We start from the raw sequence: 72,089 nt of genomic DNA, 5'->3' as shown, positions 1-72,089 counted from the left end.
ATTAATCAAATGGCATTCAGAAATATATTTACTTCTTAAAGCAAATTATAAAAGATTATTTCAAAATCATTCCTTGACCATACTGGTTCATGGCAGAATTTTGGGTTTGACAACGTGCAAATGAATTTGGGCAAAATCTTGATGGGTAAAATGATTTTCAAAATGAGTGCAATTTGGGGGAGGGGAGAGTAATTTGCATTTGATCACTTATAATTCCTGAACTGGAAGCTGTACTGCCATATTTTTAGGTTTAGGCACTCCAGATGATTGGTCATAATTAGCAATGCAGGGCCAAGATTGATAATGCAAATTCCACTAAACATTAAAGAACTGGGAAAAAAGTTGACTTCAAGCTTGTATTTTAAAATGTGCATTTTAGGTATGAGAGTTCCATATTCACATGGCTGCAAAAGTATTCTGGCATATTAGTATCGAGGAAAGAGTTAAGCTTTCTGCCTTCTTAAATTTAAAGCACTGTTATTTAACTGGCAGGATAGATTAAAATGCACGCTTGTGTTGGTAATTTCCAACCAAACAAAATGCACCTGTCTTCTTTCAGTGGGTCTGTGTGACATGAGTCAAAGATTTGGCCACCGAAGTGAAATGTAGTGGCCCAATATCTCTTCACCACACCATACAACTTTATTCTCTGAATGGGTCATGATCTGATTAGCAACGACTTACTATTCTTGTGACAATATTTAAAGTAATTATGATGCAGATACATGGGTTTCTTTGTAAGCCACACAGGGGTGAAATACAGATAGAGCTGAAATAGATACAGACAAGGGTTACTATCCAGCGTAAACACAAAATAAATTAAGGGTTGCAGTTAAAATGATCCACTTAATTAACACCAAGTAACCGAGCTATAAATAGTAAAAAAAAAGCAGACCATGAAAGTCTCCAGCACAGGGTTACTGCCAGTATAACAAAGCATACGCATGTCTCACACAAATCAAATCAGTTTTCTTCCTGAGGTATTTATAGCAATAACACGGTACAAATTGAAGAGCAGTTTAAAAAAGAATTCATTCCATTTACAGGGATTAAAAAAAGCAAAACTTATTTGCGAACTTACATTTTTAAAAAATGTGTTTTTTAATCTTTGCTTCATCTGTGTGGTGAACGCTTTACTGTTTAGTGGTTGCTGTGCCCATGGCTTTTATTACTAATAACAGTCTTCCAGTTCTGCAGCGCCTGAACTTGAGGGATTTTGCACAGGCTGGTATTGATTCTGTCACAAGAACATGCTAAAAATAGCCTACTCTGTACACATGCTTCACTTCAAACATCAAAAATGCATATAGCCGTTTATGATTTTACAGCTATTAAATATTTAAGCTGATAATGTCTTCATGGAAAGATATCTTGGCAGCCTTTTTCATTTGTTTGCAATCACATGATGCGGTGAAATAAATCAAGACAAAATCCGTATGATATCACTGTGATAACAATGACCTAGGCCTTGTCTGGCTATTTTCCATATTAAAACAAAGATGTAATGTGGTAAACATGGTCATGCAAGCAATGATTCTTTGGGTAGAATTTTAAATATGGCAAGCGATTGGTGCTTGCCATCCCGAGAGTCAGTGTGTAAGGTGCTACTGCCGACTTTCAGATGCCCGCTGCCATTTAACGCTCATTTGAGCAGTGATTGGCAGTGGATGAGTCTTCAGCCAGATTGGCTGACAGCTCTCTAAACAGGCTGGGCATAGGGCTGCAGTGGTCAGAAGTCATATTGCAGCGCTCTACCTGTCTATCTGAATCCAAGTCCCAGGACTGTTGGAAACGCAAGTTCTGGGGATCAGAGGACAGGAGGGTTGGGGGCATCCTTGGGAGTCAGGAGAGGGGGAGGTGGGAGATCGGCAGGGTAGGCAAGGGGCTATGGGGAGGGAGGCCCAGAGCTCCATCGTCCAGGAGGGATGGGCGCCCCAACTCTGAAGGGGCCTTCAGGTTCAGGCACCCCCACCCTCTTCCCCATCCTACCTGCACCCACCAGACTAAACAGTGAGGCTGGTTGGGTCTTCATAAGGCTGGTTTCTCGCCTGAGGACTTGCCCACCCAAGTGTGAAATTGTGTCAGCCTTTGGGCAGGCGCATTCCTCGGAGGAATTCTGTCCATTCAATTTTACCCCTTTCCCACCTCAGAAACCACACTGCGGGAGATGGGGGGGGGGGGGGGGTTGGAGAGTGTAAAATTCTGTCCATGAACTTTAGTTTGACAAATAGTTGTGTTTATTGAAATTCAAATTCTTCAAAGTTGAAAGGTATCGGTTATGCCAGTTTAAAAAAAATATAGTGGTATGATACACACATCTCCTTAATATCATATGCTACAAATCGATGAACGGTTCTTTATTTGTTTTCTTATTTCAGTCCATGTGGTGTAAGTACACCCACAGTGTTATTCGGGAGGGAGTTCAGGTTTGACTGGCCACACACAAATTAAAATGATGATGGCCATGCACTGTCCTTTAAATCTGCTTTCAACACTTCTCTCCTCAAAAACGCAACACTTGACCTCACCTTCCTTGCATACTACCATCCTGTTTGCATCCTCCCTTTCCTCTCCAAAGTCAGCTGGGTTTCCGTTAAAGCCATGATGTCCATGCAATCATCTACAATAAGTTCATGGATGGCAAGGACCTTGCTTACAAATGAACTGACATTCTGGAGGGGTAGTTAATGCTTATCCACTGGCAAAGTCCATATATTTGTAAAGGAAGAATATTGGCAAGATTAGCCTCTAGTGGGTATTCTGAGCAGGAACATCAATGAAAGAGTGGGATGGGGGAACTGAAGTTGCTGTTCATAATGGGCCAGCGCTGTGTACCTCTTTGAGCCCTTTGCTAGATGCTAAGAGAGGCACAGATGGAGGTTATGTGCTTATCTAAGAGGGAACCAAGCCTTGGATAGCAACAAGAGAGCAGGAAGGTCGAGTACTGAAGGAATGAGGCAGGGAATATGGAAGGTATAGCGGAGAGTGGAAAAGTGAAAGGTGGCATGACGAAAGAAGAGCGAGGTCTAAGGGAAGTAAAGAGGAAAGTACTTAAAAAGTGCAAAACACAGCAACAGAATGAATTGTTTTTAATTTTTCAGTGTTGGAGTATTGAGTCCCAAGACTCCTGAATCGTGATATTAGGATTTGTGTTCATGTGTGATAAAACATTTCTTCTTCTGACTTTTATACTAATCTACCCCAGCAGAGAAGACAGCAGCCCAAGCCAATACTACCCTCAGCCACATTTGTCAACTCCAGCAGTAGTTACAGGATCAGGTTGAGGTATAGGAAATCTGAAGTAATTTTTTAATTAAATTGTTAATTCAGGACACTGAGCTCAATTGCAATAGCCCTGTTGTAGTCAGCTAACATAATGCAAATAATGCATCAAATTTAGTCAGCATAGCTCAGTTACTCACCAATATCCCAATTCCAGTTAACAGCAATTTCGTTCAAAGTTCTTTTGTATCAAACCCCATGGGCAAAAATAAACTAAAAATAGGATATTATAAAGCTTTATAACCCAGTGTTTAAAGCATTCACATTTTACCCCATCATTTGTCTTCTATAAGGTTCTTGGCAGGTTGCCAATACTCTGAACCAAGCAATGTTACATTCAATAAAGCAACATGAAAGCTTTTGTCCAATACTGCATCAAAATATTACAATCACATCAAAGGATCCATTTGGGATTTGTTCATAAGTTTTTTTTTAATGTTTCAAATTAATAGCAATTAGTAGCCTTGGAAATCCTTTTACCCCAAGTAAAAGCATACAAAGAACTGAATCAATAGAAAGCAGTTTTAATTAAGTTTAACTGTGAACTCCGAGTGTTCAAGTATGAAAAGCAGTTCCAATCTTATCCAAGAGGTCGGTCCCCTTAATGAATGCTGACATGATTTCCCATTTCTCCTAAAACTTATACATCTTGTGAGGGCAGCTTCGTTTCAAATCAAAATGATTGCAATCTCACACTGGCAGCCGCAACTGGCAAAATTAAAAACTCGTGACTATCAAAGAGAGTGTTATCATGACTCAGTCAGTCTCACTCTTATTTTGTGTTAGAAGGTTATGATTTCAAGCACCAGATGAGTTCAAAAGCACCCAAAACTAGACTAACGTTCTTATGAATACTGCAGTAATTAGGGAATGTTTAATTGTTAGCAGTGCAATCCTTTGGAAGGGTGTTGAACCTGAATCCTGTATTGATGTCAGTCAGGGGAAATAAGAAATCCAAGAAACTAAAGCAATGCTTGATTTTCATTGTTGTCTTAATTCAAGTCAAACGGTTGGTTAGTTCAGTTGGCTGGACCGCTGGCTCATGATGTGGAGCGACGCCAACTGCACAGGTTCAAATCCCGTACTGATCAAGGTTATTCATGAAGGCCCCATCTTCTCAACATTGTCCTTGCCTGAGGTATAATGACCCTGAGGTTAAATCACCACCAGTCAGCTCTCTCTCAGCCTATGGCAATCTGGGACTATGGCAACTTTAATTACCTTTATCGCTCAGACCGGGCTGCATATAATGAACATTGACTCTGTGTGATGTGTCGAATAGCACTCTGATTGTTTTCATCTCTCAGATCAACTATCCAGAGCCAGCCAGGAGGCTGACGACCCTCCATTGACACTACAGCAGTTGCTGACAGAAAATGTACCCATGACATTCTGTCTCTCAGCACCAAGCACAGTGCAGATACTGCCACGTTGGTGGGCAATAGCACATTGGTTCAGTTGGTGAGGGCATATCATGCTCACTTGAGCAGATGGTGGAGGCAGGGAATGCCCAGGGTATCAGATGTTGGAGGACTTGGGGGAGATGTCAAGACATAGCATCCGCAAGTGTAAGCTTAAAACAGTGAGCACAGCAATGGGTTTGCACAGGTGGCTCATGTTGTTTTGTAAATATCACGTGTTTAAGTCAGTTCATACTGGAGGTTTTCTGTATTTCTCATTTAAATGTCATAAAGAAAAATAAGTTCTTTGCTCACCAGCCCTGAGTGTCCAGTGTATTCAATGGGTGTTTGCCTTATAAATGCCTGGTGAAAGGCGTCTGGGGCAGCAAACTTCATTACTAAGGCTTTAGTGACTTTGGACTCCTGGCATGGTTATGCATGAGATGTTTGCAAAGAAGGCAGTGCCCTTCGTCAGGTGGAAGGCAAGCCTTGGTCACCTACCTGAAGGAATGCTGAATTAAGGCCTCTCTGGTGTTCCTATCTCTCTGAAAGTTCCTCATTTCAGCCTCTTCATCCTTGCTATATACCTGCCTGGGCTCTGCATCTGAATCATCATTGGGTTCCTATTGCCTTTTTGGTCCAGTGCTCCCTCTTAGAGAGAGCAAGATTACGCAGAGCACAGCAGACAACAATGATGAGCAACACTTACTTTGGTGGATATTGCAAAGTGCCCCTGAGCAATCCAGACATCAGAACATCATTTTCAACAAACCCAGTATCCTCTCCACCACTGTCCTTGTGGAGACATGGGAGTGATTGTATCTTTCCTCTCCCTCTGTCCTTGGATGCCTGAGAGAAATCATCAGCCACCTTTCCAAGGGGTGCCTGTTGTCACTCAGGCAAGCTGGAGCTGCAAACAGCCTTGGCACCTGTGTTTCAGTATGTCGGCACTATGGGAGCTGCCAGGGTACCTTGCACAGACTTGTAGAATCTGATCACAAATTAACTGAACATTCCATGGAGTGGGAGATCCCTGTAATTGCAGCCAAGTCTCTGGCCTGCTCAGCCCGGCCGACTTGGTCTATCCTGAAATGGTTAAATGTGTTCATCTGCCTGAACAGAGTGTCAGCCACCAGCTTAACAAAGCTGTGTGCAGCTGACTGGAAGGCTTCGCAAAGATCACCTACTGAGCCCTGGAAAAATCAAGAAGCATTGACGTTAAGTGCAATAATGACCTTGAGAGCAATGGACATTGGCTGTCCATGCACACAATTGGAGGCTACCTCCATCCCAATTATTTGGCAAATGGATGTGATGGTTTCCCGTGAAAGCCCGAACCTCCTGCAGCACAAGACCTCTATCATGTCAAGGTAGTTGGATTGCTGCTTGTATACCCTGGCAGCTAGATAGTGGCATCTTCTGCTGAGCCTTCCTCCTTGTCCTCCCTGCTGGTCCTGAACACCCTGTGCCTGCTCCATCCCTCTTGAGGAGATACCTGCAGGGCCACCTCTCTCTTTGGTCCCCATCTTCCTCCTCAGGGGAGGTGCTCCCTGCTGAAGAGATGAGACCCAACAGCAGAGACGTAAATGAGGGTGCCAAATGGTTGAAAATCTCAGAACCATTGCAAGACTAAAATGTCCTGAGAACGCCAGACAAGAAGCACAAATCTCCAAAGAAAGCAGTGAAAATGTTCACAAAACTCTAGTCTAAGCCCTCACCAAACTGTCAATAACTCATACCAACTCAGCTTGCCTTTACTCCTGCCCCCTTTTATCTCACCCTTGCGCCAACTTAAACATTACATGGGCAACATTAAATCAAGATCAATTGCAGTTTTACTCCTCTTGATGAGCTTCCTAGTTGCCAGCAGGCACACAATCGATTTGTGTTCTTGCCTGCTGACCGAAATATTGCCCAAATACGTGATGACATTGTGATGTGTATCCAACGTTTCCTAGGATGATTTTGCACGTTTCCGGGTTGGACACGTGCCCACCCAGGCAGTGTAAATTTCCGCCCTATGGAATCACATTTATTTTTTTATCATAATTTTTTACATACTTGCAGAAGCTTTTACAATCTGTTTTCATATTTTTTGCTAAGTTGCATAAACAGATTAGAATTTGGTGAGATAGTCAAAGTAAACTGGACTGCAGTACATCTCAAACTTATCTTTCCAGTTACATAACTTGTTCTCACTTTGATAATTGTGCTCATTTGCATTCATTTTAGTTAGCGATTTGCAAAACATGATCTAGCTTATTTAATAATGTGTTCCAACACAGCCAGATAAAACAGCATCTTTTTTATTTGGTACTGTGAATTCCTCACTGTATTCCTCACCCATGCTGTGAGGAAGTATGGGTGTGAAACTACATCTCACTATTCCATGCCACAGCATGTCACAGCAATGGCATGCTACACAATCATGCCATTCAACATATGGCGTGCTCAAAAATTTGGAGCCAAAAGTGAACTGAAATAAATCAAATGAAGATATATATTTGTCACTGCTGAGCCCTTGTACAAGTGACTTTCCTCATTGATTGGTATATTTTCTTTTTGCATGGTGTCTTTGCTCGATAAGTATTTCAATTTTATGAAAATAAATTGTCTTAAGTCTCTCAAAACCTTCTGAACATCTCTTCACTATAGAAGGGGCACTTCTCTGTCCCTCTACCACCCTTACCTCAAACTAGAGCTCAAGGATTTCTTTGCCAATGAGACAGTAAATTCAGCTGCCTCTAATGCTTCCTTCCCTTCACCGAGCCACTAAGGCAACTGTAGCTAGCCTGGACTTGCACTTTTTTCTAGTTTCTCTCATGACTTTTCTAAGTTCTTTTGTTTATGAGGCCCAACTCATGCTTTCTTGACATTAGTCCCACTAAACTGTTAACCATCCACCTTCCCTCCTTGTTCCTCTCCCCACCAAATCTGTCACCATCATTCTCAAAAAACCCACCCTTGGTCGTACCGATCTTGCAAACTACTGTCCCGTTTCCAACCTCCCTTTTTTGCCTTAAATGTGTTGGGATTTCCCAAATTCTTCCTGATTTTTCCTACAACTCTAAACCCCTCCAATCAGGCTTCCGTCCCTACCACAGCACTGAAAGAACTCTTAACAGAGTCAAAAATTACATCTTATGTGACCTTACTATCTACCATTTGTCCACCCAGCCCACCAATCTTTACACCATCCTCCTCGTTGTACACAATGATTCCAAGTTTTGTATCATCTGCAAATTTTGAAACTGTGCCCTGGACACCGAGGCTAGATCATTAACATATATCAGAAAGAGCAAAGATCCCAACACTGACCACTGGGGAATTCCATTACTCCTCTGGTCTGAAAAACATCCCATAAGTCCCACTCCCTGTTTCCTGTCACTCAGCCAATTTTATATCAATGTTTCTGCTGTCCCTTTTATTCCATTCTACTGGAATTCTTTCAGGACGTGATTAGTAGAGTTGAACGAAGAGAACTGGTGGATGTGGTCTATTTAGACTTTCAGAAGGCTTTCGACAAAGTCTCATATAGCAGACTACTGTGTAAAATTAAAGCACATGGAATTGCAGGTACTTCGGATGAGTAGAAAGTTGGTGAGCAGACAGGAAGGAAAGAGTTGGAATAAATAGGTCTTTTTCTGACTGGCTAACAGTGACTAGTGAGGTACTATAGGGATCAGTGCTGGGATCCCAACTGTTCACATTATATATTAATGATTTGATTATCTTCAAATTTGCAGATGATACAAAGTTGGGTGACGGGTTGAGCTGTGAAAAGGATGCAGAGGTGCTTCAGCGTGATTTGGACAGGCTCAGTGAGTGGGCATATGCATATACTGGCAGATGCAGTATAATGTGGATAAATGTGAGGTTACCCACTTTGGTAGCAATAATAGAAAGGCAGATTATAATTTGAATGGGTATAAATTGAGAGAGGTGAGTACTCAGTGAGACGTTGGTGTCCTCATGCATCAGTCCCTGAAAGTAAGCGTGCAGGCACAGCAGGCAGTAAAAAGGGCAAATGGTATGTTGGCCTTCATAGCGAGAGGATTTGAGTGCAGGAATAGGAATGTTTTACTGCAATTGTATAGGGTGTTGGTGAGGCCACACCTGGAAAATTGTGTGCAGTTTTATGTCCTTATCTGAAAAAGTATTTCCTTGCTATACAGGGAGTACAGCGAAGGTTTACCAGACTGATTCCTGGGATGATAGGTCTGTCATATGAGGAGAGACTAATGATTATATTCATTGGAGTTTAGAAGAGTGAGAGGGGCTCTCATAGAAACTGATAAAATTCTAACAGGATGAGACAGGGGCAATTCAGAAAAAATGTTCTCGATGGCAAGAGTCCAGAACTAGGGGGTCATAGTTTGAGGATAAGGGGTAAATCTTTCGGATTGAGTTGAGGAGAAATTTCTTCAACCAGAAAGTGATGAATCTGTGGAATTCACCACCACAGAAAGTAGTGAAGGCCAAAACATGTGATTTCAAGAAGAAATTAGATATAGCTCTTGGGGTTAAAGAGATCAACAGATATGGTAAGGCAGGATCAGGATACTGAATTTGATGATCAGCTATGATCAAAATGAATGGCGGACTAGGCTCAAAGGGCTGAATGGCCTACTCCTGTTTCCATTTTCTTTGTTTCTATGTTATTTTTGGTGGAAGAGAATTCCATAAACTAATGACCCTTTAAGGGAATTTCCTCATCTCTGTCTTAAATAGTAGATTTCTTATTCTTAACCTGTGTCCCCGGTTCTACTCTCGCCCCCACATATGGAAACATGCTCCTTATCAAATCCCCTCAGGATCTTGTATGTTTCAATAAGATCACCTCTCATTCTTCTAAACTCCAATGGGCATAGGCCCAACCTGTTTAACCTTTCCTCATAAGATTAGCCCCTCATCCCAGAAATGAGACGAGTGAATTTTCTCTGAACAGTTTCTAATGCAATTATATCTTTTTTCAAATAAAATCAAAACTGTACATAATATTCCAGATATGGTCTCATCAAGATCCTGTACGGCAGCAGTAAAACACCCCTACTTCTATATTCTATTCCCTTTTTAATAAATGCCAACATTTAATTTGCTTTCCTAATCACTTGCTACATCAGCATACTTTTGTTTGTGATTCATGTACCAGGACACCCAGATCCTTCTGCACCACCTAGCTTTGCGATCACTCTCCATTTAAATAGTATACTGCTTTTCCTGCCAAGGTGGGCAAGTTCACATTTTCCCACATTATATTCCATTTACCAATTTTTTTCACTTAACCTACCTTTGATGTGGCACCACCAAATATCTTCCGGAAACCCAAGTACACCATATCTACTGGTTCTCCTTTATCCGCCTTGCTTGTTACTTCCTCAAAAACGCTAATAAATTAATTAAACACTATTTCCCTTTCAGAAACTGATATCGACTCTGCCTGATCAACTATTGATTTTCTAAGTATCGTCCTTATCAATGAATTCAGGAGATCACATTTCATACTCACTTTGCTTTTCTTGCGACATCCATGACCCTGGCCCCGCGAGGGCAACATACTTTTCTAAAAATATGTCTGTGGCTAGTCCCCATATGATTGAACCTCCTATAATTCTTGTTCTTCCAGTCTTCCTTATCGCCCTCTGTACATTTAAGCCACCCATGGTGCCATGGACATGGCTCTGGCTGCACTCCACAGATGAACCATCACTTCCATCAGTATTCAGAACTAAATACTGGTTGGAGAATGATGTCCTCAGGGGACTCCTGTACTACTTGCATGTTTCTTCTTTACTGGCTGGTGGCCACCCATTCTCTCTCTTCCTGCATTCTCTTAAGCTATGGAGTGACCGCATCTATAAAGGTGCTATCCACGAAGCTCTCAACCTAATGGATGCACTGCAGTGATGCCAACTGATGTTTAAGCTCTGTAACCACCACCCAATATAGTGTCATCCTCAAATTTCGAAATTGATTTTGATTTCACAGTCTGAATTGTTAATATAAATTATGAACAGTAATGACCCCAGCACGAATCCTTTTAGGACCTGATCACCACCTGCCATTCTGAATAGCTAATCTTTGCTCCGATTCTGTGCAGATTATCCTGCATGCAGCTAGCTAGTTATTTTGTTTCTTGTCCCCCTGCTCTGCATGCTTTGACTTTATTCATTATTGTATTATGCAACAACTTGTCCAGAGTCTTTTGGATATCTAGGTCCATTATATCTCCTACATCACCCCTATCTATTCCTCTATTTCCTCTTCAAATAATGCAATGTCAAACAAGGCTTTCCTTTTTGAAATCCATGCTAATTCTTCATTATGTTTGGTTTCTAGATGTCTTTCTATTTTCTCCTTTAATCGGGTTTCCATTATTTTTTGTATCACCAATATTAAGCAGACTGGTCTATAGCTCCCTGGTCACGTTATATCTCCCTTCTTTAAATGTGGGTATAACATGAGCAATCTATCTTTCTCTTGCACCTTTCCTTCTCTAGATTCTTTCAAATGCGAGGACATAATCCATCCGTATCAGAGGTTTTATCCACTTGGAGAAATTTAAATGTACTTCTCCCCTTTTTATTTTAAATTTGCAATACATAAATCTACAACAAGAGAACGTTTAACTACTTTCCAATGAAATTCACTGACATAACCATCACTATTCTGTGGGTCACAATTGAGCAAAAATTAAACAGGACAGGCTCCAGAAATTCTGCAGTTAGAAGCACAGATCAGAAGCAGGGCATTCTGTGTGAGTGACACCCCAAAGCCTTTCATTAATCTATAAAACACAAACGAGTCATGTGAAGGAAAATTGTCCACTTATCTGGATGAGTGTAGCTGCAACAGCACTCAAGAATCTGAAGACCATCCAGGACAAAGCAGTTTGCTTGATCAGTAATTCATATCACCTTTAATATTCACTCTGTCCACCATCAGTACAACATGACTGCAATGTATACCGTCTGCAAGATGCACAATAGCAGCTTGCTAAGGCTCCTTTATCAGCTTCTCCCAAACCATGACCCTTACTATCTAGAAGGACAAGGACAGAAGATGCAAGGGAACATTGCCACCTGCAACTTCCCCTCCAATTTACATCACATCACCACTTTCTCAAAAGCAACTATGGTAATAATTGTTGGCTTTGCCCACACCACCCACATTCTCTGAATGACTAAAAAAAATCATAATCTCTTTTGCATGGATTTAAATCTTGGCTGCAGGGGATCAAGTGTAGTGTTTAAACACATACTATCTCCTGCAGAGGAGGGTTCTGTGGAAAGTCTTTAGTCCTATTGGCAGTGATGAATAAGCCATCTGTTGGAAGGATTAGCGGCTTTATTAGTAGAGTTTTGACAGGTAATACAATACTCATCAGTTATTATATAAACTGCATAATCACGAAACATGCTGCACAGCATACGTACTGTTATTTCAGAAATTATACTATCTTCCGCTTGTCACTACCTTAATGGTAAGATGGTACGTTTGAAAATTTGCGATGCTATAAAAAAGTGTAAAGAATTTAAAACTTAAACAGGGAAGTTACTTGTAAACTTTACTGCCCCTTATATTTGTTGTGATCATCCCAAGATTCATTAATTTATGATTAAACCAACAGATGTGAAGAAATATATTAGATTTTAATTTTTGGAGAGTTTTCAAAGGAAGTTAATGTGTAAGTACCATAGGAAGCACTTACCAGCTGATTCAGTCTCAGGATTGTTATCCTGATGGAAGATTATATATTGTCAAAATGAATTTTATACATTGAGCTGAATGAGGTAAGCAAAAGCCAGGATAAGAAGCAAGGTATACAAGGACATGCCCAAACACAACTTCAAAGGATGTAATATCAACGTTGGCAGTTGAGAAAGTCTGCAGATGATAGTAGGTGGGTGCCTGAAGATTGGAGGGTAGCAAATGTTGTGCCTTTGTTTAAGGGCTGCAAGGGAAAGCAAGGAAAAGCCTGGGAACTACAGACCGGTGAGCCTAACATCTGTAGTGGGTAAGTTGTTAGAAGGTATTCTAAGAAACAGGATCTACAGGCATTTAGAGGGGCAAAGACTGATTAGGGACAGTCAGTATGGCTTTGAGGGTGGAAAATCATTTCTCACGAATTTGATTGAGTTTTTTGACAGGGTAACCAAGTAGGTAGATGAGGGCGGTGCAGTCGACGTTGTCTACATGGACTTTAGCAAGGCCTTTGACAAGGTACCACATGGTAGGTTGTTGCATAAGGTTAAATCTCCAGGGATCCAGGGTAAGGTAGCCAATTGGATACAAAATTGGCTTGATAACAGAAGACAGAGGGGTGTTGTAGAGGGTTGTTTTTCAAACTGGAGGCCTGAGACCAGCGGTGTGCCTCAGGGATTGGTGCTGGTTTACTTGTTACTTATATTAATGATTTGGATGAGAATTTAGGAGGCTTGGTTAGTAGGTTTGCAGATGACATCAAGATTGGTGGCATAGTGGATAGTGAAGAAGATTATCTAGGATTGCAATGGGATCTTGATCAATTGAACCAGTGGGCTGACGAATGGTAGATGGAATTTAATTTAGATAAATATGAGGTGATGCATTTTGGTAGATCGATTTGGGGCAGGACCTACTCAGTTAATGGTAGGGCGTTGGACAAAGAGATATAGAACAAAGAGATCTAGGGGTATAGGTTCATAGCTCCTTGAAAATGGAGTCACAGATGGACAGGGTGGTGAAGGTGGCATTCGGCATGTTCGGTTTCATTGGTCAGAACAATGAATACAGGAGTTGGGACGTCTTGTTGAAGTTGTACAAGATATTAGTAAGGCCACACTTGGGATATTGTGTACAATCCTGGTCATCCTATTATAGAAAGGATATTATTAAACTAGAAAGAGTGCAGAAAATATTTACTAGGATGCTACCAGGACTTGATGGATTGAGTTATAAGGAGAGGCTGGATAGACTGGGACTTTTTTCTCTGGAGCGTAGGAGGCTGAGGGGTGATCTTATAGAGGTCTATAAAATAATGAGGGGCACAGATCAGCTAGATAGTCAATATCTTTTCCCAAAGGTAAGGGAGTCTAAAACTAGAGGGCATAGGTTTAAGATGAGAGGGGAGAGATACAAAAGGATCCAGATGGCAATTTTTTCACTCAGAGGATGGTGTGTCTGGAACAAGCTGCCAGAGGCAGTAGTAGACGTGGGTACAATTTTGTCTTTTAAAAAGCATTTAGACAGTTACATGGGTAAGCTGGGTAAAGAGGGATACGGGCCAAATGCGGGCCCATGGGAATAGCTTAGTGGTAAAACACTGGACGGCATGGACAAGTTGGGCTGAATGGCCTGTTTCCATGCTGTAAACCTCTATGACTCTACTAGCTGTCAAACAGCAACACGAGTGTCAATTTTGCATGCAATGGTGCACATCTCCCGAAGGAGAAGTGGCAATAGGTTAAATATGATCAGCAGCAGCCAGTCAACAAGAGCCAGGCTATTTAAATCTGTGAAACATACTGGACAGTTTACTACTCTCGTGTTGATCTTAATGGACAGCACATCTGATAATTAAGTGCAAATTTGTTTTTCACTGCTGCCTTCATCTTTGAATATAAAGGCTTATCAACAGGCTTGCTTTTGGGTGATGGAAATAAAAAAATGAGGTTCCCTGCGATTTACCCTTCTGTCCATGGTCACTTACATCTCAGTTCAATACAACATATGCACTGCAAATTTCACAATATGATAACCCTCATTCAATCCGTGGGGAATCACTCATTGATCTCCCTGTGAACTCGTTGAGTATGAGTTTCCTTGGTAGCACGCAATGGCTTGCCCAGCTGGATCTCATTACCTCAGCCTTTTCTAAGGCAGGCCCAGGACTGGGCCTGCTAAGCTGTTGTCCCAGGCAAGGACTAGTGTGTGTACACCGTAGTAGTGGTTTTACTTTGCATTCTGTAAATAAACTATGTTCCTTTCCAGTCAGGCCTCCTGAGTATTACACCCAAGTACAATATTATGTATCACATGTATCTGGCAGCTTGTTAATGGCGCATTGTTCAAGTCGACTGTGCAATAGTTTATTGTATTGTCCGTTCACTTATGTAACATGGGTTTGAATGTAACCTAGGTAACTGTGTGCCAAAGAAGCAAATCTGCGTGTTTTTCAACCGGAAACCATGGATGAACAGGGATATCCACTGCTTGCTGAAGCCCAGGTCTGAGGTATTCAAGTCAGTTGACCCTAACCTATACAAGAAAGCCAGATATGATCTAAGGAGATCCATCAAAGACGTCAAAAGACAGTACCGCACCAAACTTGAGTCCCAGGCTAGCCACACAGACCCCCGCCAACTATGGCAAGGTCTGCAAGACATAACAGGCTACAAGATGAAGGCATGTAAAATCGCCAGCTCCAAGGCCCCCCTCCCTGATGAGCTCAATGCATTCTACACCTGTTTTGAGCAAGAGGTCAGCAAGAGCATGCCCTCCATCCTGGAAGCCCTGGATGAACCTGTATCTGAGGTCACCATTGCAGACGTCAGAGCAGCTTTCTTGAAGGTCAATCCATGGAAAACGACAGGCCTGGATGAGGTACCTGGACGAGCACGCAGATCCTGCGTGGATCAGCTGGCGGGGGCATTTGCAGACATCCTCAACCTCTCTTAATAATGATTTGAGGTCCCTATCTACTTCAGGAAGACGACCATCATCCCAGTACCAAAGAAAAGCCAAGCAGCGTGTCTTAATCACTATCGTCCGGTGGCTCTGACATCCATCATTATGAAGTGTTTTGAAAGGCTAGCCATGGCACGAATCAATTCCTGCCTCCCGGACTGCCTGGATCCAGTACCTTTCGCCTACCGCCACAACGGGTCCACAGCAGACGCCATCTCCTTGGCCCTGCACTCAACCCTGCTACACCAAATAACAAATATGTCAGACTCCTATTTATTGACTATAGCTCAGCCTTCAATACCACTTTTCCTATGAAACTCATTTCCAACCGCCCTTGCCTGGACCTCGGCTCCTCCCTCTGCGACTGGATCCTGAACTTCCTAACCCACAGACCACAGTCAGTAAAGATATGCAACAAAACTTCCTCCACAATCATTCTCAACACCAGTGCCCCACAAGGCTGTGTTCTCAGCCCCATACTATACTCCTTATACACCTATGACTGTGTGGCCAAATTCCCCTCCAACTCAATTTTCAAGTTTGCTGACGACACCACCTTAGTGGGTCAGATCTCAAACAATGACGAGACAGAGTACAGGAAAGAGATAGAGAATCTGGTGAACTGGTGTGGCAACAATAATCTCTCCCTCAATGTCAACAAAACGAAGGAGATTGTCATCGACTTCAGGAAGCGTAGAGGAGAACATGCCCCTGTCTACTTCAATGGGGATGAAGTAGAAAGGGTCGAGAGCTTCAAGTTTTTAGGTGTCCAGATCACCAACAACCTGTCCTGATCCCCTCATGCTGACACTATAGTTAAGAAAGCCCACCAATGCCTCTACTTTCTCAGAAGACTAAGGAAATTTGGCATGTCAGCTACAACTCTCACCAACTTTTACAGATGTACCATAGAAAGCATTCTTTCTGGTTGTATAACAGCTTGGTAGGACTCCTGCTCTGCCCAAGACCACAAGAAACCACAAAAGGTCGTGAATGTAGTCCAATCCATCACGCAAACCAGCCTCCCATCCATTGACTCTGTCTACACTTCCCGCTGCCTCGGCAAAGCAGCCAGCATAATTAAGGACCCCACTCACTCCGGACATTCTCCCTTCCACCTTCTTCCATCGGGAAAAAGATACAAAAGTCTGAGGTCGCGTACCAACCGACACAAGAACAACTTCTTCCCTGCTGCCATCAGACTTTTTAATGGACCTATCTTGCATTAAGTTGATCTTTCTCGACACCCCAGCTATAACTGTAACACTACATTCTGCACTTTCTCGTTTCCTTCCCTATGAACGGTATGCTTTGTCTATATAGTGTGCAAGAAACAATACTTTTCACTGTATGCTAATACATCTGACAATAATAAATCAAATCGCATCTAAGGTTCCTCTGCAAAAAAAGGTGTCAACCGAGTCCCTTAATGGACATGGGCAAATTAAAGCAGTACAGCCTTCAATCTGGCACTAAACCATACAGGAAGGCCACAAAGACGGATGGAATAGAAAATGAAAATGCACCAGTTTGGGGTATTCTTAAGATTTTGTGGTCTGGCATATTAGTGAAGTGATGCAGAAGAAGTCTCACTCCAGGCTTATTCTGAGTTACACCCTGTCCAAAGCTATAGTTACATAAGTGAAAGGTAAATATGATAAACTACTGCACAGTTGACTTGAACAATGCCCCATTAATAAGCTGCCAAATATATGTGGTACATAACATTATGCTTGGGAAATGCTGCAATGGATATATTGTAAATTTGAGGCTGAGGCGGTAGTGAAAAGTACTAGAATAGATAGGTGCTTGAAGGCCGATGCAGACACAATGGGTCTTGCAGTGCTGTTGAACTCTATGACACTTGCATCCCTCATCTCACCTTTTTGCCACTACTACTAGAGGTGCCGAATTTAAATGGTTTATTTGAGCAAGGCAATGCCAAACCTTGAAAAAAGAAAGTAGGCTAATATCAAATGAAATTAACAAGACAACAATCAGATACAAATACTATTTACCCTGATTTGTTCTGCATGGCAGTCTCACTGCATGTCAATGTTAACAACATCATCTTCAGACTGGATCAATATTTAAAGTACACCTCCAGAGTCATTGTGCTAGGAAACGATATATCATTGCATTAGTATGAACAGGTTGCCAACGTCTGCATCATCAATTTCACTCTGGAACTGAATCCATGCCAGATTCATGTTGGCACCAAACAGACAGGTTAAACATAATTGAATGGCAGAAGGTGCACAAAAACACTACTCTTAATATTCCTTCGACTGAGGAACTTAAATATTAGGTGACATTAATGAAATTTAAAAATAATTAAAATTAAGGCATAGCCATAATAGAAGGGCTGGTTAGCTCAGTAGGTTAGATGTTAGCGTGTGGTTCAGAGTAACACAGTGAGAGTTCGATTCACCTTCCAGCTCAGGTAGGCTTGGGACTTGCCTCCTCGCTCTGTCCCTGAGTGTGGAAGGCAATGGCAAACCACCACTGACAAAATCTGCCAAGAAAACAACTCAGGATGAAGCATCAGCAAGCAAACAATAAGCCAATGACTTGCCTTCGGGCACAGCACATATAGCAGACCATATCTATGACAACCTTAAGTTAATGTTGGATTCTCAGAGAGCCACAGATAAAATGTCAGCCTCAAATTCAGACTCAACACCAAAAAGTGGGCATGATAGCACATATGAAAGTGTGAAATAGATACAATGCATCCACTTCATCAATATCTGATTGCTGGTTTTCATGTCTAATTATGTCAACGTGGCATGTTCTGAATTCCAGCATTTAAAGAGGAAGCTCCAAACCTGCTCAATAAAGCAGCTTGAGTTGTGGTTAAACCAGTGCTGAAATGGAGCTGAAAACAGCAAAGGCTGTGCCCTGCTTTGCTGGTGTGTCTCCGGCTGTGCCACTGGAGGTTGTGTGGGGTTGGAGAAAGATACTGTTCCTTCATATGGGAGGAAAAAATCTGTTGATGAGACAAAGGTATGATTGGACATGGTCAATCAGGCAGTAGCAAGACATGATGACACCATCCATGAGCAAGAGAAGGGACAGCAACAGTGAATCCGTGTTAGAGGGGGCAGTATCTCCTCTGCTTGAGTTAAATCAGATGCTGCATCCTAAGAGCCACTGATGAAGAGGAAATTTACTGCACAGCAGCAGAAAACATGCGATGTACTGACAGATGTTCCAACTGCACAATTACAGACAGACTAGATGGCAAAAGGGGGCATGGGAACATGGACTCTGCTCAAAGCACTTAACCCCCTCAGTCATTAGCCCACGTGCTGCCTCCTATCCTGATGGTCGAGTCTGTAGAAGAGTAGGTTGGGTAATCATTGGCGAGAGCCTCATGAGCGAAAAGCCCAGAGGTCATTAGCCAAGAGCAACAGAACAGTCAAAGCCTGCCTTTACCTCTGCTGTAACCTGAGGGTTTGTGCCACAGAGTGCCAGGAAAAGAGTAAAGATTTAAAGTTGCACAAGGGAATTATTATATTGTTAAGTTTCTGGCGTGCATTTGAAGTACACAAATACTATTCTTTTGCATCAATTTTCTGTCTTGCCTGTTCTTGTTTGTTCGTTGACAAGTGCCATTTCAGATTGATCAATAATCTGAAGGCATGAATTAACAGTTATTATTGTGAAGGAGATGCTTGGTTGCTTGCAGGACTTCTTTATGTTAGTGGCAAGAAATGTGGCAGCAAAAGTGGCTTATGCATGTGGCTGTCAGTTGGATGCACTGGTGGAATTTAAGTAATCCTCACAATAATCCAGGGAAGCAAAAACACTGATATTGCATCAGTTACCCATTTTATGCATTTGTGCGCTGCTGACTGAGATTAGGAGACAAATATGTCCAGCAGAGTCCTGGAAGGATCCACAGGAAAAGAAGTTGAACACATTAGTGACTTTAACAGCCACTGGTAAAGCATGATGACCAGATCCAACTGGCACCAGGTCTTATTCCAATAGGCTGAAAATGTCTGGTACCATTTCAGCAACTTTGTAGGCTTCCTGGTAAACTGGTCTTCAGACAAATCAAGGTACTTTATCCTTTGCCTGTAAATAATGTACGGTCAGGTATGGCCCTCTTTGAGCTTCACCTCTATGTTGATCGCTCCTATGGAGCTTCGGGTCTGTGAGCAGCAGGTTGATGCAAGTGTTGCTGATCATCTTGATCTTTAACTGAGGTCCAATATATGGCAGCATATGTGATCTGAGTGATCAGATCTCCAATGTGCAGATCAGACCTCGAAACAGGGATGAAACCTCCAAATGTTGAAGAAATCTTCAATGTGTGAAGTCATCTCTGAGGGCAATTTTTGTGAACCTAACCCTTTGCGAAAGCAGGTAAGAAACCAACTGTAGGTAGTGAACGCTTACTAGACTAGGTTTTCCCTGACTACGCTTCAGCCTCCCTCAGTTGATATAGTGTTCTCACCTTGCTTTCACTGGTGATTTCTAAGACACTAGTGCAGCCAAAGTTAAAGCAGAAAACCCACATCAACATCACTCCAGTTGAACGATAAATGCATTGTATGTTAAGGAGGCAAATCCCTTCTCCCAAGGGGTTTGCTTGCATGCAGCCTAATGCACAGCAGTGAAATACAGAGGTTAGCAGGTTGGAGCCAGTTAATGTACTGTCAGCTTTGCTAGTTTTAACCATCTACCTGGTCCAACATCCATGGACATTAGAATTTAGACCGATAGGACAGAAATAACACATTACCATCAGCAATACCAAGAATAGGCCAGTATCAAAGAATATTTACCTACTGTGATGATTAAATCAATCTATTTTTCATAAACATTGTATTTATTGAATTACTAGCTTCACAGTTATAAACATGCCGAGCCGAATGCTGCATTTTTCAATTTATCTGAAGTGGGGTGTAAATCAATAACTCATATGCCACACAAGTAATTAGCTTTTCTATTGCAGCAGGCTGTGACGATCTATGAATTGAGCTGACTTAATGCTATCTAGTGAATTTATAAATGGTAAAAATTGCTTTAGTCTCCCAAGAGGAACATTAAACTAAGATCGTGTCAATATATGTCTGTGTGAATGGAATACACAAAATAAATTGATATAGACACATACAGGAGGAGGCTTCCTAAATTTAATCAGTTCGCCCCAATGTAGGACGCAAGGGTAAAATCACGAGTACTAGATGGCTAAGTAAAGCAATTAGGAATGCAGAAGTAGAAAAAAATCAAATTTGATGGCAAAAACTTCAGTAGTACACCCCCATTGCCAAGGTACGGATCCGCATAGATTTAATTCCTACTACGCTGAGCATCTAACACAAGCTGCATCAAGTGAAACCAATTTATCTCGATGGGGAAGGTGGAAAATCTTCAGGGGCATCCTACTTTTGTGCTTTCTGATGTCTCCTAATAATGAGCTATATGAGCTGAGCATAGGCAGTTTGCCTGCCTTCAATAATAAAAAGGTAAACATACTTTGGAAAAATGATACTTAAAAATGATACGTTTCTTTCCTGCCTACATGTTGTCGTGAAAAGGATCAATAGTTCCTTAAGATTCTTCCATGGTCAATTTCAGTTGCTATACATCAACCAATAACAGGTGCATTGAGCTAAAGATAGTAGCTTCTAAGAGCTTTTAAAATGGGTAAAATACACATGCAATTGGGTGAACTTCATGGCAACTAAATTAGAATCTGAACGCAAGAATCCCTGAAAGAGAATCTAGTGTTCGTTCAATTCAATTACAAAAAATCTCCAAAGCAAAATAATTTAGAAACATCAACAAAATACTCTCTGGATCAAAATGAATTATGAGCACTTCAAAAGGCGCTGACCATTGTTCTACTACTAATATATTCTGCTAAATGACCTTTATGCCACTACTAACATCTGCCTTAGTCTTTAACACTCTCATTACCACTCTCTTTGTCTTGCATCCATGATATCTGTCATTTAATCTCAGCTGACCTCCAACCTATGCCTGACCTTCTATTCTGCTCCACTATTCCTGCTTTCAAAATAATGAAACCCACCACATTCTATTCTCTTCAACTATGAAGAGGCATAGGGACTCCTAAAACAAAATCGTTCATGGGATGTGGTCATTGCTGGCTAGACTAGCATTTATTGCCCAACCCTAATTGCCCTTGAGAAAGTGGTGGCGAGCTGTCTTCTTGAACTGCTGCAGTCCTTGTGGTGTAGGTACACCCACTATGGATGTAGTGAATACGAGGTAGTTCCAGGATTTTGATCCAGCGACAGTGAGGGAATGGAAATATCAGGATGTTGTGTTGCTCGAAGGGAAGCTTCCAGATGATGGTGTTCCCATGTGTCTGCTACTCTTGTCCTTCTAGAAGGCTGTGATTGTGGGTTTGGATGGGGCTGTCTAAGAAGCCTTAGTGAGTTCCTTCAGTGCATCTTGTAGATGCACTGTTGCCACTGTGCATTGGTCATAGAGGCAATGAATGCTTGTGGAAAGGGTGCCAACCAAACAGGCTGCTTTGTCCTAGATGATTTTGAACTTAGAGTGTTGTTGCAGCTGCACTCATCCAGGCGAGCGGAGAGTATTCCATCACTCTCCTGATTTGTGTTGTGTAGATGGTAGGCAGGATTTGAACAGTCAGCAGGTGGGTTACTCACTACAGGATTCCTATCCCCTGACCTGCATTCAGCCTTGGATCTTCAGGTAAGCGTTCTCCAAGGCGGCCTTCACGACACACGACAGCGCAGAGTCACTGAGCAGAAACTGATAGCCAAGTTCCGCACACATGAGGACGGTCTAAACCGGGATGTTGGATTTATGTCACATTATCAGTAACCCCCACAGCTTGCCTCCTGGACTTGCACAATTTCACAAGCTGTACTGTCTGGAGACAATACACATCTCTTTAACCTGTGTTGAATGCTCCCTCCACCCACATTGTCTGTACATTTAAGACCTGGCTGGCTGTAGAGATTTGCATTCTAATCAGTATTCTGTAATTTGATTTCTGTGTCTGTGCCCTGTTTGAGAACAGAGACCACTCCATCTGACGAAGGAGCATTGCTCCGAAAGCTTATGGTATTTGCTACCAAATAAATCTGATGGACTTTAACCTGGTGTTGTGAGACTTCTTACTGTGCTTACCCCAGTCCAACGCCGGCATCTCCACATCATGACTGCTCTTGTAGTCACAGTGTTTATACACCTGTTTAGTTCAGTTTCTGGTCAATGGTAAGTCCCAGGATATTGATAGCAGGGGATTCAGCAATGGTAATGCCATTGACCGTCATGGGATAGTGGTTCGGTTCTCTTTTGCTGGAGATGGGGATTGCCTGGCACCTGTTTGGTATGATTGCTGTTTGCCACTTACCGACTCAAGTTTGAATATTATCTAGATCTTGCTGTATTTGGACATTTACTGCTTCAGTATCTGAGGAGCTGCGAATGGAGCTGAATATTGTGCAATCATTAGCTAACATCCCCATTCTGACCTTATGATGGAAGGCAAGTTATTGATGAAGCACCTGTAGATGGTAGAACCTTGGACACTATCTCAAGGAACACCTAGATTTAAGCAAAATACTGTGGATGCTGGAATCCGAAACAAAAACAGAAAATGCTGGAAAATCTCAGAAGGTCTGACAGCATCTGTGGAGAGAGAATAGAGCCAACATTTCGAGTCAGGATCATCTTGACTCGAAGTTTTGGCTCTATTTTCTCTCCACTCCTTCGGACATTTGAAATTGACTTGAGCATTACAATCGAGTTTGGAGTGAACCCCAGATCTAACAGGGAGTGGTTGAAGTGAATGGTAATGATGCATTATATAAATGCAAAGATATGAGAAAGAAAGAATTAGTGACTTATGATCATAGATTTAGATGAGGAAAGATGGGAGGAGGCTAAGTGATGCATAAACACTGGAATGGCCAGGTTGGGCTAAATAGCTTGCTTCTGTGCCATATATCTTACATAAAAGTTTCAGCTAGAGAAACATTGGATGATCTCCCAGTCAATACTACATTAATGCCTTACCATGAAATGCCTGCACTCGAATTGGTGTGCCTTTGGTGAATTGGTTCTGATGGAATAATAAATTAATTTCCAATAAGCAAGAAACCTGCTGCCTGAAGAAATACATCAAACACGTTATTGAAATAAAGCAACAAGGCGCTAGTTCTTTAATTCTTTGCAGCATTAATTCTGTTCAATGCTTGCCATTAAACAAAATCTTTGCAACAAACATATAAATCAATATTAGCATGTAACAGCTGTAGAACTGAAACTTTTATTCAGTCTTTGAGAAAGGTAGGTGACAGGAAGCCCAAAAGGTGGAAGGCAAAAATCATTGCAAGTTGGTAGCTAGCTGCCACACCAAAATGCACAGCCATCAATCCATCTATCACTGACAGAAGATAGCTTGATATATACACATTTTGTTTCAAAACACTAAGCTTGAAGCTTCTGTTGTTAAGAACAGTTAAATTTTGAAACATATGATGTACATGTTCAAAAAGGTTTGAAATACTATTCCCAGTGTAGAAACAACAACTGGACAGCAGCCAGTTTATCACTTAAGGCTAGGCTGACCCTTCAGGATTTCTTGAAGTTTACCCTTATTGCTTATATAACTCAAGCTCCCGATCACTTTTGCAGCGAGTGTTCTATATTTCCCAAAGTGTGGGACTGGATGGAGTGGGGGAGGGGGGGGGGCGGGGGGGGGGGGGGAAAGCAGGGAGGTGGGAGGGGGTGGTTGGTGGTAAAAGTAAATTGTGTCAGCCCTTAAAGGGCTGTGGTTGCTTAAAGGTAAGCAGTCATTAAGTGAGAAAAACTGATTCAGAATTGAATAGTACAAATTGTGTTTGGAAAAGCACATAGGGAGATGAAATAAATAGAGGCACAAAACAGTCTTCAGCCAAATATTGAAGCGATGCAGCACCCAAACGCTTATTCTGCCTAACAAAGTGGAGGTGCGATTGTGTGAGGCGACTGCAAAGCTTGTTGGGCACTGCAGGTCTCTCAAGAGGGCAGCAGCGTAAAATCTGAGTGGGGGCAGGACACATTCTATACCTGCACAACCTAAAAAACTGATGCAAAATAAATTGCTACAACTTAATAAATTGCTTCAGTAAGATAACATTCACAAATACAAAAATAAAATACTACAGATGCTGGGCATCTTAAGTAACAACAGAAAATGCTAGAAATACTCAGTAGATCAGGCAGTATCTGTGGTTCTAATGAAAAGTTATCCACTCAAAACATTCACTCTGTTTCTTTCACCATAGATACTGCCTGACCTGCTGAGTATTTTCAGCACTTTTTGTAAATTTTAGTGCCATTCACCAGCTAGTCAATGTGCTTCGCATTTACAGCATACAAATGTTACACCCGCACAGATATATATATATCATTCACGGTTTACTAATGTATGTTCATGTTCCAGTAGAATAATATTCAAGCTGTAAACCTCTATGACTCTAAGCCACAGTTCATAACTAAAACCCATTGCAATCATGGGCAGAATTTTTCATCCCCTTGCCAGCAGGTTTGTAGGCAGAGGCTGACTGTAAAATTTCTTGGATGGTCTTCCCACCAGGCTCCTGCTCACGCCAAATTCCTGCAATTTTATTGCAATTTTACGCTTGCATGGGTGAACTGAGGCCAGCCAGTCTGCCCTTACCCCAGCTGAGGCCCTTAAGTGGCCAATTAATGACCACTTAGGGGCCATTTCCATAGAACCATAGAAAGGTTGCAGCACAGAAGGCGGTCATTCAACCCATTTTGTCCATGCCAGTCCGAGGACACCCAGGTGTCCTTTCTAATCCCACCCGGCCCATAGCCCTGCAGCTTATAGCATCTAAGGTATAGACCCCCAGGGTCTCTGCCTCCACGACCAACTCGAAAAGCGAATTCCAGATGCCCACCACTGTGCAAAAAAGTTCTTCCTCATGTCCCCTCTACACCTACAGCCACTCATCTTGAACCTATGTCCCCTAGTTTGGGAATTCTCCGCCAAGGGAAACAATTTTATCTTGTCCACTATCTCTTCCCCTCATAATTTTGTACACCTCTATCAGGTCACCCCTCAGCTTTCTTTGTTCCAAAGAAAATAGCTGCAACTTATCCAATCTTTCCTCATAGCTACACTTTTCTAGCCGTGATAACATTCTTGTAAACCTCCTCTGCACTCTCTCCAGAGCAATTATGTCCTCCTGTAATATGGTGATTAGAGCTGCACAAACTCCAGTTGTGATCTTATACAATTCCAACATTATATCTTTATGCTTGTATTCTATACCTCTGCCAATGAAGGAGAGCATTTCACATGCCTTCTTTACAACCTTGTCTACTTGAACTGCTGCCTTTAGGAACCTATGCACTTGTACGCCAAGATCTTTCACTATATCTATCCTTCTTAGTATACTTCCATTTATTGTGTATTCCCCATAACTGTTTGACCTCCCTAAATGTATTACCTCATTCCTCTCTATGTTAAAATCCATCTGCCACTTTACCGTCCACTCCGCCAACCCATCATTTTGCAGATTATAGCTATCCTCTACACTATCAACTACTCAGCCAATCTTTGCATCGTCTGCAAATTTCCAATCGTACCCACCGCATTCACGTCCAAATCGTGAATATATAAAACAAATAGCAAGGATCCCAACACCAAGCCCTGTGGAACACCACTTGAAACAACTTTCCATTCGCAAGGGCATCCATCGACCATTACCCTTTGTTTCCTGTTACTAAGCCAACCTTTGATGCAGTTTGCCACATTACCCTGTATCCCATGGTCAATCTGCCATGTCAAATCCATGTACACAACATCCACTGCACTGCCTTCATCAACCCTTCTTGTCATTTCCTCAAAGAATTCAATCAAGTTTGTGAGGCAAGACTTTCCTTTAACAAATGCATGCTGACCATCCATGGCAAGTCCATGTCTCTCAGGATTGATTCTTTAAATTTGCCCACCACCGATGTAAGTTTAACAGGCCAATAATTGTTTGACAATTCCTTCGATCCCTTTTTAAACAATGGAACTATGTTTGTATTTCTCCAGTTCTCCGGTACCTCCCCTGTGTCTAGTGAGGATTGGAAAATCATCTTCAGAGCATCTGCAATCCCCTCCCTGACCACCTTCAGCAGTCTCGGAAACAGTCCATCTAATCCTGGCCACTTATCAACTTTCAGCGATTCCAATTAAAACCTTCACAAAGCCTCCACATTTACACACAAGTTCCCTTCTTCATCTCTTTTACCATTAATATATTTGTAAAACATCTTTGCATTTTCTTTAACTTTACTTGCTAATCTTTTTTCATGCCCTCTCCTTGATTTCCTGGCAGGAGGGGTTCAGGGGTGAGGGGAAGCCCAAAAATGAACTGTGTTCAGGCCTTGGGCTGATGGGCACCTCCATTAGCAGTCTCCTTTTAACATGGGCTCTCCCCTCACCTCCCCCACCAGGAGGTCCGGCCTCTGCAGATCTTCCATCCCCAGCAGCCTCTCTATCAACAGGGACTACACGGGGGTTTAAGCGGTTCAAGAAGCAGTTCACCAGCATCTGCTCAAGGGCAATTAGGCAGCTAAATGCCACTTTCCAATTCAGGTATTCTTTCTTGCATTCTGTATCACATCAGCTATGCAAAACACAATTTGTGACACTTCAAATCAAATCCCAGTATTAACCTTAATATGACTAGTTGATGATCAACAAAAATAATGACCAAAATATATCATAAAACAGAAAAGTGTTTTTAAAAATGGACAGTAGCGTCAGAATTTTTAAAGAGTGCCATCACCCATAGAGCATCACTTAAGACCCTATAGAATGAATCAACATATCTTGCTTAAAGAGATAGGAAGTCATGCTAGACTTCATTTAGATGCATTACAATATTTAAATGAAGCAATGACTCAATTTTGCAACATCTCCAGTACAGCCTAAAAGACCTGTTGAAACATAGCCAATAATCTAGTCCTAGCTAATTTATGAGCCAGATTTTCCTGTCCTTAGCAGCTGTTCTGCACCTGTGCCAGCAGCTACAACATCTAGGAAATATACCACAGTCTTTTTCTGATGTTAGTCAGCAGTAATGTAATGGCTCCAAGCCCCATCTCCCCAGACTATGGATTTATAGCAGTGTTATTTTAGTAACACATTACAGACTGAGCCCTAGAGACGTGCAGATGATTGATTAATCCGTTTTAATGCCTTCTCATTCTATTTGTCTTTATGGTTTACAATGAACTAATTTATTAAAACTTTCAAAACAATACTCCCATCTAGATAAAAACAAAGTGAACACACAAACATGACTCATCCACTGCAAACATGATGCTGCGAATACCACTGGGTAACTGAGATTCAAAAAAATAAGGTGCGCATTTTAATCATAATTTAATGCCCCTTAAACATCCTGAGTTGTGCACTGTCATTTTTTTGCACAGAATACAGAGCTAGGTTTTCTTCTATTAAAAATGAACCTCGGATTTCAATATTGATTTGATTGTCACATGTGTTAGTATACAGAGAGAAGTATTGTTTCTTGCGCGATATACAAAGTATACCGTACATAGGGAAGGAGAGAATGCAGTATGTAGTATTACAGTCATAACTAGTGTGTAGAGAAAGATCAACTTAATGCAAGATAGATCCATTCAAAAGTCTGATGGCAGCAGGGAAGAAGCTGTTTTTGAGTCGGTTGGCATGTGTGCTCAGAGTTTTGTATCTTTTTCCCGATGGAAGAAGGTGGAAGAGAGTATGTCCGGAGTGCGTGGGGTCCTTGATTATGCTGACTGCTTTTCCGAGGCAGTGGGAAGTGTAGACAGTGTCAATAGATGGGAGGTTGGTTTGAGTGATGGACTGGGCTTCGTTCATGACCCTTTCAAGTTTATTGCAGTCTTGGACAGAGCAGGAGCCACACCAAGCTGTGATACAACCAGACAGAATGCTTTCCATGGTGCATCTGTAGAAGTTGGAGAGAGTTCTAGCGGACATGCCAAATTTCCTTAGTCTCCTGACAAAGTAGAGGCATTGGTGGGCTTTCTTTACTATAATGTCGGCATGGGGGGACCAGGACAGGTTATTGGTGACCTGGACACTCAAAAGCTTGAAGCGCTCGACCATTTCTACTTCGTTCCCGTTGACGTAGACAGGGGCATGCCCTCCACTACGCTTTCTGAAGTCGATGACTATCTCCTTCATTTTGTTGACATTGAGGGAGAGATTATTGTCATTGCATCAGTTCACCAGATTCTCTATCTCTTCCCTGTACTCTGTCTCGTCATTGTTTGAGATCCGGCCACAACGGTGGAGTTATCATCAAACAATACATTTGATAGCATTAACCAGCCATATGGAAAATATGACCATTCTCAATAACATTTAACAAAATGAAACACAGAAAAATGCCAAAAATACAGAAAGTTACCATAAATCGTGGCATACAAAATGACTATTCTTCTGGCCCTAAAATCATGTTTATGCACGCACTTGGCACATAGGCCAGATATGCTCATTAGTCAGCCTCAATTTTTCGCCCCGCAAATGCAAAGTTTTTTTTAACTTATAACTGGATTTAAGGGATAAGCAGACCATTTGGGCTGTGTAGTGAAAGTGGGCAGGACCTTTAAGACATCCCCCTCTTTCAAAATCAATACCACCCATGCCAGCAGTTTACTTTTACATTGAACATAAAAGTCAAACCCCACTTTTGAAGGGATTTTTCAAGGCTTCAAAGGTTGACTTAAATGCCAAAACCTATGGTAATTTGAACAACCTCTTACAGAACACAACACGATCTGAATTACATTGAAATTTACAAAGGAATCGCTTAGAATCCTTGTAGCAATTCTCTTCCGGGAACATCTATTTAAGGACACCATCCCTGACACCTAAACACAGCTCCACAAAAATATCAAGAAACATTAAAATTAAAAGTAAAAGGCATTAATCAGAGTGTAATGATGCATGCTCACAGACTTCATCAGGAACACAAAAAGTATTTATTAACAAGAAAAAACTGTTCAGAGGCTGGCAGTTCCTGCTGCCCCCAGTCCCCAAGTCTTCAGTTGCCTTCTGCCTAAGAGAGGACTGAATGCCCTGGGGTGATTACCCACCCTCAGTCCCAATTGGTCCCCCAAGTCAGGTGATCCTTTTCTGCTGTGTTGCCTTTAAAGGGACAATCACCACACATAACCTCATCCTAACGTAACAGTAGAAAAGTGACACTTCTGTTGACATAATACAGTAAATATCCAGCAAACAGTTGGTTCAACTTAATACCATGTAAACAAAAGAGAGGAAAATAGTAGTTCAGGCACATTTTCCTTTCTGGAGCTGAGGTTGAGAGGTGGTTGGGTGTTAGTAAAATTACATTTTTTCGTTTGTTCTGTTTAAATCATCGCCGAGATTTTGTGTCCACATTCGCCGCGAGCATGAATGGTGACATGGGCACAAAATCTGGCGAGGCTTGGAAAACAAGAACCTCATTGGCGAGATCTCGTTTTCTGATTCTCCCTGCTCGCCACCGGTGATGTAACAAGGTTCCTGCCCACGAAGGTCGGGAACAATGTTTCAATAAATTATAATTCAAGGGCTTCCCTGCCATATCACCTCCTCACATTTGGAACCTCCCCTTCGCTGACGTGACTTCACACTGGTGAGGTACACAACTGCTTTTGCAAAATGTGAACCATGTGAAGGGAACACACAGGGGCTGCATAGATAAGTATAGCCCCTGGGGGGAGAGGGACATGCACAGTGCCAGGGGGCCCTCTAGGGGATTCTTTTGTGGGGAGGGGTTCCCTTATACATAAGGGGTGGGTTACCCTTGTGCATGTTCCTAGAAAGGAATAACTTGATTAGGGATAGTCAACACGGTTTTGTGAAGGGTAGGTCGTGCCTCACAAACCTTATTGAGTTCTTTGAGAAGGTGACCAAAGAGGTGGATGAGGGCAAAGCAGTTGATGTGGTGTATATGGATTTCAGTAAAGCATTTGATAAGGTTCCCCATGGTAAGCTATTGCAGAAGATACAGAGGCATGGGATTGAGGGTGATTTAGCGGTTTGGATCAGGAATTGGCCAGCTGTAAGAAGACAGAGGGTGGTGGTCGATGGGAAATGTTCATCCTGGAGTTCAGTTACTAGTGGTGTACCGCAAGGATCTGTTTTGGGGCCACTGCTGTTTGTCATTTTTATAAATGACCTGGATGAGGGCGTAGAAGGATGGGTTAGTAAATTTGCAGATGACACTAAAGTCGGTGGAGTTGTGGACAGTGTGGAAGGTTGTTGCAGGTTACAGAGGGACATAGATAAGCTGCAGTGCTGGGCTGAGAGGTGGCAAATGGAGTTCAATGCGGAAAAGTGTGAGGTGATTCACTTTGGAAGGAGTAACAGGATTACAGAGTACTGGGCTAATAGTAAGATACTTGGTAGTGTGGATGAACAGAGAGATCTCGGTGTCCATGTGCATAGATCCCTGAAAGTTGGCACCCAGGTTGATAGGGTTGTTAAGAAGGTGTATGGAGTGTTAGCTTTTATTGGTAGAGGGATTGAGTTTCGGAGCCAGGAGGTCATGTTGCAGCTGTACAAAACTCTGGTGCGGCCGCACTTGGAGTATTGGGTACAGTTCTGGTCACCGCATTATAGGAGGGATGTGGATGCATTGGAAAAGAGATATTTACTCGGATGTTGCCTGGTATGGTGGGAAGGTCTTATGAGGAAAGGCTGAGGGACTTGAGGTTGTTTTCGTTAGAGAGAAGGTTAAGAGGTGACTTAATAGAGGCATACAAGATGATCAGAGGATTAGAAAGGGTGGATAGTGAGAGCCTTTTTCCTCGGATGGTGATAGCTAGCACGAGGGGACATAGCTTTAAATTGAGGGGTGATAGATGTAGGACAGATGTCAGAGGTAGGTTCTTCACTCAGAGAGTAGTAAGGGCGTGGAATGCCCTGCCTGGACTCGCCAACATTAGGGGCATTTAAATGGTCATTGGATAAATATATGGATGATATTGGAATAGTGTAGGTTAGATGGGCTTTAGATTGGTTTCACTGGTCGGCGCAACATCGAGGGCCGAAGGGCCTGTACTGCGCTGTAATGTTCTATGTTCTATGTTGGGGGGTTGTTCCCTTATCCGTGGGAGGGATTATCCTTTGTGTGTGTTAACAGAAATAATGGAAAACTTTGCCCTCTGTCTTTGATATAAACAATGAACCATTTACAATGCCTGTATTTATTTATAATTATTCTATGCCAGTGACCACACGGGTCATTTGCCAGTCATTCAGTTGCTAATGCTGGCTTTATGTGTTGAAATATATTTTCATTAAGTTAATAATCTGGGGAAAAATAAAGAGCCACAGAATCATTAGATTTAATGGGCAGATGATGAAATTCAAATCACACCAATATATTTTCTGACTAGTTAATTTTAGGACCAAATGTTAAAATGTAGCTCAATCCCCACAAGCCTGCAGCTAGCCAACCAATCTGAAATACCTCACAGGAGTATGCCTTCTTTTCCCTGTAAGACTAAGATAGTAAATCATCCAGCTGAAAATTGACAAAGCAAAAAAAAAGTAAAATTCTAATTAAATGATACTGCAACAAAAGAAACAACTACCATTATAACTTGGCAGCACTCACAGCATGGTAGTACAATGTTCAGCACCATTCACAATGCGTCAGATAGTGAAGCAGTCCATGTCCCTATGCAACAAGATCTGGACAACATTAAGGTTTGGGCTAAGAAGTGGCAAGTACCAGGCAATGACCATCTCCAACAAGACAAAATCTAACCATGTCCCCTTAACATTCAATGGCATTACCATCCCTAAATCCCACACTATCCATATCCTGGGGGTTATCATTAACCAGATATGTAGTTACAAGAGCAGGTCAGAGGTTGGTAATCCTGATTACTGCTTACTATCTACATGGCAGAAGTCTGGAATACTTTCTCCTTGCCTGGATGAGTGCAGCTCCAACCACACTCAAGCAATCTGACACCATCTAAAACAAAGCAATCCACCTGATTGGCACCCCATCCACCACCTTCAACATTCACTCACCCCACCACTACAGTAGCAGCAATGTATACCATCTACAAGATGCATTGTAGCAATTCACCAAGTCTCCTTCAAAAGCACCTTTCACACCTGCAATCTCTATCACCTAGAAGGACAAGGGCAGCAGGTGCATGGGAAGTCGCCAGTTGCAAACTCCCTCCAAGCCACTATCCTGATTTGGAACTAAATTGCCTTTCCTTTACTGTCGCTGGGTCAATATCCTCGAACTCCCTTCCTAATACCTGTATCATGTGGGCTGCAGCAGTTAAAGAAAGTGGCTCAACACCACCTTCTCGAGGGCAATTAAGGATGGGCAACAAATGCTGGTTTAGCCAGTGACCCCATATCCTGTAAAAGACTAAAGAAACAAAAAATAAAGAGGTCCTGGGGAAAATGATGCTTGTAGAGACAGATTTTTCTATGTTGTTGTCTCCAATTTACCTTTTCCTTCTTGTCTTCCACGCCAAAGAGGGACTCAGTTTCTCACTGTCTAAGAGAGGGAATCCAACTCTATTTTCAGCTTGAACTGGTGACTCAATTGCAGTTCATTAGTCTGACTATGGCATTGGTTTTCCACAGATGAGATAATTATTATATTAAGCGTTGCACAGATTCACCAGAATTACATCAGGTTTTAAACTTATAAGTTATGAGGAGAGGGTGCATACACTTGGTTTATATTCCTCTGAGTGAAAGATTAAGTAAAGATCTAATTAAGGTCTTTAAAATGATCAAACGAGTGTACAGGGTAGATAAAGAAGGACCTAGGGAATCCTGAACAAGAAGTAATAATTACAATTAGAGCTAAGAATGAAATCAGAAACATGTTTTCTCACAAATTACATTGTAAATCTGGAATTTCTCCCTCAGAAGGCTGTAGATTACTGGTCAATTGTAATTTTCAAGGCTGAGTTAGATAAATCTTTGTTTGATAAGAGTATGAAGGAATCTGGAACAAATGTGGGTTAATGAAATTCATCTGACTGAATGGTGGAACAGGCTCAATGGAATGAATGGCTTACTCCTGTTCCTATCTTTGTATGATCCTTCCCATGCTTCAACTACCAGGATACCAGATGTTTATACTCAACAGCATCCCATGACACTGAGGAAGAAGCAGAACTGCAGTAACATACCAAAGAAAGTGAGCTGCAGGAATATGAAGATGAAAACATATTCTTATGTAAATTCTGAATGACAGCGAGTTTCATGAATCCATGAAACATGCCTAACTAGACCATCACCGATGTAACTTGCGAAATTTCAAAAGGTATATACTGTAGTTGCAAAGATCAAATTAAATGTTGTCTGAGTTAAACATATTTGCTCCATATTAATTCATGAATAATAAACTACCATGTACAAATCTGGTGTCAAGTATAAATATTCTATTTAAACATGCTGTGCAGTTAAACTTTAAGTGCTGAATTCTAATTCAAATAACTGCCTCTCATTACATCCCTTTTGAAAGTAAACAACACAATGACTACATCATTGATGTGCATCTACCTTATTATTTCTGTATTTAGCATCCCTCAGGTTGAACACTAGTGGCTTTCAGACAAATGATCAAGTAACTCATTAAACCACATATTTTTAGAAACAATTCACAATTTTAGGATTAAAAGAACGTTAGGTGAGATGAACATGAAAGACAAACTGGGAGCAGCACATTCTGTCATGTACACAAATAGAATGAATCCTTTAGGGCTGAATAGGCACCAATTGTGTTACTGTGGTGTAGACCTGTCTGAGATAATAGTATAAATAGAAAATTGATTTCTCTCCTTGTATGGAGAATAGAGATTACATCAGCGGAAAGTATAAATGACTGAAAGCTCCTCAAGGAGAAGAACCGTTCATGTCAGCAGGGATTGAGAAAAAGAGAGGCAGGAACCTGTGTTAGATGCAGGAAAGGAACAAAGAGTCTTTTTAAATGTAAAACATTGGCAAAGGTTGAAGTTTTAAAACATTTCAGTTGCCTAAAACAAGAATACTGCTTCTCCTCCTCTTCAACAACACAGAAGATATACTCCTTTTCTCTGACATCAGTTTCACATGCTGAGAATTAATTTGTAAATTTCTAGTATATTTTGAGTTAATGGGGCACAATTTTTTTTTCTGACAAAAACTATTGTGGAGAAGATGTATATCACCAAATATGCTTCATTACATCCTATTGTAGATACTTCCAATTTTCCTGTTTCAGCAAAGAAAAACAGGCGATACTCTGCAGCTTTTTTAGGTTCTGGAGAGAAGTGCAATGTTTGTCTCGGAATTAATGTCTGGCATTTCACAGCCAAAAGATAAGTGTGCCTGGTCATACAGTTTATGTAAGCCCTTGGAAAGATCTCGAGGTCTTCCAGTGGGTAGTGAGAATGCCTTTTTTCCCTCTGTTACCGGCAGACTTTTCTAGGTCCTTCATTCCATAGGCTTGGTATGGATTACCATGACAAGAGACACCAACAGTATTTTTGGTGTCATCAACATTGTAATTGATAATGACGAAAGCAAAACATGCAATGTAGCATTAACACCAACATCATAGCTTTACAAAACAATCATAAATTAAAAGCAAAGTCTATTAAAAACTTGCAGCGTCCAAATGCAAAGTCAGTAACCTACAAAATAGTCAATTGTTTGTGAATCAACCTCTAACAATCATAGTTAAAACTCTTGAACATCCTCACAAATTTAAGTTGTGCTGAGATCTACTCTTAGACCAAAACTGATTGAAAATTGCAATAATGCTTCACTGAAAATTAAACAAATTATCTTACAAAGAAGATCAAATATCATGGAATGGTTCCAAAAATGAATCTGATTTTATGGTTGAGGCAATGTTTAAAGCATGCAGGTTTCATTTTTGTGGTTTATACAGTGATCTGAACACATTAATTAAACCATTTCCCTGTTATTTCTCCCAATGATTCTCTATACTAGCTATAGTTAGATATTCATGTCCCACAGCATTTAAATGCCAATATATTTTGATATTTTCAATAGCATTGCTTCAAAGCCAACTCAGAAAAAGTCTAACATTTGTTATGGCACGTAAAAGACAGACACAGGAAAATGTTACAGAAATCTCAGAAAATTTTAACAGTTCCAACAGATTTGTAAATTTTGAAATTGTTTTTAATATTTTTAATCAAGAAACATGTTTTCATAAAAATTGAGTCAAATGTTTACAAAAGACGTTTTATTTTACATTTGGGAGTGTTTGCACCATATCCAGCAAAGTCATAGGTCCACACAAGGACTTGAGTAGCTGTCATAATCTCAAGTGTTATAGCATTTGGATTTCTACAGTGTTGTTCACAGAATTTAAAACTTCCATAAGTCAACAGTAAAAGAGTAAGATGGTGTCACAAATGATTAAAAACAATATTTACACCTGTCAAACACTAGAATCAAATTTATGGTAGATTCAGTTCACCACTAACCTGGTACCACCAAACACCCAAAAGCCAGAGCAGATACCCAAAATAAACCTAGTTTATTTCCCAATGACACCCTCCTCCATCTGCAGCAACAGATGTCTTGTCCTCTGTTTCTGCAGATCACAGAAGGCCTCATTACAAATGCTTCAAAACTGACTAATGGATTAGATAGGCAGGGGTCTGTTTTCACAGGTTAAAATGGGAGTTTTTGCTTTGATTAACATCTTTATGAGGTTATAATAAACTATTCTTTCTCTGAACTGTTTTTAATGTCCATACGCATATTTCAACAATATCAAGAAGTGCAGAGTAAGGTGAAGCTTTGTTATTAATACTATAATGACTCTATCTGAAAAACAATTTTATAGGGTTTTAAGAGTCACAGTTTTTTTTCAAAACAGACTTCTGCATGGGTATTATTTTAAGCGCATTTCAAGACTTGCAACCATTATTATATAGTCCATTATATGGTCCAAATAGAGCACATTGGCTGAGTCCTTATCGTTCAAAAGGTTCCCAAATCCAGACTATAGCACCTTTGAGGAGCTCTGAACCACTTATCCTTGAGAAGCTGGTCTGACTCCATGAAAATTGTGGACTGGAGTGCATGAGGTGCCTGACTCTGGAATGAAAATGGCTACATTGATAGTATAGAGCGTAGGTTCACTCCTTGCACCCTTCTCTCCTGCTGGTGAAAACTGCTGGTACTGGGAATAGTGCCAGAAATCCCAGAATTGGGTCCTGCCACCATTTTTTAATTTCCTGCCACCATTTATAAAGTTCTCCAGAGTCGGCCTGACTCCGTGAAAATTCCCCTTTTCTGTCCAAACATACTCCCACTCCGTAAATCCAACTTGTTCAAATACAAACTGGCATTTAGTTTTGCCTACCTATAATCTAGATCCACTGCTCTTCTCCTAGAGCTTCTCCTGCCCCTTGATCCCCAAACATACTGATGTTAAAATGCTCATCCTTAAATCCCTCCAAGGCCTTATCCTGTCAAAGCTTTTCATACAGAACATTCAACGAGCTCCATTCTACATTCATAAAACCCCTCTGGAAACTCTTTTCCCTCTTCACCTTGAAACATAGAAATAAAGTGGTTAAAAAAGTAAGAAAAAGAGGAATAAGAAGAAAAAGTCAAGATTTTCACTTCCCTCTCTCCCTGCCTTTTCTTTCCCTTTCTGTCCACATCTTCCATTACTTTCATTACTCCTTCCTACTTCTCCCTTTTAAATACGTTATTTCTGTCTTTAAGGTTAGAGAGGTTAAAAAGCTTAGGGAGGGCTTAATGAAGTTCTGTTCCAGTGATATTGGGGTCAGGAGCAGCCAACAGAATTATAACCCATCCCACCAAGATAAGGGGGAGTTAATTCTGATCAATCGGAAACCTGATCCCAATCAGCCATGATTGCACCTGCTTCTAATTTAACATGGGCAGATGAGGTATGGGTAAATAATCTGCGCTCCAGAGGTGGGTTAGTAATTTAAATATGCTAACGAGACTGCGTGCCTCAGATTTTAACATATTTTTATACTTAATGGTTGCAGGCTGGATTTCCTTGGGCTCAGGAAATCAGGCAGATGGTTGGGAAGAAAGGTTGGATCCAGCAAGTTCAAGTGCTTTTCCAGCACTGTTTGAGGGCATGGAGGAGCAGCAGAGCTTTGTCTCAAGCTCCATCAGCACTCCAAGTTAATTTGCCACAGCCTCTCTAGTCTCTCCATATAACTAACATATAGAACATAGAACAGTACAGCACAGAACAGGCCCTTCGGCCCACGATGTTGTGCCAAGCTTTATCTGAAACCAAGATCAAGCTATCCCACTCCCTATCATCCTGGTGTGCTCCATGTGCCTATCCAATAACCGCTTAAATGTTCCTAAAGTGTCCGACTCCACTATCAATGCAGGCAGTCCATTCCACATCCCTACCACTCTCTGCGTAAAGAACCTACCTCTGATATCCTTCCTATATCTCCCACCACGAACCCTGTAGTTATGCCCCCTTGTAATAGCTCCATCCACCCGAGGAGATAGTCTTTGAACGTTCACTCTATCTATCCCCTTCATCATTTTATAAACCTCTATTAAGTCTCCCCTCAATGCTCCTCTGCTCCAGAGAGAACAGCCCTAGCTCCCTCAACCTTTCCTCATAAGACCTACCCTCCAAACCAGGCAGCATCCTGGTAAATCTCCTTTGCACTCTTTCCAGTGCTTCCACATCCTTCTTATAGTGAGGTGACCAGAACTGCACACAATATTCCAAATGTGGTCTCACCAAGGTCCTGTACAGTTGCAGCATAACCCCATAGCTCTTAAACTCCAACCCCCTGTTAATAAAAGCTAACACACTATAGGCCTTCTTCACAGCTCTATCCACTTGAGTGGCAACCTTCAGAGATCTGTGGATATGGACCCCAAAATCTCTCTGTTCCTCCACAGTCTTCAGAACCCTACCTTTGACCCTGTAATCCACATTTAAATTAGTCCTACCAAAATGAATCACCTCACATTTATCAGGGTTAAACTCCATTTGCCATTTTTCAGCCCAGCTTTGCATCCTATCTATGTCTCTTTGCAGCCTACAACAGCCCTCCACCTCATCCACTACTCCACCAATCTTGGTGTCATCAGCAAATTTACTGATCCACCCTTCAGCCCCCTCCTCTAAGTCATTAATAAAAATCACAAAGAGCAGAGGACCAAGCACTGATCCCTGTGGCACTCCGCTAGCAACCTGCCTCCAGTCCGAAAATTTTCCGTCCACCACCACCCTCTGTCTTCGATCAGACAGCCAGTTACTTATCCAATCAGCCAAATTTCCCTCTATCCCACACCTCCTTACTTTCATCATAAGCCGACCATGGGGGACCTTATCAAACGTCTTACTAAAATCCATGTATATGACATCAACTGCCCTACCTTCATCAACACACTTAGTTACCTCCTCAAAACATTCCATCAAATTTGTGAGGCACAACTTGCCCTTCACGAATCCGTGCTGACTATCCCAGATTAATCCGCATCTTTCTAAATGGTCATAAATCCCATCCCTAAGGACCTTTTCCATCAACTTACCAGCCACCGAAGTAAGACTAACTGGCCTATAATTACCAAGGTCATTTCTATTCTCTTTCTTAAACAGAGGAACAACATTCGCCACTCTCCAGTCCTCTGGCACCATCGCTGTGGACAGTGAGGACCCAAAGATCAAAGCCAAAGGCTCTGCAATCTCATCCCTTGCCTCCCAAAGAATCCTAGGATATATTTCATCAGGCCCAGGGGACTTATCGACCTTCAGTTTATTCAAAACTGCTCGTACATTCTCCCTCCGAACATCTACTTCCTCCAGCCCATTAGCATGTAACACCTTCTCTTCCTCAAAAACATGGCCATATAAACTGTTTATTCCTGGCAACCCTTACTGGTAGTTATGTAACACAAAACAAGGGAGGGTTTGGAGGAATTCAAGATATGGGACTGTTAAATAAAAATATCTCCCTTCTAAGGTTAGGTAGGTGATCAACTTTCACATTAATTGAGTAGTTTTATTGAACTGTCAATAATTATCCATACCTTTACTGAGTCCCTTTCAAGCTATTCCTATTCGATTATGCATTATCTTACCTTTATCCACATTAAAATTAATCTACAATTCTTCGGTTTCACAGCAATAAAAGAGAAAGCTCATCTTTTCAGGACATTGTGTACACAACCATTCTTTTTCAGATAGTATATTTTACTTTTAAGTGTATATTTATACAATTACAGGGGCGGCACGGTAGCACAGTGGTTAGCACTGCTGCTTCACAGCTCCAGGGTCCCGGGTTCGATTCCCGGCTAGGGTCACTGTCTGTGTGGAGTTTGCACATTCTCCTCGTGTCTGCGTGGGTTTCCTCCGGGTGCTCCGGTTTCCTCCCACAATCCAAAGATGTGCGGGTTAGGTTGATTGGCTATGCTAAAAATTGCCCCTTAGAGTCCTGAGATGCGTAGGTTAGAGGGATTAGCGGGTAAATATGTGGGGGTAGGGCCTGGGTGGGATTGTGGTCGGTGCAGACTCGATGGGCCGAATGGCCTCCTTCTGCAGTGTAGGGGTTCTATGATTTCTATGACAATTAGATATTATACAATTCCAAAATGCACTCTCATATATTATGAAATCCAAGTTTATTGCAACAGAAGTCCTGGATTCACTTGGTTATTCCACAAGTCAAGAGAATACAAAACCAATTACGTCTTACTAAGATTGAAGGCCAGCAGCAATTGGATATTACAAATACAGCATTCTAGAATTAGAATATATGCTTTGTTCGAGTTTGTAAATTACTAAATGAATTACATTTTTGCTTTCTGTCAGCAGAATATCATTTCAGACTTTGCTTTACAAGTCAAAATTAAATATGCCAAGAACATGTTTGTTATTAATCACTTGTAGATAAAGGGAATGTTCTTAATGCTTGAAGACTGTGCTGCTGTCTCTATAGGGAGCTCTCATTTTTTGAAGTTCGACCAAGCTTAGCAATTTAAAAAAGGAACTGGGGGCAAAATAATCAATAAAACCCCAGCCAAAAACAAAAAACGCACATCAAAAACAAACACTGGAAAATTCCCTATGGTGGTGGGGGTGAGATTATATCCCAATTATCCACCATAACTTAAATAAAGGAACATCACAAACTTGGGAGAGAATCTCTTTGGTTATCCTTGGACTTTCTCTATCAGGTTAATTAAAACATATATAGTTTTTCAAACAAATTGACCCATTCTCTGCATTGCACACCTGAAGTCTATTTTTGGTAAAATGTACCATATTTGATCAGCATATACAAACCTGTGATGATGTGAATTTTATTGGGAATAAATAAAATTTAAATTGCATAAAGGGCTATCATTTTCCTCAAAAGGTTTGAATGATTTTGCGTTTATAAAGCACATAGCGTAACAATTGTACTTTTGACTTCTTTCCTCTCATTGGGCAGACTTCCATTTAAATTTTAGTTTATAGTTAAATAATAGCAGAAAATGCTGCAAATACAGCTGTTCCTGTTTTTATTTCAAATTTCCAGCATCTGTTTTTGTATTAATTTATAGTGACCCGTCATCAATGGGGCTAGTGAAAATATAGTTCTAAACCTACAACAGAGTCGTTAGAAGTTAACACTGAGCAATACTTTAAAATTCTTCAAATGGCAATTTCACTTTGATGACTGATGAAGTGAAGCAACACACAGGAATTCCATAATGGCTTCTGATAAAAATACAGCACTTTATGCTGTTTTTTTATTTCCATCAATTAAAAAGGCTGGATTGTACTGAACACCTTTTAATAGTCACTACTGGTGAACACGTTTCTGAAATGAAGCATCTTTGATTGAATTTTCAAAAGCTTAATGGCATTTAGTAGATTACAAATTTCAACAGTTGCTAGAAATTATTCACCATTACTTTACCTTGAATTCAATATGAACAAGATAAGGAAAGTAAAGTAGTGAGGGTTTTTAAAACCTGTGAGAAATTAAGTTCTATCACAGTTTTGACATAAATAAAAGGCAAAATATAGAAACCCAACAGAGATAATTATGAGTTAAATGGAAATTAGGTGTGATGACCTTTCACCCAGAAGGAGCACAGTAAAGAAAATTTGTAATTTCTTTAAAACAAATCTGTGGAATCTCGGGACCCGGAGACCCTGAGCCCCATCAGTTTGCTCAGTAAGGTTTCTCTAGTGATTATAATTTCACCAACTCCCTCTCCCTTCCTTCCAGCTCCTGATTTATAGGTGTTACTGATTTTTTTTCTGGTATCCTCTATAGTGAAGACAGAAGTAAAATATTTGTTCATTTCATGCGCCATTTCCTTATTATCCATTATGAACCACCATCCCCCGCCCCCCCACCCCCCCACCACCCATTCCCATTCCCTAGAGGACCAACACTCACTTTACTTGCACTTTTCCTTTTTAAATATGTGTGGTAACTCTTGCTCTCTGTTTTTACATCTTTCTCTCATAGTCTAATTGTGCACGTTCATTAGTCATTGTGTGCCATTCTTTATTGTGACGATACTGTGCCTTTAAGAAATGTATTTGTCATGTTTCTGGATGGGTGCAGCTCCAGCTCAAGAGGCTCAATGCCATCCAGGACAAAACATGTCAACTTGATCGGCTCCTCATCCAACCCTTTAAATATTTGCTCCCTCCACAACTATTGCACAGTGGCAGCAAAGCTTACCAGCCACAAGATGCATCAAGAAATTTGCTAAGTCTCCTTTGAAAGAATCTCCCAAACTTGCAACCTCTGCCATCTAGAAGGACAAGGCAGCAGACGCATGAGAACACCCACTGAAAGCTGTTCTTCAAGACACATACTATCTTGACTTGGAATTAGATCACAGTTCCTTCACTTCACTGGGTCAAAAACCTGGAACTTGCTTCCGAACAATACTGTCAGTGTACTGACACCTGATGGACGGCGGCAGTTCAAGAGTTGGCTCACCATTCTCTCTTAAGGACAATAAGGGATGAGTAACAAATGTTGGCCTTGCTGATAATACTCATGTCCCATGAAAGAAATAAAATGATTGTGTAGTCAACAACAAAATAATGTATGGGATTGGATTACGAATAGGGGTCATTCATATGAAGGGGAAACAGAATGAGAGACAGGTTGAAGTCCTGGGGAACACATGTTAAAGGAGACATCCAGAGAAATAACTTTGGTAGGAGGCTGCCACTTTTGTAATTTTTATTTACTGAAACGAAGATGAGAAAAATAAGGCAAGAAGTATGAGTGTGATAAAATGAAGCAATATACAAATTTTAAAAATGTAACTCGCTTAAGATGCTTTTGTCCTGAGTTATGTTTTTTATAACTCAGGATAAAAACATCTTAAGCAAACAAACAGGAGGAGAAATGTATTACTGTACCAGTTGCCAGGAAGGCAAAATGAAAGATAATTTACCATTCTATTGAGGATAACAATTCAACAGGGGGTATTAAAGATGTTTGCACTCCAATAATTGATGTTCAGTAATATGAACTATAACGAAGAACATAATAACTGATACTTGTTAACTTAAGTGAATTATATGGTCACATTTGTGACCTGTACATGAGCTATCAATTGTATATCGAGAGGATAAATACTCTTGAAACCACATGAGTTTGGAAGAATAGAACTATCCAAACTAAATTGGGTGTCCCAATGAGTATGCAGCCACCTCCTGAATTATGGCTTGGATTAGAATACCTTAATTAGACTCTTGTCTGCTAATGTAATACCTAATTATGTTTGCATGGACTTTTGACTCCTAAGGTAATGTATTGAATTGACATCTCAAGAGTTAATTAGAACTGGAACTTAACAAGGACTCGCTAAATTGTTTAAGGTCAGAGATTTTGAAGTATGTTGCAAGATTGCTTGCAAAACAGCCATGCCAAGATCATGGGAGCGATTTAGAGCTTGCACTCTCCGTCTGGGGGAAGAGCGGTGTGGACTCAAAATCCAGAGGGCGCAATTCGTGCCGGCAGATTTCCCAGTTTCAATCTTCCTGGCACCCCTCACCAGTGGAGTGGCGTGGCGTGAATCAGGCTGCGGGACCGCAGAAAGCTCGTTTTATTACATTAGCTCATCATTACCAAGCGTTCTCGCCGGATATTGAGGCTGCACAGAATTTTCAGCCGACGTGATGTCACATTGACACCATTTACAACACTTCTGCCGAAGGATGAACCTGGCATCTTCACCTCCGAGGAAGGTTTCGGACGTGAGTGCTCAGGCAGCCAGCACTCTCCGTGGAGTGCACAGCTCCGGGAACACCAGAGAGGACTCGGGGGACACGGGTAGGTTCAACTCAGGGTCTGGGGTCCCAGAATTGCCATTTTAGGGAGTGGGGTCAGGCCTTGCAGGCCTTCTCTAGCCTTCAAGTTGGGGTGCCTCGTGGACTAAAGGGATTGTGAAGGCTGGTATGCAGGCAGTGCTTCCCGTGTCCTCCTTCCTTAGTGGGGGCTGGCGAGAGGTTGGGAGGGACACAGCACTTCCATTCTAACACTCCACAGGTATGAGACGCCGGTTGAGCATGATGGTTCCCCACCCCCCCCCCCAAGCTCGGTGGCACAAACAGACAGGGTGGCGGCTCTGTGGTTGAACACTGGGAAATTTATTGACAAACATCGAGAATCAAATGTGACTTTACTGCAATGCACTCATGCTCAATAAATGCCTACAGTTTCTTAATCTTCCTCACCCTCCCTCTACATCCAGATTCAAAACGGAGATTGAAGCGGCCTGTTCACTTCCATGGCCTTTTGTCTGACATGACTTTGGTTGCCATCCCCTGCAGTCACTGTGCAACACGTCCTGGGGAGTGCAGGAGAGCCATTTATAATGAGCTTCCCAGTGCCTGCAGCAGTTTTGTCATTCCGTGCCAGGTGAATCAGTGGGATCACACCTCTGGAGCAGTGTGAAATCCTTGGGAATAGAAATTAATACTAATGAGCCATCAGATTTGGCCTGAAAACATGCCGGCACTATCGGCACATAACAACTTGTTATTCGCGCCGGACCAACACCCTGCCATTTTTTGTTAAGATTTCACCCCATTATGGTATCATGGATAAGGCTAGAATTTTTAGGTTATGGATAATTTAACAGCTAACTGAAACATCCATAACTTTAGTATCTACCGATGTAAGGGCAGCAAACCTGTTGTCAGAAATTAATAGCAATCATTTTCTTAATGATAGGATGAAAATAAGCAATAATAGTATGGGCTGATTCTGTGAATTGTGCATCAATCCAGGCAGGCTCCATGCTGAGACCAATGCCTTGTAAAATTACCTCTAAACTGCCAAACGAGACAGAAATCCATTGTATTAGTTAAACATCCATTTCTCACCAAGGTACTATTAAGCAAAATGCCACTTGACCGCCAGTAGCCTAATTAAACCACCAAATTATATTTTGCATTAAATTCTCACTAACATCATGTTCTGTAAAATAAGTAGAATAAAAAGCAAAGTGACAATTTAATTCCCATACTGATGATAAAAGCATAACCAACTGCTAGGTGGAGGGAAAGAGGGATTGGTGAGAGAACATGGATGGATAGGACACAAGACAACAGCAGAGGGTAGAGTTCTCTTTCTGTAGTGAATTCATGAAAATTGTATTTCTTGCTATGTTTAAACTATCATACAAACTTATACTTTCAATGAGACAGCTTTTACAGCCCTCACCAGGTATGTTGTCCCACTAAGCTCACTTGAATGGAATCTACCGAGTCACCACCTTTAAAGCTAATTATTTTGATCCTTGAACACCAAACTTCCTGGCAGTATTTCAGCCTGATTCCTCAGGCCTCACATCATGAAGAATATGAAATATTGGCCCTGTTGCTTAAATCATATCTTTTCTATTTCTCTGGTTATTATACACAATAATGTGATGCTTGTGTGTACATCATATGCATGCAATATTTTGTTATTATATTCCTCGAAATTCTGCAAAGCAATTCAATCCATGTAAATTGATAAATTAATTGTTGCCTTTTTTTGTTCAATCAAATTACAGTTCGGAACTAAATAACTGGTTGCTGCTGCAGTGAATGGAGTTTTGGCTGAACGCCAAATTCTGCATTCTCGCTGGCAGCAGGGGCAGGGCGAATAAGATCGGAAAATCCCACCCTATATGTTTGTGTGAAATCTACTCATGCATAACAGCAATTTAGAATTACATAGAATTTTACAGTGCAGCAATAGAACATTTAGCCCATTATTCCAATGCCAGTGCTTATTCACCAGCTGATCCCCCTCGCACTTTGCTTCATCTTATTTCATCTTACTTTAACAACATATTCTTCTATTCTATTATTTTTGCATAAGCTACGCAAGTGAGTGTCTAGAATGTGGAATGGCTGAAGTTATTAGCATAAATGTATTTAAGGGAAAGCTAGACAGTAAATGAGGGAAAAAGAAATAGAAGGATATATTGATAGAGTGAAATGAAGTCAGATAATATGGGGTTCACGAGAGGTATAACACGCCAATATTGACCTCTTTGGCTGAAGGGCCTGCAACTGCACTGTAAAATTCTTTGTAATTCTAAATTACTGTCATACGTATGAGTAAGTTTCTCACCTTTCAATTATTTACTTCCGAGCTATAATTTGAACAGAAAAAGCAACACTTCATTTATCAATATATTGGACATGAAATTAAATTATTTGACCCAATTTGAAGGAATACAATAAACAAACATTACAGGCATGTAATAGATACATACACACATTCAGGAACAACATTCTTTGCCTCATTAACAGCTCTAGAGATACCATAAAAATTTAATTAACATATGGCCTATACAGATGTATGTGAGGAAAGTTACACAAATGCAATTAATCTTTATTGGAATTTCAAAGAAAAGTAAACTGAAAAAATGCTGCAATTGCTTCAGACAGAATGTGAACTCACTGCTTCAATCAGTGATGTACATGTATTTTGCAAGTGCAAAGTTACACAGATTGCAAGGGAATGATACCTTTACTCCAAACAACATTTTGGTATTTATTAAACATTGTTTATAACAGCAAGCATTGCAACAAGGCAAGGAAAAGAAAACTCTAGGTCATATGTCTCCCATTACCCAGTATAAACACAACAATTTGGATTAAACAAAACCATTGAAGTTAGGTTCCTGCTAGTTTAGGTGCCACACCTTCACACAGTTTCAACGGGACTTTTATGTTGGTTTTTTTGGCAAGACTTGGGAAAAGAACTTGGGGATGGGGGTAGGAGAAGGATGAAATTAGGGTAACAATCAAAGTATTTGTCCATCTTGCCCTTGTCAAACTGCAGATCTTTACTGAACACACTTACACAGAATCCTTCCATGTTTCAGAACTGGAAGATCTACAATTGACATGTTCTTAGTCTGGCAGCTGCAAGAAAAATGCAGAGAACAGAAGAGACCACCATATGCTGCATTCATTGATCTCACCAAGGCATTCAACGATGTGAACAAAGGCTGCTGGAAAACATTTGTTGTCCACCAAAGCTCCTCAATATGATCTCCTCTTTCCCTGACAGCATGATGGGTAAGATCAGCTATGACAGAGCAACACTGGAACCCTTTGAGGTCCACAGTGGAGTCAAAAAAGATTGCGTTCTGGCATGGACACTCTTTGGCATATTCTTCTCTTTGCTGCTGTCATATGCTTTCCAGTCATCTATAGAGAGGATTGACTTATGTAGTAAAGCTGATAGAAAGCTATATAAATTTGCTTGCCTATGCTTCAAGACAAAGATGTGCCAAATCTTCATCAGAGAGTTATTTAATGGTGATGCTGCACTAATGTTCCATACTGAGAAACATCTGCAGAAGGAAATGGACAGACGCTTATGGCCCAATATCTGGAAGACAAATGTCCTGGCCCAGGATGTTGCCATACTGCTATCAGTACTGACAATGTGACTCTGGCGATTGTTGATAGCTTCACATTTGTAGGTTCCACAATCACCAGCAATCTGTCACTCAATGCTGAAAGCAACACATGCATTGAAAAAGCTGGAGCTGCTATGTCCAAGAAGAGTAAGAAGGTGGAACATCATCACCTTGACTCAGAACACTAAACTGTGAGTCCACCAAGTCTGCTTCCTCGGGACACTCCTCTACAGTAGTGAGACTTGGATAACATATGCTAGGAAGAAGAAAAGGCTGAACGGCTCCCGCCTTCGCTGTCTCAGATGTATCCTCGACATCTCTTTGTAGGACAAGGTCATCAATTCATGGGGCCAGGAGCTAGCTAATTCCATCAGCCTACACTGACTAATAAGCTAACTACCTTCCTCTGCAGAAAATGCAGCAAAGACTGCCATGCCAGTGTGGGATGCCTGAGTCACACCTGCTGATGCTTAACATAAAGGTAGTCCATCATGATGCAGACTATTGTCTTACAAGATGGAAGACTGCCTCAGGGTCACTCTCATCCAGAGTCATTGTAGGTTGCATATGTGTTGTTGAAATTGATTGAAAATTAGCTGGAAGAGAAGTGGGAGGGGGTCAGTGGGCAGGTGTCAATCAATCCCCCACTGTCCACATTTTTCTCCCTTTTGTTGGTAAAAAATTCCAGTGTAAAACCAAACTGTTTCATCAGTTAGAAGGAGAAACTAATATTTCAATATATTTCTACATAAAAATTTAATGGATCATCGGTAATATTCACTGATTTTACAATCAGAACTACCATGACATAAACTTTACAAAGAATTCCTCTTGACACACCTATACATTCTAGTGCAAGCTGTGGTGAACCTTTTGTTTTCACCAATGGTTTCATGGCTATAAACTGTATAGTGAGACAATTGAAATTCTTGCGAAATTGTTGCGATTGACAGTAACCAACTTTGTTCTGTTTTGAAAACTGTTTTTCTGAATGCTGCCTATTACATAGAGTATGAACCATTTTATTTTTCCAACAATTAAAATAGCCTTTCAAACCTGCAGAATTTTGAAAAGGGCATGCAGAATTGTGTGGCCAAATGTTCCATATGGAGACAATTTTCTGTGTCTTATCAGTTTGCATTTTCGACTGTCTTCCAAAAACGACCACATCCTCTGATCTCAAGGCATCATGTCACCCTGTTTCGAACTGCTGGGTAAGACTTCAGTGTTAGGGCATTCCTGCAGTAATATTGCAAAACGATCTAGATATGTCCATGTTACGATTCCAGCTCTTCTCAATAATAATGAACAACGATACAAATTATTTGGCAATATGAATACAGAACAAAGAGCAAAGAACAGGTTATGAATTGCACAAAGTATTTTGTAACAATGGATGTTATAACTATGTTATATGAAATTGGAGAGAAACACTATTTTAGTAATAACTATTGCAAAAAAAATCATCTTGTTGGACTTGGAACAAGATGTTCCCCTCCACCCACACAATAAGAATTCATAAAGTTACAATAAATAATAGATACCACCATAGTTGGAAATTTTGGGTTATTTATAAAGTTTGATTGCAATCACTAAACTCTTCTTGTATAAGGATTGCGCCAAGGCAGACAAACCATTTATCTCCAGGCAGAATAAACATTCCATTTCTTTAGAACCTTTGACATAGTAACAGTGCTCCAATGTACTTTACAAGAAGCAAAATGTGGCACTGAACTACAAAATATAGGATAGGGGATCTTCACAATTTATTTAAACTAATGATTGAATAAACAATTTTGAAATAAACATCCAACAGTTTATTCAAATCTGGCAAATACAAAGAGTTGTGAATGTAGCCCAGTCCATCATGCAAACCAGCCTCCTGTCCACTGACTCTGTCTACACTTCCTGCTGCCTCAGGAAAGCAGCAAATATATAATCAAGGACTCCATGCACCGCGGACGTACTCTCTTCCACTTCCTTCCATCAGGAAAAAGATACAGAAGTCTGAAAATATGTACCAAGGACAGCTTCTTCCCTGCTGCCATCAGGGTTTTGAATGGTCCTATTACACATTAAGTTGATCTTTCTCTTCACCCTATCGGTAACCGCAATACTATATTCTGCACCCTATCCTTTCCTTCTTCTATATGTACCCTATGAATGGTATGTTTTGGCTGTAACAGCACACAAGAAACAATACTTTCCACTGTAGCCCAATACATGCTGTGGAGATGCCGGCGTTGGACTGGGGTAAACACAGTAAGATGTTACATGCGACAGTAATTCAAAAATGTATCTGCATCAGCTTCTAATAGCTAATTGTTCTTTTGAAAGGATATATTTTGTTGCTGTGAACATTTAATAGAAATGCTAGAGTTCAAAATGCACCTGTTGTAAACTTCATGTAACATCATATGTACTTAAACAAAATAAATGGTTGCGCTTATGTGGCATCCTATCACGTTTCTCAAGTATGTCTGATATTTTTTCATGTACAACGAATTACTGTGAAGTGTGGTGACAGTTATTATGTAGCCAAATCCAACAGGCTTTTCCCCACAAACAGCAATTTATTTTTAGCTGTACCATTTGAGAGAGATGTTGGCCAAGATGCCAGCAGAACTACCTTTTCCTTTTTAACTGTCACGATGTAACTTCACTATCTAACAATATAGCAATTGAAAAGCTATTTTTCAAGTATTGTTTCAGCAACTGCAGCCTGAACAGGTGGATGGGATTATTAGAGTTTTTCTAACCAATTATAACATGTGTTGACAACAAAAAGGTGGTTTACATAAGCAGATTGAGTAAACTATGAATTGAAATCTGCAGGCCATAAACAGATTAGCATGTTATGGGACAATTACCTCTTGCCTCACATTTGTCACACCAAAGACCGTGTGGGATGTACAAATGTGATGAATATCATACTACCAGACTTTGATGCTCTTTACAAGAGTGACACACAAGCAGAAAGATACAGGAGAAAATAGCAACACAAAACTTGAATTGCACAATAAAGGGTCCGAAACTCTTCAGGCCTAACATTCTGATGGTATTGTTGTGTCACCAGATCTGAGGAACATAGGACTACCACACACCTTGAGGTTGTGGCGCTGACAATGCTGCTTAACTAATAACAGACATGTAATTTGTGGAAATTTTCCAGGGGGTGGAAAATAGTGAAAAAAAATCAGCTTAAACTTCCAACAAGCTAAAGGGTAATGGGTTTTGCAACTGTTAGGTTGAGTGTTATTGTTTGGTATTTCTACAGACCGTTTCAGGTTTATAGCAATGGAGGTAGAGATCGTGTCCCATGCGGAGTGCTGTGAAGGTGCCGCGATAAGATGGTGTTGGAGGCATAGGCGCCCTATTTGGGAGGGCGCATGCCGGGGGGAGGGGGAGACTCAGTGTTTGTGGGTTTGGTCTGTGTAGGTGTCTTTGCGGTATCTTTTTTTGCTCTGTGGGTGTGGTTTGGCCTCTTTCAAGCCCACCCTCTCTTTCTCATGGTTGGTTCCCTGTGGCCGGTGGGGAGTGGGGCCCTGGGCTGTGGCATCTGCTGATGTCAGCGGTTGGGGGGAGACTCCCCAGTGAGGAGGGATACCAGGCTACTGTTAGAAATGTGGGATGCTGGCTGGGAAGCCCTTATGCTCCGATCTCGGAACGATCAAGTTCACTAGCTGGAATGTCAGAGGATTAAATCATCCGGTTAAGCACGGTAAGATATTTCAACATCTTTGACAACTGGGTAGCCAAATTGCATTCCTCCAAGAGACCCACCTCAGGCCAGTGGACTACTTTAGGCTTCGTAGAGGATGGAGGGGGTCAATGTTTTCACTCAACTTTTCACACCAAGGCGCGGGGGGCAGCAATCCTCATCCATAAGTCCTTATCCTTGGTAGTAGCCAATATCATTTCTGACTCATTTGGCCGATATACGTCATTATCACGGGTAAATTATATGGGACGCCCTGGTGTTAGCCAATATGTATGCCCCAAACTAGGACTGAAAACTTTTTCCAGTCGTTTTTTGCGCTACTTCCAGATTTGAATTCATGTCGGTTGATACTGGGCAGAGATTTCAACTGTTGGTTGAATCCTGCCCTGGACCGTTCCTCTCCCAGGACCACTGTATCTTCCAAGTCGGCAGAAATTACTAAATAATTTCTCACGGAATATGTGGTGTCAGACCCATGGAGGTTTCTTAACCCCACTAGTAGGGAATATTCTTTTTTTTCACCTGTCCACTGAATGTATTCACGTATAGATTACTTTTTGGTAGATAATAAGTTGCTCCCGGCTGTGCGCTCATGCTCCTATGAAACCATTGTAATCTCGGACCATGCTCCCTCGACAATGGACTTGGTAGAGGGGAGGAGGGTGGTCCCCCGTACGCCTTGGCGATTTAATACTTGTCTGCTCTCTGATGATGAATTTGTTAGATTTCTGTTAACCCAGATCGATGATTTCTTAGAATTTAATAATGATCCAGGAATCTCGGCAGCTCCCTTATGGGGGACATTGAAGGCTTATTTAAGGGGCCAGATCATATCTTATTCAGCGCACGAGGTGAAGCAGAGAGGCAGGAGGTTATCGGAATTGCTGGGGCGTATCGCCCAAGTTGATGCCGCGTACGTTGTGGGCCCGTCCGCAGAGGTATATAAGGAACGTTTACTACTACGGGTGGAGTGTGAGACCTTGTCCTCACATCAAGCGGAAGAGATTCTGTTCAAATCTAAGTATACACATTATGAGCATGGGGACAAGGAAAGCAAGCTACTAGCTCATCGGCTGCGCCAATTCTCCACCAAAAGTCTAATGCCACAAATGCAAACTCCAAATGGGGTCGCTACTGATCCACAGCGAATAAATGAACTGTTTAGGGACTTTTACGCAACCCTCTACAGCTCAGAGACTACCACCAATGACGAGGACTTTCAGGAGTTCTTTGGGGCACTGAATCTCCTCGTGGTGGACAGGGGAGAGGCTGTGGCACTGGAGAAACCAATCTACTTTGAAGAAATTGTTAGGGTGGCTAGAACTATGCCGAGTGGTAAATATGCAGGGCCAGGTGGGTACTCCATCGAATTCTACAAACAATTTATGGATAGGTTGACTCCCCTGCTACTGCGCATGATCAATGAATCATATGAGAACCGCTCAATCCCGCAGACTTTGAGGCAAGCGACAATTTCGCTTATCCCTAAAAAGAATAAGGATCTGCAAATCTGCAGCTCTTATAGACCAATCTCATTGCTGAATGTGGATCTCAAACTGATCTCTAAGATTCTGGCCATTCGCTTGGAGGACATTCTGCCCTCTTATCATCTGGCCTGACCAGACTGGGTTCATTAAAAATAGACATATGTACTCAAATATTCAGTAGCTGTTTAACATTATGCATGTGCCTGCCACCTCCAAGCTACCAGAGATGTTAATCTCGCTGGACGCTGAAAAAGGTTTGATCGGGTGGAATGGGATTATTTATTTTATGCTCTTGGGAGGTTTGGCTTCGGCCCAAAGCTCATCTCCTGGATCAAAATACTGTACTCGCTCCTCAAGCCTCGGTCCGGACAAACGATGTGCATTCAGCTTTTTTCCCTTTGACCCAGGGCACTAGACAAGGATGCCCCCTCTCCCCCCTGTTATTTGCCATTGCTATTGAACCTCTTGCTGCGGCTTTTCGCAACAGCAAACAAGTGGTGGAGATTGGTCAAGAGGGAATCGAGCGGAGAGTATCGCTGTATGCGGACAACCTGCTATTGTATGTTGGCAACCCGTCCAACTCGATTCGCGAAGTCTTATCTATACGAGAGAGGTTTGGTTGTATTGCGGGGTACAAGCTTAACTTAAATAAGACTGAGCTCCTTTCTTTGAATGCAGCGGCTCGTAGCCTCCCGCTCCACACCCTGCCTTTCAAGATTGTCACTGGGCAGTTTACTTACTTGGGAGTGCAAGTGACTAGCAAATTTAGTGGGCTCTTTGGAGCTAACTTTGCTCCACTCATGGGGCGGACAGAACAGGACCTCAAACGTTGGTCCATCCTCCCATTATCGTTAGTGGGCCGTATCAATGCAGTGAAGATGACATATTACCTAAGTTTTTATATCTCTTTCAGTGCATCCCGGTGTTCATCCCCAAATCCTTTTTTCACAGACTTGATCGGCTCATTTCAAGCTTTGTCTAGAATAGGAAAAGCCCAAGAATGCGGATGACAGTTTTGCAAAGCCCTAAAACGGAGGGGAGGGTATGGGATTGCCCAATTTTCTATTTTATTATTGGGCAGCCAATATGAGAGCGGTAGCGTGTTGGGTGCAGAGAGAGAGGCAACAGGAGGTTCCTTGTTGGCTGCAGTTAGAATCCTCCTCCTGTGCTCCATCTTCCTTGGCTGCCTTGATATGTTCCCTGGTAAATTTTCCCTCCTCCCAGTCTACGAAGAGTGCACTTGTCAAGTCAATTTAGATGCCACTTTGGGTTTCAGGCCTGGTTCCTGGCTTCCCCAGTATCGGCTAACCATTTTTTTTCTTCCGTCTGTTTTGGATGGTGCCTTCAACATATGGGTCAAGCACAGGATCAGAACATTCCAGGACTTGTATGTGGACAGCGTGTTTGCTTCATTCCAGCAGGTGGTGAATAAATTTGCTTTACCTGCAACGCACTTTTTCAGATATTTGCAAATTCAAGACTACCCTCAATTTCCAATGCTCCCACCTCGTGCATCCATTGACATCTTCTTAGTGCCTTCTATCACTATGCGTGGTATCAATTCTGTTCTTTATTCTCAAATTCTGTCCCAACAAAACTCTCCATCAGTGGCTAAATCTTTATGGGAACGAGATCTGGGGAGGAGTTACCGGAGGAGGATTGGGACATGGTGCTGCACCGAGTACACTCCTCCTCAATAGGTGCCAGGCTGGGTATGATACAATGTAAACTCCCTCACAGAGCATATCTAACTAGGGTTAGACTCTCTATAATGTACCCAGGCACAAGCCCCATTTGTGAATGGTGCCGGCAAGCTCCCGCCTCCCTCTTACATATGTTCTGAGCTTGCCCATCACTGTATAACTACTGGACATTGATATTTGAGGCGATTGCGGCAATGCTAGATCGGGACATAACTGCATCCCCCCTGGCTTCCCTGTTTGGGGTCGTGCCTTTAAATCCGCCGCTGCTGAATTTCCAAGCGGATTTTGTAGCTTTCACTACACTCCTGGCAAGACGACTAATCCTGTTTAGGTGGAAATCAGGTGCATCTCCGATGCACTCACAGTGCGTGAAGGAGGTGGTAGATACCATTAAGCTGGAGAAGATGAGGTGCATGTTACATGGGTCCACTGCTAGGTTCTATAAGATCTGGCAACCATTTATAGCGCATGTTGGGGTGCTGCAGTTGGATGAGTAGATACCCGATGGCCCCAGGACCCTGGGTGCTCCCACAGAAACCCCCCTCCCCCGATTGGTGGATGTGCCCTGGCCCTTTACCTGAGTACACTTGTCCATCCTGCCGAGGTGTGGGGACCATAGAACATAGAACAGTACAGCACAGTACAGGCCCTTCGGCCCTCGATGTTGTGCCGAGCTTTGTCCAAAACCAAGATCAAGCTATCCCACTCCCTATCATTCTGGTGTGCTCCATGTGCCTATCCAATAATCGCTTGAAATTTCCTAAAGTGTCTGACTCCACTATTACAGCAGGCAGTCCATTCCACACCCCAACCACTCTCTGCGTAAAGAACCTACCTCGGACATCCCTCCTATATCTCCCACCATGAACCTTATAGTTATGCCCCCTAGTAACAGCTACATTCACCCGAGGAAATAGTCTCTGAATGTCCACTCTATCTATCCCCCTTATCATCTTATAAACCTCTATTAAGTTGCCTCTCATCCTCCTCCGCTCTAAAAGAAAAGCCCTAGCTCCCTCAACCTTTCCTCATAAGACCTACCCTCCAAACCAGGCAGCATCCTGGTAAATCTCCTCTGCACTCTCTCCAATGCTTCCACATCTTTCTTATAGTGAGGTGACCAGAACTGCACACAATATTCCAAATGTGGTCTCACCAAGGTCCTGTATGGTTGCAGCATAACCCCATGGCTCTTAAACTCAAACCCCCTGTTAATAAACGCTAACACACTATAGGCCTTCTTCACGGCTCTATCCACTTGAGTGGCAACCTTCAGAGATCTGTGGATATGAATCCCTAGATCTCTCTGTTCCTCCACATTCCTCAGACCAACGAGAACTTTTCTCTTTTCCCTCTCACTCTCTCTCTTCTCTCCCCTTTGCTGTCTCTCTTTCTTTTCTCTGCTCGCTAGTTTATGGCCTGGACTGTTTGGGCACTCAGCTGGTTCTCCAACGGCGTTCCTCTGCCTTTTTGTTTTTATATTATTATCGTCACTACCACTGCAATTAGATAGGACTTGGGTGGGGTAGGTGCCGGGGGTACCAGGAACTTGTCTCCTGGCAACAGGGAGCCCTGTGCCCAGTCATGTTGAAATGTACATGCAAGCACTGTGTGGATCTGTATCTGTGTTCGTTTGCTATGTAAAATATAAGAAAATTATTAGTTAACTGATCCTTCCTTTCACCACTGTTTGTGGGACCTGGTGCAAAAATTGGAAGTTTTAGCAACATTTCCAAAAAATAAACAAGTGATCAAATTTCAAAAGTGATTTATTGGAAGTGAATGCTTTGGGACATCACGTGGCATAAAAGAGTCTACATAATTGCAAGTTAGTTTTTTCTTTCTGACACCTTATTTACATTTATTTTCCTACACCTTACTTATATTTGTGATAGAATTGCCAAAGTGCAAGTTGATAGAGACTTGGGTATCAGTGTTCACTATGTCTCAATACAATGAGGCTGAACCAAACAAAGCAAATAGGATTTTGCCAAATAAGCAAAGTTCAAATCCTCAGAAGGTATGCTGAAGCCATACAGTCCCCTGGCCAGGTTGCATCTAGAATACAGTGTTTAGTTCAGCCAGTTTATAAGACAATTAGTGCAATGATGTGTAATCAGGTGGGTGTTAGAGGAAGGTTATGACCTTTGAGACTTCAAAACAGACAATTCAATGGGATAGAATAATTCAACAAATAAAGAAAACCCAAAACATTACTTTCAGATCTATCAAGGCAGCAGGATAAGTAGACACATGATTAGGATCATAAAAGGCAAATTAATGACAGGCATATAAAGTATTTCTTATATTGATAGCTGATAACAATTGGAATTCATTGCTATGAAAACAGGAGTTACTTCTAACAGAAGTAGATACTGTGATTGGTGATGTACTCTGCAAAGAGATCAAATTGGCTGAAAGGTCTTCTTCATCTGAACTTGGGTCCAAAGTTCAAAAATAATGCAAGGGTACAATGATCAGGGTAGCAGATGAGCTTCTTATACAAAGAGTCATCTTGCATCATGACCAGAATTCTCTGATGTCATACGTCACCGTGGCTAGCAATAACAGAGAATTTGAAGCTCAGCCAAATCTCCATTCACAGCAGCAGGACAGGAGAATTCCTGCCATGGACGAGGTCAGAGAATCCCAGTCCATATTTCTTTTCAAATATTTAATCAACTTTACTGTAATATTAGAGGATTTCACAAAGTAATAAATAAAAAAATCGAGGTCCAGGCAGATCTAATTGCAATGCAAGATTGGGCCTGTGTCTGGCAGATGTAATCGAATGGAGAAATCATAGAATCATAGAAGGAATCATAGAAACCCTACAGTGCAGAAGGAGGCCATTCGGCCCATCGAGTCTGCACCGACCACAATCCCACCCAGGCTCTACCCCCACATATTTACCCGCTAATCCCTCTAACCTACGCATCCCAGGACTCTAAGGGGCAATTTTTAACCTGGCCAATCAACCTAACCTGCACATCTTTGGACAAATGGTCAATGTTTCACATTGACAAATGGTCAATGTGAAACATGTGCACGCGATACAGAATTTCATGGTGTCCATAGGTTGGAGAAAACATAATGGGACAGACCAGCTGTTCTTTTTCTGTCTTTCATTTTCATTTATTCATGTGAGAACTGAAGCGATGTGCTGATACATAATCCAAAATGGTTAATTTTTTAAAAAACCTCAAAGATAAAATGAATTCAAAGTAACATTATTCACCATAAATCATGTACATTATGTACAGGTTTCTAAAGCTTTTAAAATTATTAGTCCTGTAGAATATTTAAAAAATGTTTCACATTCCCATCCATCCTTTTAGGCAGTGCACTTCAATTATTAATTTGTCTTGAATGCAATCATTATTATTACCAGAACTTAAATGTTAATGACCAAAAATACATTAGATTAGTTCACTGAACATTCTATCTTCTGTGGCAATTAACCAGCCCATCAGGAAGGATAACTGAGCTGGGTCCCTACTCCACTTGTAGTCTTATGGAAGATACCAGGGCATGGAGGGCACAGTGGATTTTGGATGATAGTACTGTTGAAGCCGCAGGAAGTCCCACAAAGATAATTTTATCATGGGGTGCTCTGATTATCTTTGTTCTTTCTAGCTCACTTAAGAAATGAAGAATGTTGAGAGTCACTATTATATTTAGCCTGGATTGTGCACCACTTTACTATTCAAAGGTAGGTGCTGTTTGCAGGAACCAATGGCCTGTCCTGACTATGCTAATGACCCTGATTTGGTCAATTTGCAATTAGGTATACATTTGGGGGTTAGAGGACTTGCACCCTTATGCTACATTTCTGTTATGGAGCATGCAAATTGGAATTTCATCTTACAAGATGGAAGGCTGCCAATAAAGGTCTGAAAGACAAATTGGGCCTACGTGGACACAATTTCAAAATAAGCTTGCACGAGACAGATCAACAGACTTAATGAAACCACATTTTAAAAAAATCACGATGGACCATAATAGCTGCAATATTAACCTGACTAAATTGAGTTTGAAACCAATTTTGAACAAATACTCCAGAATGTGAGAAATCAAATAAGATTAAGCAAACTATCTTGAATAACACCGTTATACAGACTGCATTCCCTCCGTCACATATCCATGTTCGTCTACTGTTGAAGGTTGGAGATGCTGCCTTAACAGTAATTCATTTCAATAACAAGGCCACAAAATAGAGTATTCCGAGGTGTGGATGTAATATTTTACTACCCAACTGCAAAAAGATAACGACATAATCAACGGTGGAAAATCTAGCACCAGATTTTTTGAGGCACACTTGAATACTGTCCTGCTCACTATCAACATTTCTTAGAACCATGCTTTGTAAGTTGAATAAAAGGTTACGTGTATCTTTTAAAATATTGGGGTTCAGAAGAAACAGGCACAGCACAACCAAGATAAATACTTTTGGATTATCAATTATTGCCTTTGTCCTCAAGCAGAAATCTGGGATCTCGTGGTTGTCTGGGGAAGTATGACTCGTGAACATTTCTAAATCGCCACTGGATGAATGTTTGACTCGTGAAGGTGCACAGTAAAATGATGAACTGCATCATGCTTCAAGTGCCATTGCAAGTGGATGATATCCAAATGTAAGGAAGCTAACAGCATTAACTTAATGTTGTTTCATTTGAATGAGTCAATAAAATAGGAAAGATAATAGTATAGTAATGTCAATATGTGACTGCACTTTCTGCCTATTGGTTTCAGCACTTGCTAATCACATCCATTATATCTTATGGGCACCCAAGGTGAATCAATTGAAGACATGGCAAGAAAGTGGTTAGTTGTTTTACAGCCAATTCTGCACCTATTTGCTTTTTAGTTTGTTTTTCTCAGAGCCACTTTGGCTTTTATGAGTCTGTATGGCAATTATCCTGCTGTTTCATGCAACACCACCTCCACTTCAACAGTCATCAAATGTAGGGTGGTTTGGTGTTGGATTACCCTCATTATTTGCCTGCAGACTTATGCCAGCTGCATTTCACTGCACTTTATTCCTGCTCGCTATCTCTTATCTGCCCCATCCTTTCAGCCTTGTCAGAGCTGCCAATGGTTCAAATGCCTTGAAGTTGTTTCAAATGCTGCAAAAAATTATGTCCTCGTGTTCTGCTGCTTAAGTTTAACTATTTGCATTCTGTTAAGTTTTGTCTACATACAATTTCTGCTTCCACAACTAATGCTGATCTTGAACGCATCTGATTCTGTGAATGATTATGGCAATAGACCATGAAAATGGCATGCTATAGCTCATTAACATTCTGGTGTGATTTGAACCCATTTTAACTTGTTAGAATTGTCTTACATTGAAAGTTGTAATTTTTCTAGAATCAGTGCAACTTTGCTTTACATTTACAATGTGGAAAAGACGCACATCATTTCAAAATGAATTAAATTGTGCTTAAATGAAGAATGTAAATGCCAAATTGCAATTCAAATTGCTGAAAACAACTAGATTCTACAAACAAAATTATTAATGGAAGTATTTATAGGAACTTATATCGAACGATCCTATGTCTGACCCTCTGCATTTTATGGAAAGTGTTTCATAGAGTCACACAGTGCAGAAGAGATCTTTCGACCCATTGAGTCCACATCGACACATTAGAAACACCTGAACTCCCACCTAATCTCATCTGCCAGCATTTGGCCCATAGCCCTGAATGGTAAGATATACCAAGTATTCATCCAGATACTTTTAAAGGATGTAAGGCAACCCGTCTCTACCATCCTCCCAGGCAGCGCATTCCAGACCGTCACAACCCTCTGGGTAAAAAGGTTTTTCCTCACATCCCTCTAAACCTCTTGCCCCTCACCTACAACCTATGTCCCCTTGTGACTGACCCTTCAACTAAGGGGAATAGCTGCTCCTTATCCACTCTGTCCATGTCTCTCATAATCTTGTACACCTCGATCAGGTCGCCCCTCAGTCTTTTCTGCTCCAATGAAAACAACCCAAGCCTACGTAAACTCTCTTGATAACTTAAATGTTTCATCCCAGGCAGCATCCTGGTGAATCTCTTCTGCACTCCCTATCCTTCCTATAATGTGGCAACCGGAACGGCACACAATACTCTAGCTGTGGCCTCACCAAACTCCAACATGATTTCCCTGCTTTTGTAATGTATGCCTCGATGGACAAAGGCAAGTGTTCCATATGCCTTTTTCACCACCCTTCTAACATGCCCTTCTGCTTTCAGAGATCTGTGGACAAACACGCCAAGGTCCCTTTGTTCCACAGACCTTCCCAGTGTCCTACCATTCATTGAATACTTTCTTATCAAAATTACTCCTTCCAAAGTGCATCACCTCACACTTTTCAAGGTTAAATTCCATCCGTCACTTAACTGCCCATTTGACCATTCTGTCTATATCTTCCTGTAGCCCAAGACACTCCGCCTCACTATTAACCCCCCAGCCAATCTTTGTGTCATCCGCAAACTTACGAATCCTACCCCCCACATAGTCATCAATGTCATTTATATAAATGACGAAGAATCAGGGCCCAACGCAGATTCCTGTGGTATGCCACTGGACACTGGTTTCCAGTCACTAAAGCAACCTTCTGTTATCACCCTTTGTCTCCTACAACTGAACCAATTTTGAATGGGCTTTATCAAATTACCCTGTATCCCATGTGAATTCATCTTCTTTACAAGTCTCCCATGTGGGAACTTGTCAAAGGCTTTGCTGAAATCCATATAAACTACATCGACTGCACTACCCTCATCTACACACCTGGTCACCTCCTCAAAATATTCAATCAAATTTGTTAGGTATGACCTCCCTCTGACAAAGCCATGTTGACTATCCATGATCAAGTTTTGCCTCTCCAAGTGGAGATAGATGTTCTCCTTCAAAAGTTTCTCTAATTGTTTCCCTACCACTGACGTGAGACTCACTGGTCTGTGTTGCCTGGTTTATCTCTACAACCCTTCTTAAATTTCAACAGAGCAATTTGATCAATTGAAAATAAATTAACCAATCAATCTTTGCACCAAAATTAAACTATAATTTGAAATGATTCTAATCATATCTGGCAAGTGTAATAACACAACGTCTTCCACAAAAGTTCCACTATAAATACTGTACACTCTGGTACTGCCACAGTCAAGTTTGGAAACCCTTCAATCACTTGAAACAAAACTCAATACCTGAAATTACCAAGGATCATATTTGCAGGATGAAATTCTAGGATGTTAGGAACCTAAGTAACTGCTTACGTTGATTAATAAAACTACTAATTTGCTTAAAATGAATGCAGTAGTTTTGAAACCTCAGAGCTTCATCACAAAAGCCTCTTTTCCTTCGAGTCTGAGCACAAACTCAAGACGAGTCCAGCAAAACTCAAGGGCACTAATGTTTACAAACAGGTATTGGTTCATCATTACATTGTTTTTAAGAAAAACCATCTTTATACTGCATGATAATGGTATCAATTCATTGGGGCAGCTGTTAGACATACATTGGAAATCTTCCACCTGTATTTGAACCCAGCTATCATTGCAACTATTTATGGCAATTTAATTAATAGTTGCTGCAATTAAATCTCAAAAGCGGAAAACCGAGGAAGTAATATTTGGTTTTATTTTTGGTCCGAATGAATGCAAATAAAAAACAACAACATCTACAATTTCATATAAATTAAATTTATAAATTTGCCATGTTCTGCAAGGAAAATGTGATTACAAACCTGAGGAAAGACAAAAATGTTTGATGGCTGTTTTTATTTGAAAATGCAGGAGGTATCTGTGGGATGTGGGAGTGAAGATAGAACATAGAACAGTACAGCACAGAACAGGCCCTTCGGCCCACGATGTTGTGCCGAGCTTTATCTGAAACCAAGATCAAGCTATCCCACTCCCTATCATCCTGGTGTGCTCCATGTGCCTATCCAATAACCGCTTAAATGCTCCTAAAGTGTCTGACTCCACTATCACTGCAGGCAGTCCATTCCACACCCCAACCACTCTCTGCGTAAAGAACCTACCTCTGATATCCTTCCTGTATCTCCCACCACGAACCCTATAGTTATGCCCCCTTGTAATAGCTCCATCCACCCGAGGAAATAAGTCTTTGAACGTTCACTCTATCTATCCCCTTCATCATTTTATAAACCTCTATGAAGTCTTCCCTCAGCCTCCTCCGCTCCAGAGAGAACAGCCCTAGCTCCCTCAACCTCTCCTCATAAGACCTACCCTCCAAACCAGGCAGCATCCTGGTAAATCTCCTCTGCACTCTTTCCAGCGCTTCCACATCCTTCCTATAGTGAGGTGACCAGAACTGCACACAATATTCCAAATGTGGTCTCACCAAGGTCCTGTACAGTTGCAGCATAACCCCATGGCTCTTAAACTCCAACCCCGTTAATAAAAGCTAACATACTATAGGCCTTCTTCACAGCTCTACCCACTTGAGTGGCAACCTTTAGAGATCTGTGGATATGGACCCCAAGATCTCTCTGTTCCTCCACAGTCTTCAGAACCCTACCTTTGACCCTGTAATCCACATTTAAATTAGTCCTACCAAAATGAATCACCTCACATTTATCAGGGTTAAACTCCATTTGCCATTTTTCAGCCCAGCTTTGCATCCTATCTATGTCTCTTTGCAGCCTACAACAGCCCTCCACCTCATCCACTACTCCACCAATCTTGGTGTCATCAGCAAATTTACTGATCCACCCTTCAGCCCCCTCCTCTAAGTCATTAATAAAAATCACAAAGAGCAGAGGACCAAGCACTGATCCCTGCGGCACTCCGCTCGCAACCTGCCTCCAATCCGAAAATTTTCCATCCACCACCACCCTCTGTCTTCGATCAGACAGCCAGTTACCTATCCAATCGGCCAACTTTCCCTCTATCCCACACCTCCTTACTTTCATCATAAGCCGACCATGGGGGACCTTATCAAAGGCCTTACTAAAATCCATGTATATGACATCAACTGCCCTACCTTCATCAACACATTTAGTTACCTCCTCAAAAAATTCTATCAAATTTGTGAGGCACGACTTGCCCTTCACGAATCCGTGCTGACTATCCCGGATTAATCCGCATCTTTCTAAATGGTCGTAAATCCCATCTCTAAGGACCTTTTCCATCAATTTACCAACCACCGAAGTAAGACTAACCGGTCTATAATTAGCAGGATCATTTCTATTCCCTTTCTTAAACAGAGGAACAACATTCGCCATTCTCCAGTCCTCTCGCACTATCACCTTCTCTTCCTCAAAAACATGGTCCCTCTCCTTGGTGAACACTGAAGAAAAGTATTCATTCATCACCTCGCCTATCTCTACTGACTCCATACACAAGTTCCCACTACTGTCCTTGACCGGCCCTAACCTCACCCTGGTCATTCTTTTATTCCTCACATAAGAGTAAAAAGCCTTGGGGTTTTCCTTGATCCGACCCGCCAAGGACTTCTCGTGTCCCCTCCTAGCTCTCCTAAGCCCCTTTTTCAGCTCATTCCTTGCTAACTTGTAACCCTCAATCGAGCCATCTGAACCTTGTTTCCTCATCCCTACATAAGCTTCCCTCTTCCTTTTCACAAGACATTCCACCTCTTTCGTGAACCATGGTTCCCTCACTCCGCCATTTCCTCCCTGCCTGACAGGGACATACCTATCAAGGACACCCAGTATTTGTTCCTTGAAAAAGTTCCACTTTTCATTACTTCCTTTCCCTGACAGTTTCTGTTCCCAACTTATGCCCCCTAATTCTTGCCTAATCGCATCATAATTACCTCTCCCCCAATTGTAAACCTTGCCCTGCCGTACGGCCCTATCCCTCTCCATTGCAATAACAAAAGACACCGAATTGTGGTCACTATCTCCAAATTGCTCTCCCACAACCAAATCTAACACTTGGCCCGGTTCATTTCCCAGTACCAAATCCAATGTGGCCTCACCTCTTGTCGGCCTATCCACATATTGTGTCAGGAAACCCTCCTGCACACACTGCACAAAAACTGCCCCATCCGAACTATTTGACCTACAAAGGTTCCAATCAATATTTGGAAAGTTAAAGTCCCCCATGACAACTACCCTGTGACCCCCACACATATCCATAATCTGCTTAGCAATTTCTTCCTCCACATCTCTATTACTATTTGGGGGCCTATAGTAAACTCCTAACAACGTGATCGCTCCTTTCCTATTTCTAACCTCAGCTCATATTACCTCAGTGTGCAGATCCCCCTCGAAGTGCCTTTCCGCAGCCGTTAAACTATCCTTGATTAACAATGCCACTCCTCCACCTCTTTTACCAGCTTCCCTACACTTAGTGAAACATCTATAACCCGGAACGTCCAACAACCATTCCTGTCCTTGTTCGACCCACGTCTCCGTAATGGCCACAACGTCGTAGTCCCAAGTACCAATCCACGCCCCAAGTTCATCTACCTTGTTCCGGATGCTCCTTGCATTGAAGTAGACACACTTCAACCCACCTTCCTGTCTACCGGTACCCATCCTTGAACCTGATACCTTCCCCAATACCTCACCACCCTCACTGACTTCTGGACTACAACTCCTTTTCCCACTCCCCTGACAAATTAGTTTAAACCCCCCTGAAGAGCCGTAACAAATTTCCCTCCCAGGATGTTGGTGCCCCTCTGGTTCAGGTGCACCCCGTCCTGTTTGTACAGGTCCCACCTTCCCCAGAATGTGTTCCAATTATCCACGTATCTGAAACCCTCCCTCCTACACCATCCCTGCAACCACATGTTTAACTGCACTCTCTCCCTGTTCCTCAACTCGCTATCACGTGGCACCGGCAATGTACCAGAGATGACCACATGTTTTGTCTTGGCTCTCAGCTTCCAGCCCAGCTCCCGAAATTCCTGCTTTAAATCCCCGTCCCTTCTCTTACCTATGTCATTGGTACCAATGGGTACCACGACTTGTGACTGTTTCCCCTCCCCCTTCAGAATCCGGAAAACACGGTCCGCGACGTCACGGACCTTGGCATCCGGTAGGCAACATACCATCCGTGAGTCTCTTTTGCTGCCACAGAACCTCCTATCTATCCCTCTAACTAACGAGTCCCCAATAACTATTGCCCTCCCGCTCTGCTCCTTACCCTCCCGAGCCACAGAGACGGACACAGTGCTAGAGATCCTCTCACTGCGGCTCACCACTGGTATGTCATCCCCCGCAACCGTATCCAAAGCGGAATACTTGTTGCTAAGGGGAACGACCACCGAGGATCCCTGCACGGACTGCTTCCTCCCAGCCCCTCTCACCGTCACCCATCTGTTTTCATTCCTCAGAGTAACTGTATTCCTAAAGCTTCTGTCTATGGCCACCTCTGCGTCCCTAATGATCCTAAGTTCATCCAACTCCAGCTCCAGTTCCCTAACACAGTTTTGGAGGAGCTGCAGATGGGTGCACTTCCCACAGGTGTAATCAGCAGGGACACTGTCGTCGTCCCTCACCTCAAACATAGTGCAAGAGGAACATAGCACTGCCTACACACCCATCCCCTCTAGATACCTTGCCAGTACCAGGTAGAAACAGCAAAAATGAATTAAACTCACCCCTGCTCGCCCTTTCTGCCTAAGCCCTGTGAGCCAAAGCCATATAGCTCACACTCTGCTTCCCACTCACTCCCCTGCCCCTCCCGACGCTGCCCGCTGTATACTGCAGCCTACCTTTTATACTTCGTGCGCTTAAAAAACCCTTCCCAGACTCCTTAGCAGCCCACTTCCAGTTTTCACTTTAAACTTAAAATACTACTGCAAAAGTAAAGGCCAAAAAAATACACACACTAGCTGACTAATTAAATAAATAAACAATTCAATTAATCTCTCACCAGCACTGCTGCCTCCAATCACTCCCTCTCAGCTTGCTCCAGTGGAACAATGTGCAACAAGATGTGGGAATACATAGGTAGCGTGTGCTACATCAGTTTTTTAACAGTAGGAGGTTGTGTACCGATACTGCTTGATAGGCGATCTCTCGGGACTTAAGGAAGTAACTTATTCTACTCGGACAACGTTTTTCTCAAATACTTCCTGAGCTTTAAAGATAATCAAGTGAAATTTTTGAATAACTATCTGCCTGAATTATTCAACCGTGATTAGCTAACATTTGGACACAATTTTCAACATTTAAACCTAAGACATTCGAATGAATGTCAGTGTTAAGAAGGTAGGAATGTGACATTCTGAATATATGTGTTAAATGCTGCTGATATCTTATTATATTTGCACAATCAATATCAGTGACATTATTTCAGAATTATTTTAAATGCCAACTTCAAAATCACACAAAATATTTTCAAATCTTTCTAGAATAAAGAGGCACATTTTACATAAACTTACAATGCACAGGATTCATTGCATCTCTCAATATATCAGCAAATCTCAGATGACATGAAGTAAATGAACTGGAATGAACTGGAAATTCAAATACGCCTGTTAATGTTTGACTATTTTAAAAGTTTGGTAATGTTAGGTCTTGGATTTATTGTGGAAACATTCTAAATATATCCACAAAGTGTTGGCTTATAGAATAATGAATAACTAATTAAATTCAATGTGAAATGGTCCTTTGGGGGAAGAATAAAGAGAGAACACAAGTTTTGGCAAAGTATAATGTTTGTGGTGGGAAAATACAACTTCCAGAAGCAACCCATATTTTTGCACAAAGGTAGATATATTTTAGATTAATTAAATGCAGCATTTATATCACAAGTGATGACAGCACAATTGCTCATGGACCAATGAAAAAGAGGCTTGCGAAGACAGGAAACTGGAGACATATTACACACCATAAAATACCAGCAACAAGTATGTCTCAGGAATAAATTTTAGAAATAGTCTCTAAAATAAGGTGTGCAATCTTTAATGAATTAGGCACCAAATCAACATTTTGGAGTTTGATTAAGCATACTTAATAAGCTCACAATCAGTCCTAGCAGAATTGTGACAGGAATAAATATGAGGTGGGATTCTCCCCAAAAAAATTCTAAGTGTCGAATTTGCATAAAAACTGGAATAAATTCCAGTAAATGAACTGGAAATTCACTGTTTTTTTCAGCGGTATTTTCAAAATGAATCTCCCAAACTCTGTGCACTGCAGAGTGCACGCGCGTGAATCTCGCAAAAAATCAGGGGGTGGAGTCGATTCCCACTGGAGGGACTGGCACCATAGTGCAGAGTGGGCGACTGCGCATACGCCGATCTGTCAGAGCAGAGATCGGAGCATACGCAGTGGCCCCACACTGTCGGCCTCCCAATAAATGGCCAGCCCCTGACCCCCTGTCGCTGGTCTCCCGGACGAGTTCGGACAAATTCAAATTTCTGTGACTGCTAAGACAAATAAAATGAATTGAATGGAGTTTTTTAAAAAATCGAATTGTAATTGAGTAATTGATTATAACTGCACTTCATCTAAATAAATAAGTGCTCCTCCCTACTTTCACATCAACTCCTTTCCATTTTTATTTCCATAATATTACTTGATTAAGGTATTACCATATTTAGCTATTCTTTCCTATGCCTGATTAAACCATACACAATTAACAGTCTCACATGATGTAAATAATGAAAGCAGTATATGTCGGGCACAATCCAGAAATGAACACTTAATCAGGCATAGCAGCAACGCTCCAATATACCAATCAACTCCAGTGATGCATTGCTTGTTTTTATTTAAAATGTTGGTAATCATTTACTGCCTTAGTCAGCTTACTAATATAAAAAAATAAACATTTGGACACTGTTACAAAGGAGATGCTAAATACTACGTGCATAAAGACATCTTAATAAATGCAATTTTTGTTTGTGATTACAAATATGAGGTAACACTATCTAAAACACTGTATAAAAGGCAACTCTCAATACTTACTCAACTATTCACAGCACCAAAGCAAAGATATCACCACAGGAGAGGACCCTGTAGCTCCTTCATAATGTAGTTGGCTCAGTAAATTAAAATCTCCCTTTTTATATTTGGATAATGCAACTTATCTGAAAACATATGAGCTCATTGCTCACCTAGAGTTGACCTTGCATTCAAATGTGGGATTGCCTTTCTATAGTATTCCAATGATCATGTATATGAAACCTAAAGGATTGTTAATCAACTTTAAATTCTTGAATTCCTTTTGTAAACCTCTCCATCTTAGCACTGCCTAATGGTGGAAACCTGGAGGGATTCAAGTATGAAGATTTGATAAATATTGGCCTGATTTTGGGAAATGATACTACATCCCAGGACTTCAGGAGTGAAAGGGAGGTTGGAGATTGGGTGTTAGATTGTAAGGATTCAGTGGGGTTAAGTTTATTTTTTTTAAGAGGAATAATGACGTCAGATTTGAAGGTAAAAAGACAGAGGATAGAGAACTGTTACCAATGTCAGCAAACATGAGAGACGGGAAGGGAAGTTGAGTGGTCAGTAGTTTAGTGGGAATAGGAAGTGGGTCCCCTGGATAAAATTAATTCTGAGAGGCACAAAGGTTTAGGTGAAAAGAAAGAGGTAGGGCAGTGCTTGATCAAGGGTAGAGGTGTATGTGACGAGCTCTTTAAGGGAGCTGACTGCCAGCAGCCATCTTGTTGTTACTGTTCACGCGGAGGATAAACACCAACACAGACTGGTTGGATTGAACGGTCTGTTTCCATGTTGTAATTTTTGTGTAATTCTAAGTATGAAAATCTCAATTATAATTTATTTGCCTCCTAACACTGACAGATCACATATGGGCTGCAGCATTAAGATTTAATAGCTGCAGTAGGGAAACCTATGGACCCACACAAGAGAACAGTGAGCAAAATTAAAGCTCTTGATATTGGGGGTAATATATTGGCGTGGAGAGAGAACTAGTTGGCAGACAGGTAACAGAGTGGGAATAAACAGGTCCTTTTCAGAGAGGCAGGTAGTGGCGAGTGGGGTACCACAGGGTTCAGTGCTGGGACCCCAGCTATTCACAATATACATTAATGATTTGGATGAAGGAATTGAATGCAATATCTCCAAATTTGCAGACGACACTAAGCTGGGTGGCAGTGTGTGCTATCAGGAGAATGCTAAGAGGCTGTAGGTGACTTAGACAGGCTGGCTGAGTGGACAAACACTTGGCAAATGCAATATAATGTGGATAAATGTGAGGTTATCCACTTTAGTGGCAAAAACAGGAAGAAAGAATATTACCTGAACGGTGGCAGTTTAGGAAAAGGGTGGGTGTCATGGTGGAATAGTTGCTGAAGGTTGGCATGTAGGTACAGCAGGTGGTGAGGAAAACTAATGGCATGCTGGCCTACATAGCAAGAAGATTTGAGTATAGGAGTAAGGATGTCTTGTTGCAATTATGCAGGGCCTTGATGAGGTCACACCTTAAGTATTGTGTGCAGTTTTGGTCTCCCAATCTGAGAAAGGACATTCTTGCTATTATTGAGAGAGTCCAGTGAAGGTTCACCAGACTGATTCCTGGAATGGCAGGACTGACACATGGAGAGAGACTGGATTGACTGAGCTTGTATTCACTGGAATTTAGAAGAATGAGGGGGGATCCCATGGAAAAATATAAAATACTGATGGGACTGGACAGGCTGGATGCGGGAAGAATGTTCACGATGTTGGGGAAGTGCAGAACTAGGGGTCACAGTCTAAGAATAAGGGGTTGCCAATTCAGGACTGAGATGAGGAAGAACTGCTTCACTCAGAGTTGTGAACCTATGGAATTCTGTACCACAGAAAGCTGTTGGGGCCAGTTTGTTAGGTATGTTCAAGAGGGAACTGGATGTGGCCCTTATGGATAAAGGAATCAAGGAGTATGGAAAGAAAGCGGGAGTGGGATACTGAAAGTACATGATCAACCATGATCATATTGAATGGCAGTGCAGACTTGAATGGCCCACTCCTGCACCTATTTTCTATGTTTCTATGAAACAACGAAATTGCTCGAGACAATATACAGCGACTTGATGCAACTATTTGATACCCTTTAAGGAACAAGAACCAGCATGGCAGAACATCCGTTTTATATGAGCAGTGTGTTCTTAACAGCATTGCAGCTTCTAAGATCATTATGAGACAAAGACTTAAGTATTTTTTAAAAATGCGCTTAACTAATATGTGCTTGATTGGAAGACCTTCAATATCACAAATGCTTGCCCCAACACATTATGTATAACACAAGAATGATGATCACTTTTCCACCCACACTTTCTCCACCACATTATTGGCAATCGCCCCTTCAGCTGTCTTGGCAGTAAGCTCTGGAATTCTCTCCCTAACATTTTTTATCTATCCTTTTTTCATTAAGGTCCTCCTTGAATCTTTCTGTCCTAATGCCTTTCTTGAGCCTTGTTCATCTCTTGATTGGTTAGACTCATGTAAAGAATCTTCAACTGTTTTATTATGTTAAAGATGCTACATATGTAATGTATTCAAACAAATGTACAGTAATGGGATAGTACAGCTGATAGTAACAGCAATAGGAGACCAATAGAAATCTTGAGTTAGGTAAGGCAATAACAATAATCTCAAACATATGAGTTGTGTCAGTTTCATTGATGCTTTATGTTCAACTTCATCTAAGTTTTTATATAATTTTGTAATACAAAATGTGAATTCCCAACCTTCACTCTTTGATTGTAATCCTCACTATAACATATTTAAAGGAGGAAGAAACATCTATCGGGAGTCTTTTTGGTTTCATCAAAAGCTTCCCAGCACCAGGAAAGCATGCCAGCAGTTGGGCATAGTTTGGTTCATGGTTTACTTCAAGAACATGCAACCAGGACCTTGAATTGAGCTGTTACTGACATTACTGGAATTACCTAACACTTAGGATACCCAACCTAATAAGTCTCCATATGAGGAAAAACTTTATCAACAAAAGTTGGCCCTGCCTCCGATGCTCATATCCCATGAAAGAATTTTAAAAAGTATTAGAGTCAGGTTTTTTTTCCAATTCCTTTTTGAACATTATGATTTAAACAAAAGACTCAAATAGTTATCAGAATTTATAAAGTACATTGCTATTTCATTTGGGAATTAATTTAATAACTCCCCCCGCATTTATCTCCATAAATAAGGCAAATATTAGTAAACATAAAACTGTACTTTCCACTTTGTGAGAATCAGAACCAAAAGATAGGACAGAAATTCTCAAACAAGGATTCAGATGAAATGAAAACAATATTGAAACTATCTGATACTTGGTTCAGCTCCTGTATCTTATCACCCAACATAATTATTGCTGTGAAAAGCATAGGTTTGACTTAAATATTTTAAAATTAATGTAAATAACTGCATAATCTTCAACTAATTAGAAACAACATTATAATGTGTTAATACACCAAGATAGTAATAAAAATACCGAATTAACAGAATAATTTTTTGAACGTAAACATTTGCTATGTGTTTTGTGCCTATGGAAACACTGAATGAATTCATCATTCAAATAGTGGCACATGGCAAGCATATAAACGGCATGCAATCGCACCAATTCCATGGTTGGCAGGGGTCAATTAGAGCCATAAAACCAACAACAAGGATTTTTTAAATTGTGAAGACCATTTACAAGAGTTATAAAAGATTATTTTGTACCTGTCCATCATACTTCTTCATAAAACAACAATGACACAGTCAAACAAATAACGAACATGTTTCACTTCTTGTCGCGGTCAGTAAACAAAATAGTGCATAGAGCAAACAAGAAATTCTTAATCCTACTCAGGTTCATTCAGTGAAAATAAAATCATTAGTAACAAGAGACAGGATACTTGATGGTAAGCAACTGACTATGGAGACAATTCCCTGAAAGGCTAGAATAAAAAATGGGCTAAGGCAGATGTTAGTAAATTGAA

This window comes from Mustelus asterias, chromosome 7 (genome assembly GCF_964213995.1).
Source record: "Mustelus asterias chromosome 7, sMusAst1.hap1.1, whole genome shotgun sequence".
NCBI lineage: Eukaryota > Metazoa > Chordata > Chondrichthyes > Carcharhiniformes > Triakidae > Mustelus > Mustelus asterias.
Note: the sequence above shows the minus strand (reverse complement) of the source record.